At 37.8% G+C, this 72,089-nt stretch overlaps 3 protein-coding genes across 3 annotated transcripts; all 3 read right to left on the bottom strand.

The window, feature by feature from the left end:
- Positions 1 to 1,661: 1,661 nt before the first annotated feature.
- On the bottom strand, positions 1,662 to 11,361 carry LOC115926882 (39S ribosomal protein L16, mitochondrial-like). The gene is made up of 5 exons (XM_030992468.1): positions 11,254 to 11,361; positions 7,586 to 7,657; positions 6,397 to 6,545; positions 5,656 to 5,821; positions 1,662 to 2,269 (listed from the first exon to the last, which is right to left on the bottom strand). Exons 1-5 carry the CDS (start codon positions 11,318 to 11,320, stop codon positions 1,974 to 1,976), a joined length of 750 nt encoding a protein of 249 aa, XP_030848328.1. The 5' UTR covers positions 11,321 to 11,361; the 3' UTR covers positions 1,662 to 1,973.
- A 31,864-nt stretch (positions 11,362 to 43,225) lies between these two features.
- On the bottom strand, positions 43,226 to 51,320 carry LOC583211 (stromelysin-3-like). Its single transcript, XM_030991308.1, has 8 exons — positions 51,314 to 51,320; positions 50,811 to 50,866; positions 50,348 to 50,441; positions 47,214 to 47,447; positions 46,526 to 46,771; positions 45,951 to 46,055; positions 44,715 to 44,879; positions 43,226 to 44,136 (listed from the first exon to the last, which is right to left on the bottom strand). Exons 1-8 carry the CDS (start codon positions 51,318 to 51,320, stop codon positions 43,781 to 43,783), a joined length of 1,263 nt encoding a protein of 420 aa, XP_030847168.1. The 3' UTR covers positions 43,226 to 43,780.
- Positions 51,321 to 56,575: 5,255 nt separating this feature from the next.
- On the bottom strand, positions 56,576 to 67,457 carry LOC105436437 (stromelysin-3-like). Its single transcript, XM_030992467.1, has 8 exons — positions 66,691 to 67,457; positions 65,097 to 65,173; positions 60,813 to 61,099; positions 59,876 to 60,100; positions 59,124 to 59,369; positions 58,240 to 58,353; positions 57,411 to 57,575; positions 56,576 to 56,998 (listed from the first exon to the last, which is right to left on the bottom strand). The coding sequence occupies exons 1-8, from the start codon at positions 67,132 to 67,134 to the stop codon at positions 56,604 to 56,606; spliced, it is 1,953 nt and encodes a 650-aa protein (XP_030848327.1). The 5' UTR covers positions 67,135 to 67,457; the 3' UTR covers positions 56,576 to 56,603.
- Between the last annotated feature and the right edge of the window lie 4,632 nt (positions 67,458 to 72,089).

The raw sequence follows: 72,089 nt of genomic DNA, 5'->3' as shown, positions 1-72,089 counted from the left end.
AAACAAATTGGGTAACTGTGTGGAGTATATCTGGAAGTCCTGCCCCATTTGCTTCACAGAAAATTTCATAAATTTCTATTTTCTAAGTTTTTAATAAAGGAATATAGTTTTCCATACAGTGGTTGTGTATAAACATCTATCTAATTAATCTATATCTTGGGGGCATATTTGATTATATATTTGTTTTTAGATAAAATGGAAATGTACAATTTATTCAGTACAGAGCTTGAATGATGCGCGACAGAGTTGCTTATTTATTTTTAATCCATACAATTATAAATCAATTTCACTAAACTGTTCCTCGCCCTATTTTCTTTTATCAAAACTTCACATCAAGGTAAACCTTTAGTGCCTACACATGCATTTTTGTTTTACTAGTTTTCATATCCACATATCTGATGCTAGTTAAAACTAATAAGATGATATAAAATATAATTCTCTTCAGGATTGCCTTGCAATTCATCAGATATGAAATGCTAAAGCGCCGTAATGGCAGCACATCTAAAGCCAGGGTAATAATCTCCAAGTTTGGAAGCGCTTAGTGATTGTATAAGTGCTATATAAAAACTCAGTATTATTATTATCATTATATAATTATTTCCAGAGAAATTTGACTATTATAAGTTGTTGTGGCTATGAGAAAACAATCAATTCAAATTGTTTGTGATATCAAGGTACTCAATAAACACAATATGAGTTTCTTACACATACGTATATGTTTCTTTCAAAAAAGTTGTGGACTCCTCCCCCCCCCCCCAACCCTCTTAATTCTATAACACAGTAAACAATGATCATTGGGGCTGCATCTTCACAATGAATGCTTGGTGAAGTTTTTTCACTTTGATTTAAACAAAGCACATTTGGAGGTTGTTGGTCCCTTTAAAGATGCACAATTATGGGTTCTCTGGGGGATTTGACACTTTTTGGGTCATTGATTGTCAAGGGTGGTATCAGTCACCACGAGTACACTTCCCCATTTACGACCAGCAGGTTGTATGTAATAAACGCAGCCTCCAATTCAGAGTTGTTATTCAATAGAAGAAAAGCTTTAAGAAGAAGATAAAGTGGAGTTTATGATTTATTTGCCTTTAATTTTGTCACAGAAATCAGAATACAAACTCAATCACTTTTTTAAAGAAATTTTATTCTAAATTCATAATATCGATCATTAGCTGGGATCACATCTTGTTCTTCAAAGAATTCTGTAAAACTGTCATTTTCCATGCCTCAGAGGGAATCCTAGGGTATGTGAGAGCATCTTGGTATATTGGTTCATTCACTCAACTCTCAATTGAAAAGTTGAGGGTTGAGTCACTGCCCAGTTCTCATGTAGTTAGGCAAGGCATTTTATCTGCAGTTGTCTCTCTCTCTCTCTCTCCACCCATGTTTTCAATGGGCACCTGTCATGGTGTAATCATTGAAATGCAGTGTTCTAAGAACGGTTGCTTAAAGATAAAGTTGAGTTCTGGTCATGCGATTGCATTGTGAAAGAAACGGTGTGGAATCGATCAAAAAGGTTGATCATCTACCATATACGTATTGGTGTGTACTGCAAGGTTCTGGAATCATCAAAATAATAAGAAATTTGGCCTAGTATTGGTAAAGTTGCAAGCACTGTACACAGAAAGATGTATGTGAGACTACACGAACATGTGGGAACATGTCTTATCTGATGTTCTTCCACACTTTCATAATAACAATGATAACTCTCACAAATTATTTTTCACCTCTTCCCAGAACTCAACCTTCTCTTTAAGTGCTAGGGAAATCAATAATATTCAAACACAGTTCGGTAGAACATATGGATTTTATACCTTTATGCGATATGCTCTCTAAAAAGAAAAAAGAAAGAAAAGGAAAATACAGTTTATAATTTGCATGGGCCTCCTCAAAAACGAGATGATATTCCTGAAACCTTGCACCATTGCAAGATCTTTAATGTTCAGACTAATCCAGGTTTGTTGTCCGTCCCGTCACCGGTGCTCTCCATACCATTTATAGTCACATGGTCCAAGGAACTTGGACATGCCCAGATAGTTGCCCTTGGCGATGCGCTCAAACGTCCACGGATTGATGTTCTCCTGATGCCTGAACTGGTAGAGATCTGCATCCCTCTCCATGATCTCCTTAGATACCACCTTGCAACGGAACGGGAGCTTCTTAGAGATCTGGTAGAGGATACTATGAATCTCCTCAAACTCCATCTTACCGCCCATCTCCATCACGATACGACCCGCCTTCACCGGCGTCACGTAGTGGTGAACGCTGCCTGGACACAACAGAGGATGATCAATATTATAACTAGGATAATCATAAATCTGAAATTATAATTTTAATGAAAATATGAATAATAATAATAATAATAATAATAATAATAATAATTCTACATTTATATTGCGCACAACTCTGCTGACATAATGGCACCCTTGTCGCACAGATCAACCAATCAAATACATTACAAGAATATGGTCATTACTCAAAATTCAACAAATTATGTTACAACATAAATAGGCGACAAATGGTCAACGAATGAAGAAGAAAAAAGAAGAAGATGACAGATAGAAGAGGAAGAATAAGAAGGAAAAGAAGAACTTCAGAGAAGAAGTAGAAGAGGAAGAAGAAGAAGGAAAAAAAGAACTTTAGAGAAGAAGTAGAATTGGAAGAAGAGATGATGACGAAAAACAAGAAGAATAAGGAGGATTTATTTTTGTTTGGTTGTGAGAGAATTATGAAGTAAAAACAGATCAAGAAGCTCCCTCATTTTACAACAATCCTGGATGTTTGCTTGCACTGTACAGTCCTTGTTCTCTTCTCTTGGATACAACAGGAAAAAATCTCACACTTTTCCTCAGGCAATACATGTCTTTATTTCCCCTTCTTCCCAGGTACCTATAGTATTCAACATTTAAAAATACTGTTTATACACATCATAATGGTAAAACAAAATATCTACCTCTTTATTTGATTAACGATAGAAGCCCCAAGCGCTTCTTGAGTAAGGTCTGCATTTACCCAGTGTTTCAAAACAATTTGTATTGAATTTGTCTTTTTGAGGACCATTTACATGGAAATCCTGGGGATGCAGTCTTCAGAGTATTGTACATGGATAAGATTGAAATGGGAAAATTGAAATGAACTAAAACGTCGATCTAGCGCTGCTCAGTTGCTGCCGGGCTCACGATCAATTGGGCAAAAGACTTTCCATTTTCGGTTTAACCTAATAAAATTTGGAGTGGACTTTAAAAGATTATTTTTATAATTATATTACATACAACACTCCATTTCATAAGAAAATTCATTTTGTGCAGCGATAATTGAATTATTTTTGTTAGATAAAGCCGTAGGGATATAGGAAGACTGGCCTTGATTTAAAAAAAAAAAAAATGTGGGTAACACTTTTATTTCTGCTCAACTTGGTATCTTTAGTTTTAAATGGGGTTCATGAATTCCACAGGAACAAGATAAGATTTTTCATAAATATGAAAGGATTGAAAGCAATCTTGGTTCCTTGTTCTGGGATAAATGCTTTTACTCAACATAACATTAATTTCTGCATTGGGGAACATACATGTTAAAATAGCGCATAGTGTAGCTTTCCTTAATCAAGGATAATTGAAATCTTGGGGGACATGTGCCTAAATACATTTTTACATGAAAAAAGTGTTATTCCTAAGAGAGATTTTAGATTTTCCTTTAAAATACAGGCTATAGAACATTTAACTTAATCAGAAAATGTATGTCGTGCAGCAGAAAAGTCTAACTCCCTTTGGGTGGTTTTAACTTTAGGCATATTAACAATTATGCCTCATATTCTTTAGCTCTTACTATGGACGGGAAGACCTGCCCCGAAACCCACATGATAGCTTTCTTCTTGTACAGAAATCTGTATAGTGAAGTTTATTTCCTTGAAAGATAAAGCCAAAGTTGATAATAAAACAAAGAATAAAAAATCACAATTGGGCTCCAATAACTGTTTTAAAGGGGTTTAGTATTGTGGTGGGCCAGTTAATGAGTTGGAGACGACAAGTTCAAATATAAATAAGAACACAAGAAGCTCGGAATTACAGTTGGAGTCCACTTTATTAATTATATAAGTCAGCCATCCTCCAATCGTTACAAACGAAGAGTAATTATTTTATAAACATTTTAAATACAAACTGCTTCTCTCGGAGGCTGGGCAGCCCTCTCGACAGTAAACTTGCAGCACAACCTAAACATGTTAACGGAATGAAATAAACTCTCAAATAATATGACTACAAAACCCTGCACATGGCATTTAAATACTGCGGCACCCAAAGAGGCTTTATCACCAGCCAACCAGAAGGACCCAAGAAGACAACCAATTACAAGATGGGATATATATAATTACCCTTAGGTCATCCGACCAATTAGAGAGGACTTATACCTTTAATTAATTATAATCAATGACAAAGTGTAATAGATGAGAGTGATTTGAACTAGTCACCGACAAAAATGGGAGGAATCTATATCTTCGCGAGAATGTAGCGTCCCCGGAAAAACAGTCTATTGTCTAACGTGTTATCGGAAATGAACACCTGTACATGTACATCTTAAAGATGAAGTTGAGTTGTGGCCATGCGATTGCATTATGAAAGAAACGGTGTGGAACCGACCAGAAAAGGTTGATCATCTAGCATATAAGAATGTGTGTGTATTGCAAGGTTCTGGAATCATCAAAATGATAAGAAGTTTGGCCAAGTCTTGGTAAAGTTACAAACACTTGCACAGAAAGATGTATATGGGACTACACAAACACGTGGCGTAAAAAGCCGGCCCCCCGATTTTTACGATATGACATGCATATTTAGAATATGAAGGCATTTGAAGAGCCATGCTTTTCAGGGAACATGTCTTAACTGATGTTCTTCCACACTTGCATAATAAGAACGAGTAATGCTCACAAATTATTTTTCACCTCTTCCCAGAACTCAACCTTCTCTTTAAGGCAAGAATTCATTTCCAACGTGCTTATCGAAATGAACACTTTAATCTAATGCAAGAATTCAAAACCAAGGGTTGTTTACCCGTTCCCGGCATACTATTGGAAACATAATTAATGCTATTTAACTTTTAGGTGTATACAATTAATAAACCCAGCCGACTCTTCTATGGCTCTAGCGCCCCCTTTAGATCAACTGAGTTGCCCAAATGAGCGTACCACTACAGTATAACCCCAAACATGACCTACACACTGACTAAGACTGATACAGTTTCTAACTCAACGATTGTCAGATCTCGAGGTTTGAAACAATCGACCCATTAACACACAACCCAAATAAAAGACTCCTTGAAGTTTGAAACTACATTAACAAGCTGGAAAAGCAATCGGAACTACAGGCTGGCAAAAACCTTGAAATTGGTTGAGTTCGCCACAGCAGGTGACTGAGAGTGAGGACCCCCCCCCCCCCCCCCCCCCCTCCTCCCCCTTGCTGGGTGCTGCTCGCAGTCTTCATAATTACTTTTGGTTTGAACCTGCCAGTAAGCTTAGAATTTTACAAATGAATGCATACTCAAAGTGCTTTTAAGACAACCTCAAAATTAAAACCATGAGTGAAACAAGAGAGTTTACAAACTCTCTTGTGAGAACCTAGTTAATGTCATATGTGGAAAATAGCTATAATCTCTGTCACATACCTTTGCCTCCACCCATCCTCTGTCCTTGACCTTTTCTAGTGACCGGTTTGAAAGGTGCATTGACCCTCCACCGACCAAACATGTGGTCACTATCTCCAATGAAGCGATTGATGGTCAGACGGATCATCTCAAAATGACCATGCTGCATGTAACCTGGTGTAGTAGCCTGGTAAAAGAATGAAAGAATGGAAAGTGTTAATATTTTGACTTCATATTAAACTACTTAACACTAAATTAAATGTAGGACTTTACACAACTTCATATCGTATATCAACCAGCACACAGATGAACATATTAATCAGGGCCCATATTAATAAACCATTACTAGGCTAGTTGTCAACTAATAAAGGCTTTAGTACATAGGTGGTTGAAAACTAGGAATAGTAAGGTTTCATGTATACAAGTTCTAGAACTATAGAATTTATATCTGTAATTCTGTACTATACTACACACAAAAAAGTTCACAGACCTTACGCGTACCAATGCCGTTGAAAATAGGGGCCTCACAATAAGGGACCTGGCTCCCATCCCCTTTGCATCAGGATCATAGGATTTATTGGAACAGTAGGGCAATCTAGGGGTACTGCTCCTAAATCCCCTGCAGGGGCAGGTATCCCATTCAAACACATTTAGGTCTTCTTCACATAACAATGTTTGACAGATTCCTTACCAACATTGTGGTATGAAATCATATCTACACTTCATGATTATCAATATATGAAATAAAGAATGTTAACTGACCAGTAAGCCATATTGGTTATAGATGAGAGTGTTTGCTACTTCAGAAGGGCCTCTGATGTCATGTAAGCTTTTGAAAACTTTCCTGTATCGAGTCTTCTTTGGAACTTTATTCAGGAACTTGAGCTTGGGCTTGGGTGGGATTCGGACATCTGCAGAAAAAAAATCAATTACATCGAACTCAAGATCAACATCTTGTTACTTAATGTTTTATGCAACATGTACACCTCGTCATGTTCATACAATGATGATACTTGTATATAAAAATTTCAAATGCAAAATTAATGTAGACACTTAGTATACAGTTAGATAATAGTTTCCCCTCATATACAGTTCATAGGGGGACATAAATATTACAAAAATATGTAACATTCAAAGTTTTAACTTTTTAAATACAAAAATAAAAATAAAATAAAATAACCCTATCAAATCTTTGATTTATTTTAAATTATAAATAAAACCCCAACCTTATTTGAGTGTTCTAATGTGCTCTAGATAATGAAACGCCAAATATCAATACTACATGGAAAGAGTTTTAAAAACTCTTGCCAAGTCCTACTCATCCTCAATTATACAATGAGTAAATGCTACTTTCTCATAATATTACAAGAGCTAGTTTAAAATTTTAATGCAAATTCAATATCATGCAATTATTAAGCAAGTATAATAACATCTAAAATAGTCTCTCAGTAACTGTGTTAACTTATTATGGGCATTCCCAAATCAAGCTATGCTTTTGGGTTTTCGCCTCCTTCGGTTATCTGAATAATTTACTGTATACTCTATGTTGAAAACTTGAAATCATTGTTACATGTACATACATAATTTATATATACATTGTGTTTCATTGAGAAGGAAATAAATGTTAATAAATACAACAACAACAAAAATAATGGAAATGTAAATCACCCCTCCTCAGACGACTCACTGCTGCCTTCGGGTAATTTATGATGCAAGGAGTAGATTTATCAAGTCAGCAAACCAATTTTCCTTCGGGGAAAAGGAAAGTTCCCAAATGTTATAGAAAAAGACTAGGCTAAATAGAGAACTTGGTAATCAATGGGTATGATATCTGATCATGCCGATATGATTTATACAATTTGTGTAAATTATTGTATTTTCCATATATATTGTGAGTGTTTCAGAGACTGGTGCTAGAAAGAAACATATATGACTTGTGTTTTGTACTCACCATCAAATGTGTTGAATGGCTCAAAATTTTTCATTGTTGCAACTTGCAAATACACTGGGCAGGGAGGTCCACCTGAACAAAATGAAATATGAATAGACCTATGATTATGATAATGAAATGAAAATATCATGTGTAGTCTACACACCCACCACAAAAATGTTAGAAATTCATGTGAAGGGGTTATCAATATCAGATTGTCCTAAAGTTAGCACCAATGATACACATCCTGTTCTTTGTATCAATGCAAAGCCCTCGGTTTTTTAAAGTTATGAGATTGAAATGCAACCAACATTTCAACTAAATCTAAAATCTGAATTAGGCATTACTGAATGTTAAAACTAGATTTAACTGAAAGCAATTAACAAAGCCAAACCCATTCATCTCCCGACTCGAGAACTGTCATAAAAAAAAAGAAATTTAGCTTGGGGATTTCTTCTACGCTAATCCGTTCGTAAGAGCCTTGAATTTCATGGTCACTAATGACGTTCAGAATTAGACAGGCCCGATGGAATGGGCATGTCATTGACTGTAAAGGCATGCTGAATAAACTCAGTGAGCCCCCCCCCCCCCTTCCAGGAAAAATCCATCCAAAAACTACTTTTCTTGTGACTCAATCAGAGCCTCCTCTCAACTCATTCTTCCTTTTTACCTGCCTATTTTAAGTCCTGCCACCTATCCCATAAATAATAATAACGGCTAAGGAATTATGTATTTGAATCCTAGAATAGAATACTTTTACTTAAATTTAACTTTATTTCCTAATGAGTAATGATTTCAGTCTACTGTAAAAGCGACTAGAACAAGATAATATATTCCTCTTGCAGCGCTCAAAACTCAATCCCAATCTTTACTGTATGTACATGTATATCTCTCTGTGTACAATGCATGACACGTTTTTCCATCTTATTTTCATAATTGGGAGTATAGACTGATATCCAGTCATTTTTACTGAAATATCTTTTAAAAACACTTCTCATACAGTAATCGTACATGATTTACTGCAATCTGAGCTCGACACCGTGTCTAGTACTGTGAGAATAAGGGAGTAGGTGTGAGATTACGCTACCTGCTGCTGTCGCGTGTTCTTGTTTGCAACTCATTAATATTCATATTTTGATGGCGCCACTGAAATTTTTTAATAAAGTCTTGGCTTGAAAATGACGTCATCTTTCAATTTTCCCTCTCATTTTGAGATGGCTGTAGCTATTGGGCTTAAACCAACACAAGATTGACATAAAAAAGTCTTCTATCTAATCTATATACTAAATTCCATCTCACAAAAATCTGAATTTAAAAAGATAATTAAGATATCATCTTTTTTGGTTATATTTTCTAGTAGTAAGTGACATTTTTTGATATCCGTGGAATTTAAATGTCATTTTTTTTCCAGGATCACAAGCAATTTAGGCTAGGTGTGCATCTCAATACAAACATATACCAATTTTGCATGATCACGCAATGCACGTAGACTGCATAGGGATGCGTGCCATCTCTATGCGAAGGATTTTAACACACAATATCGAGGGCGCGATCAGACACCCTACTAAATATCTCTTTTTTAAAGACTTCTAGAGTCGGGAGATGGAGAGTTGGCTTAGAGTAGGGTGTCTGAACGATTTTTCAATTTTCAATTTGGGATCGTTTTTCACCATTTTTGTTTGATATTTGAATTAAAAATGTAATCAGAATAATACATTTCAAATTTCAAGTCTCGCCGATGTTTCTATCAAAAGATACAGCCCCTTCAAAACGCTGAAATATTCATAGCATTTTGCTCAGAATCGAAGAAAAAGACGTACACGCAGAGTTATGTTGTTTTGCTAAATTTAGCCAAACAGCTGTATCGCGCGATATGCAAGCGTATGCATATCGTACGCAAGTTGCTCAGCCAATGCGCGACTTGCAAGCTTGAGCCACGCTGTCTCCGCGATGTGTGCCATTGACTAGTATGGGTTACCGTTCCCGCCATAGAACCCGGAAGTGAATACACGTTGTAGTCAATGGCAATATCGCGGAGACAAACTCTCCGCGATATTGCCATTGACTACAACGTGTATTCACTTCCGGGTTCTATGGCGGGAACGGCCACCCATACTTTCATTCACTATAAGCGCACATGTTACGCGATGTAACCATGGTTTGGACTGAGCGGAGCTCACGCCTCCCTAATTAGCTGATTCCAAAAATGTGGGAAGGGTATTTTCAAACTGTTATAACAAATGATCCCTTGGGGCTAGCGAAAGAAAAAGCATCTGGATATTATCCTTACGTCTAGCCCTGCTTAAGCCGCGGGGCGGCAGCTCAGGAAAGTGGCAAAGTTTGGAGCTAGGATGCAAACAACATTTCAATCGCTGTTTTGACCAAGATATTTTTAGAATTCTGGGGGTGGCCCCCGATGGGGAATATGGAGAAAAACCTGCTCTTTCACATGACACCTCATTTATTGAGTTTCACCTTCAGGATCATTTGTTATAAAGGTTTGAATTTCAAATTTTTTCATAAAATCATTGACCAATTTTGGATGGTCGCGCAATGCACGTAGACCACATAGGGAAGCGTACAATCTCTATGGGAAGGGTTTTAGCACACAACATTGGGTGCGCGATCAGACACCCTACTTAGAGTCTAGTTATGATAATATAATGGCTTTCTATTCTATAAAACCTAGTCTTAACACACAGAAATGCCTAATTAAGATGTTGGTATTGGCCTCCCTAACTTTAGTGACAATTGATGATGACACCTAAATAGCAGTAAAAATTCTTTGAAAATTCAAAATCGTAAGTCTACTGACTATGCTGACCAACTGTCAAACTTGACGATCAGCAACTTTGTATTCATTGATTGTGTGCATTAATTTAGTGTGTAATTGATGCCTCTCAGCACGTATACAGTGCTAGAGGTCAATATGCATTAGCATTGACTACTATGTCTATGCTTTGCTGGAGTGACTAGGCCCTAGGCCTGGCGCTTGTTCAGAAACCTATCCAAAATTTGACCCGTAACTCCGGCAAGGAGATACCCTAGTAGTAGTTACTAAAACATCCCCAAAATGAAGTAAATATTCATTAAATGTCGAAATAAAGATCATAAGTTAAAAGTCGTTATGTTTATTACCTGTTTCGTGTCATTTTTCATGTTATTTTTGGAGTATTTTTCAGATAGATCTAGACCTCTAGGCCTAGATCTAGGTCTAAACAATGATAGTAGTATACACTTTTTCACAGGTTTCATGGCAAACCACTGCACAATACAAGTGCATACTGATGGTGGGAAACCTGTGCATGTGAAAAAGTGTATACCGGTAGATCTACTAATAATCAACGTTTATCCAAAAATAGTCTACTCCAAAATTAACAAGAAAATTGACACGAAACAGGTAATAGGGTCTAAACATAACAACTTTTAACTCATGATCTTTATTTGGACATTTAATGAATATTTACTTCATTTTGGGGATGTTATAGTAGGGTATCTCCACGCGGAGTTACGGGTCAAATTTTGGATAGGCTTCTGAACAAGCGCCCTACTAATGCATTGTCATTGACTACATTTACAAAGACACATTATCAAATATGCGGGACTACGGTTGAACTAATGATTTTATAAAGCGGAGTTAAACCTTGATTTCTCATTGAAAGAACGTAATATATTCAATCCAACCATACCATTACTTCGTGGAACATATTTTACAGCTGACTGTGTGATAAGACACCTCCTGATGACAGAAAACATGATTTGTTGGGGTGTATATTCTGTTTCTAAACTTCTTTTTGACCACCACTTTGTCTGAATTTTGCGACCAATATCACAATGCCAGGGGGTGATGGTGTCTTAAAAAAAAAAAAAATATATATGAATAAGGGTTGGTCGGACCCCGGGTCGGACCGCATTTGATTGATAGAATTGAAGCGAATGAGGGCAAGAAAAGGACACTTCGCTGTATTGTAAATTTCATTTCGATATAAATGAAAAAATCATGACGATCTGCCTGGAACTATTACGTTTCTAAATTTAGCAAACGAGTGAGAAAAAATACACTGTACTATCTCTGAAATGCCATTCCTTAATCAAAATACCCAGCGAGATCTCTATAGTTGACGTTATATTCCAATATATATTTTTGATATAAATCTCTCGGGGCACACCGGTTGAAATACGATGTACTATATGGTCAAAATTTGAGGGAGCAGATGAGCCAGGCCGGGAGGGTAAAAACTCCTTGCCATTCAGAATAAGAACATTTACTTTAGTGAATCGGACACACATACATTACGTTCTCTGTCTCTTTTCCTGTATGTCTTCTATCTATCTCAATGTCTTTATTTTCTCTGCTGTACGCCACATCAAGAACTCAGATCGGATCATTCCAAAACATTTTTCGATAGTCATTTAATGCGCACCTCTTGCCATAGATTTCATTTGAAATTTATCATTTATATTGATTTACATATTACAATATAAGAAGAGTGTTTTCTAGAAAACTATCTTTTTAATATTACCTCACGTTCCTTCCCCCTTTCGTTCATCTCTCCCCTCTCTCTCACCTCTTTCTTGCAATTTGATTGGGGGCACGTGCCCCTCCCCCGTAGCTTTACGCCACTGTTTATACCCCTAGCCCCTTTAGAGTGGGACAATTCTGTATTTTAAAGTGAAACGGACACATCTCTCTGTCTCTTTTCCTGTATGTCTCTTCTATCTTTCACTCCTATCTCCATTTCTTTCTTTTTTCTGTTTTGTACAATACATCAAGGACACAGATCGGATCACCTCGAAGCATTTTTCGATAGCCTTTTAATGCACCTCTTATACAACAGATAGCAGTTATCATATGTCATGTTATAATGTTCCCATGTTACTGATTCACATAGAAGTGTAATATTTGAAGAGCATTTTCGAGCAATTTCCTATATTACATCACGTTCGTTTCCTTTAGCTCCCCCACCCCTGCTCTCACCATTTTTCATTTTCCCCTGTTCGATTGAGAGGAGGGCACGTGCCCCCCGTACCTCCTCCATGTTAGCTACGCCATATATTGTTGCTATACACATTATAAATTTGGTTTCACCCAGCGCTTCGGAACGGTCGCATAATAATCATGATACTAACAAGTACAACGCTCTGTACATGGCACATCATTATTATCAACATTATATGATTAAGTATCAGCCTTTTTTTTTTTTATAAATAACTTCTAAAAATATATTGGAATAGAAAACAAAAACATTATCTTTCTCCTACAACCGCTGCCAATAAAAGAGTAATATAGGCTTTCTCTGATCTTTCCTACCCCCTTGTCGCCCTGGTACAATGTTCCAGCCAGGTGCGTACACAGGGGGGGGGGGGGGGGGGGGTATTTTATGTGTGTAACCCCACCCTAAACCCCCCTAACCCCCCCCTTTGGATTTTTTTTTTTTTTTTTAAAATTCCCATGGCTGACCTAAAAAAAGCTGACCTTACCCCCCCCCCCAACGGAGCAAAATGTAAAATTTTCAAATTTCGAGACCGAAAACAAGAAGAAAAAAAGTGTCCTCTTACCCCCACAGTGCAAATTTGTTTAGGGTTGTGCGGTCTACATGTATGTTTTTGTTTTTGCTTACGTTCTACTTTTTTAATTTTTTTTTATTGTTTATTCAAATACCGTACATCATTTTGTATGATTCCTATACTATTCTTTTGTTTCTGGTGGCTGTCCAGACCAACCCTCTAGGGTTTTTATACACCAACCTAATTCCTATTTGTTTTTTTTACTGTCAATATTGTAAATATGTTAAATATATTTATGTAAAAGTAATATTTTGATGTTACTGTTTTTTTACTATGGAATTAAATATTAAAAAAAAAAAAAATAATAATAATAAAAAAAATGTTCTGTTGTTGTTGCTATAGGGGAGGGGGGGGGGTTGAGTTAAAATAAATAATAGAACACCAGCCCTCCCCTCCCGTCGAACCTATAACACAAATATAGTGCTCACCCCCCTTGCTTATTCGGCCGGTCGGCTGAGTCGCCGTTAAATATTTTCTTGGGCCCTCCCTCGCCGCCGGCTGGATCCGCCCTTGAGCCTGACAATAATTGGCCCACGTTTAATACTGAGATTACCCTCCACCATGTCTACCAAACTCCAAGCACCTCCCCCATAACGACGACTTAAAACGTAGGCCTACCTAATAGAAAAGGAATTTAGGTGGCGATAATGGGGGGGGGGGGGGGGGGGGGGGGGCGGGGGGGGGGGTACTTCTTACGGGTGTGTACTATTATCTCGTGTATCCCCCCTGCGTTTTATTCTGTTTATTAAAGCGTTGAATAAGTGCTGACAAAACCACGTAGCCTCGCGGAGAAATTAAAATTAAGAACTAAGTCTTCTGGTCAAAACAGACTACAAAGTGGCGTTTTATGGGCAATAAATAACCAAACAGTCCGTTTCTTTACAAAATGCGTTTTGCGAGAATAGAAGAGAACCAAATACTAAGTGCCTGTTGACAACTCTTAGTGTGATACAACGTATAACTTTTAATCTTACTCGTTTAATTGATAATAAAATCTATTATGCGAATACTACTATTTCAGTCTTGATGTACAAATTAGACTGCATCTTCCCCATGCACTGTTATTGTCATAATTACTCTTCATATTAAACAGCGTTGCCCGGTAAAAAAATCGCGTAGCGTGGGCGCTGGTAAAGAAAGGGGGAACCGACAAAAACGCTTTTGAAGTTGTAACACCTACTTCAAGTGCTAAAAACGATAATGTTTCTATGTTCCATGTAGCCAAAACTATTCTTAGAGAAAAATATTTACCTTATTTATTATGTTCTCAAATTAATTTGCAATTATGTCTTTCTTTTGTTACACTACGTTTTGCTGGAAACAAAAAAGCCCGAACGCGCAATTTAACTTCCCAGCAAAAGGTAGTATAGCGCTACGCGACGTTTTGCTGGGCAACCGACGATAATATTAAGCAAATAATTACCGTTAGTGAAGGTGATAGTTTGAGAAAATATCCCAAAACTTTGCATTACCTTTAAGTTTTTGATGTTGACGCCGCAGCCGTCGCTACACCACCGCCGTCACCGGAAAAAACGGCGTCTTTGTCTCACTTTTGCAATGCAGGCGAGACAAAAACAGATCGTTTTCATTGAACATTTAATACATGAACATACAGTGTTTAATACATCGAGATGAATGAATTAACAAACCAAAACTTCTTTATAATATGGAAGGCTGAAAATAGAAAAAAAAAAAACACTATAGTTACGATGTAACAATGAAAACTGAAATCGGATTGTGCGACGCAGAAATTAACAACAAATTATATCATTTCTAATTCAGTTCACTTATGTAGAAGAAAGGCATTACTCTTACAGTTCTAGAGCCGACAGTGGTTTCTATCTTAAAAGAATATGTCTTTTTCTTTGATACTTTTAAGGTGTTGAGATTTTCTGAAATAATGAATAATGAGAAATGAGTGTCTCCAGTCGTGGCCACGATATAGAGAGTGGAACCATGGATGCTAAAGCTGACGATTATCATAAATCCATGTCTACCGCCCTCAAATGAGATTTCAAACCTCTCCGAGTTGTCCGAGTGCGAATACTCAATTGATTGGTTAACACTGTTCAACCAGTAAAGACGACGCTCTGTATTTACACAACAACAACAACAAAAGAAAGAAAGAAAGAAATGAAGAAAGATGTCAGATCTTGTCATCAAAATATGTATCTGAATATTACAGTACAAAGGTCATAATGCTGGCCAATTTGTTAGCCCTTCACAGTTTATTTTGTTGAGTAAATTAATAATCTAGTTAACCAATCACTTACTGCAGAAACAAATACTTAGCCAGACTCAGTTGATTATGGTTTGTAAAACTTTTGTGAATAATTTCACTGTTTAGCCAAAATGAATTATTTTCTGTAACATGAATTCGCATTCTTGAATCGTCAATTTACACTAAATCGTATATTTCTACTTGAAAGGGAAAAATTCTTGCTTATCATTTTAGAGTGTCTTGACTTTGATGAAAATAATGTGACGTGCCATTTTTATCAAAATGTAGGAGTTTAGCTTCAGTGTCTTCAGCATAGATGCTAGACTGAACAATCTTCCTGCTGACGTTGAATCGAATAATCTTGTCCAGTCCTCCAAGATAAACTATTCTGTTTAGGGAATGAAAAGAGAGTTATGAGAAAATGATTTTGTCTTAGGCGTAAAAGAAAAAGATGTGGTATTGCCCTTTGCTACCCAAAAATCTATGGTCGATGGTCGGCTTTTTAATAAAGCTTTTTTTTTCATTCGCTAAAAAAAAAAAAAAGGGATAACAACAATATGTATTTTGTTTGTTAAAATGGAAATCATCAGATTATTTCCAAATTCTCACTCGTCTTCTGCCATGTCTGCCCTAGTTTCAAAATCCTGCTAACGTAAACAAGTAGACCCCGGCCTTTTGTACGTTCACTGCACCAGCTAGAAACCAGCAAATCGGGGCGACGTTCCCGATTTTTAGTCTTTTGGGCGACGGTCCAAGTTTTGAGGGGGGGGGGGGGGGGGGGGGGGTCCGATCGACCGACCCAGGTTCTGGCACCTAAAGGGCAATACAACATCTCTTTTGTATAGACCTTATTTAGCTAGGGTAGCTACTTCCCTCTCATTATGGTAAATATAGACATCAGTTAATGAGTAAATAATTCAAAAGAGGAGGCAAAAACCCGGAAAACGACGCTTGTGTTTACGCTCATTCTTACTCCCTCCCTCTCTCTCTCTCTCTTTGCCCCCTCTCTCCCTCCCCCTCTCTCTCTCCTCATTGCCCCCTACTCTCTCTCTCTCTCTCTCTCTCCCTCTCCCTCCCCCCTCTCTCTCTTTCTCTATCTCTCTCTCTCCTTCCCCCTCTCTCCCTCCCCTCTCTCTATCTCTCTCCTCCCCCTCTCTCCCTCCCCTCTCTCTCTCTTTCTCTCCCTCCCTCCCACCCTCTTCCTGCTCTCTCTCCCCTCTCTCTCTCTTTCCCTCCTTCTCTCTCTCTGTCCCCCTCTCTGTCCCCCCTCTCTCCCCTTCCCTGCCCTCTCTCTCACCCCTCCCTCTCTAACATCTAGGTAAATAATGACTATTCAGTTCCTTACTGATCACGACTATCCATAGCAAATGATATCCAACTATTATTTGGGTCGGTGACGAGCGTAGAGGGCGAGCTTCCATCCAGATAGGCCTTCTTGAGGTGCTTTTCAGTTCCACTATCCGAGAGCCAAAATATCTCGCGAGTTTCTTCAAGCACATGGATAAAGAGTGCTCCTTTAAGGTAAGGAATATAGGTATAATATTGGGATAGGTAAAACGAGGGAGAGAGAGAGAGAGAGGAGAGAGAGAGAGAGAGAGAGAGACAGAGAGAGACAGAGAGAGAGAGAGACAGAGAGAGAGAGAGAAGGAGAGCATAAAACATCCTGATACAAACATTTTTTTTTTTTTTTTTTTTTTGGGGGGGGGGGGGTCTTCTTCTTCTTCTTCTTCTCTCTCTTTTTTTTTTACTTGTTGCCGTTCATCATCATCGTCGTCATAATATTTTTCTTCTTTCCTCCATCCTTTATGCCGATTTCCCTTTCTATATTTTATTTCATTTCCTTCTCTTACATTGCTCGAATAAGTTTTTTTTTTCGCATACAAATATCGCTGATATAAAAGCTTACTTTCAGATGTTATGACGATTTCCATCGGTATGACGTCATCAATATCACTTCTCATAATCCTGTATCGAGAAGGCTCCGTCCAGTATACTCTCCTTTCCAATGCATCAACAGAGATATCAGAAGTCTCACCTCTGCCTAACGTTGTTAAATGCTTATAGTAAGTGGTTAGGGGTGTCTCCCTAGGCTTAAGTTTGCTGGTTAACCTGTGTTCATTTAAGGCAGAAAAGATGTATGTTCCAGTGGCTACAGAGTAATAAAGAAAAATGTAACATAATGAATATGATAAAGAACATCTCTATTTCACATCTTGGAATTAAAGGTATAGACCAGTTCTGGTCATGCGATTGCATTGTGAAAGAAACGATGTGGAATCAATCAGAAAAAGTTGATCATCTAGCATATAAGTCCGAATAGATATGATAATTTACCAAGTGTATCAATTAGTAGGCGGTTTCCCGGCAAGATTGTTATCATCATGTATTAGTCAAAACATATTGTTTCACATGATAGGTAATAATAGCTTCCATTTCATTTTTGAGAGGGGGCGTTTCCAAAACTGGTCCATACCTTTAATATATACAGTGCGTCCCAGAAAAAACGAAACCGAGAAGTATTGATGTTTTATCATAACTTAATCACAACCATAATTAATGAATGATACATATCTGGAAAGCTTAGAGTCTCCTCTTTCAGTTGATGCTACTCACGTGATGCATATTTGACAAAAGACTTAACTCCGTTTCGTTGACAATCAGCCATGCATGAAGACTCTCGTCTACGGCTGATTGTCAACGACACGAAGTTAAGTCTTTTGTTAATTTCGTTTATTGATATGGCAGGCATCCAGTGAAAACGAATTCGTTTAATAAAATTATGGAAATGCAAGCACTACTTTAAACAAACAGAACTTTGTCATTCCTCGCTCATTTTTCCTGATTGAGGTGTCATATGAAAGGGCAGAAACTCAACTTTCTAGAAATGTGAATTTTTCTTCGAAATTCAGATACCGCCCGCCAAATGTCTTTTTGGTTTCCTTCCTTCAAATTGCTTTTAATCACTCATGCGTGAAATATGCATTATCTTACGTGAGTAGCATCACATGAAAGAGAAGACTCTAGGCTTTCCAAATATGTATCATTCATTAATTATAGTTGTGATTAAGTTATGATAGAACATCGATACTTCTCGGTTTCGTTTTTTTCTGGGACGCACTGTATAGACTATATTATCTACCTTCTATCTATCTTTCCTCATCCAATATCTAATACCTATGTACATGTATATCTATCTAGAGGTGTCATGGTCTAGTGGAAACGTCACCGACTTTGGATCACATGATTTATGATTCAAGTCCCGCCACGGCATTGATTTCCTATGGCAAGACATTAATCTACAATTGCCACTCTCCATCCAGGTGTTAAATGGGTACCCACTAGGATGCCAACATGAATGTGGTTGAATTGACATGTGTGCACTTGTCAAAATAGCGCCTGGTTGGAATATTCCTCAGGAAGCTTGTAAGCGCTTTACACATGTGATGGTTATTTAATCATTATTATTATGTCTGTACATCTCCCTGTTAAGATACAAAATGATGCCAATTAATACATTTATAAAAGTGTCACACATAGCCCGAACCAGTTTTATTTCAATGAAAAATAAATGTATTTACAAAAGGTGACACGCGAACGATTTCAAAGTATAAAGAACAGAAAACGCATAGCATGTAACTTCATCTATTTAATTGCTATGTTTTTTTCGAGGGGGGGGGGGGGGGGAGGGGGAGGAGGGGTGGTCATGAAAGAACGCCTTTCCGTTGATATAATTGTTACCTGGTCGAACGCAACGTGAGTACCAAATGTGACCAGGGGGGATGCTGGTTCCAGGTCTAGGAGCTGGACTGAAAGAGACTTTAGTTCCTTGAATTTTGGCACAAAGCTGGTCGGAGCACATGCCATTGGCTCCTGAAAAAAAGTATGACGGATTTTTAAAAATATTATTTTGATTGACTTGCTGGCTTGAACCTTTAATTCTAATTACTGTCATCAAAATAGTCATGGATCTTCTTTGAGAGAACATTTGCTAAAAAAACATGGTCTAGTCTAATGGATACATCAACGGACTGTGGCTCACATGGTTCGCGGTTCAGTTCCGATGCGGCACTAATGTCCTTTGGTAAGACACCCAGTGGGTACTAGATAGGATGCCACCGTTAATGCAGTTCGATAATCATTGGGTCATTTGTAAAACAAACGACGCCTTGCCGGAATACAGACCTCATGGAGCAGAGCGTATGCACTACCATGCGAGGATTAGTTTGAATCGAATGACGAGGGTAATATCATAGTCACACTGCAAAGAGCTTAGAAACGTATTAATAAGCTCAGGGGCGTACGCAGGGGGGGGGGGGGGGGGGGTTGGGGGTTCAAACCCCCCTTTGATATTTTTATGTGTGTAAACCCCCCCCCCCCCAAAAAAAAAAAAAAAAAAAAAAAAAAAACTACCCCCCCCTCTTGTTTTGTTTTTTTTGTTTTTTTTGTTTTTTTTTTTTTTGTTTTTTTAATTTTAAAAAAAAAAAAAAAAAAAAAAAATATTTATGCCCACGGCTAACGTAAAGTGACCTTACCCCCCCCCCAACAAAAAAAAAAAGTCAATTTTTCAAATTTCGAGACCAAAAAAAAAAAAAAGTGTCCGCTAACCCCCCCCCCCCACCCCCCCCCCCCCCCCCCCCCCCCCCCCCAGCTCTATACAAGCATTATACAAGTAATTTGTTCCGAGTATGGCCTACCACTTGCTCTCTACTCTATAAATATGATATATATTTATATTTATAATAAATAAAACAATTGAAACAAACATCCTTGAGGTTCTCCTCTTCACTATGACCGGTTTCAAGTTTATTTCTTCAGATAGTGAATTCAAAACTCTTACAATTTAAAAACAAATGCAACAAAATATGTACAGAAAATGCATACGACCGCATTCCGCTAAAACAGTGCATTCCTTGGTAACATAATTATCATATTGTATTGTTATATTGTTACATCATAGATAGCCAACTCAAACTTAAAAATTACCAAGAAGTAATTTGTTGTACCTCTTGGTAATTTCAAAACCACTACAGTTTAGACTATAAAGCAAGATTCTAGATTTTAATTTGAACATATTTTTATTCCAATTAATGTCAAAAACAATTTTAAAAGTGGCGGGCATATATATGGGCAAGTTTTACACCTCTTTAAGAAAATATTGTTTTTTTCTTCATATTTTGGTGAAATAAATTGCTCTTACGTGTATGATACGAACGAAGGAGTAATAATCCCAGCTGGCAAAGGAGAAACTGGAAGCAAGAAGGATTAAATATAATAAACATTAATGTAAAGAATGATTTTCCTCGCTTCTTAATGTTCTACGTCTGATGGATACGCTTAGTTCTCCAAGGCTACAATGCCATCCAGTCGAGCGCACTGAGGTGTACGGAAAAAAATCCTTGCAGATCCGTTATTGTTTACCTTGGTTGTACATACTTCGAATTTGGATCGTTAAAAGAATTACAAACGACAAATGTCACTAACGCAATTTTTTAAAATTGATATCGACTAAACGGAAGTGTCCTCAAGTAAATAAATTCAAAGCTTAATTTTGCGTCTTGATGTTAATTTCCATTCGATTTTTTTTTTTTATGAAAAAGAAAATCAACATAAATTGATAGTTAATAGTGGGGGGGGGGGGGTAAAGGATGTTCTCTTTGCTCCGTTATGTCAGTCCGTAAATGAGGGAGAGAGAAAGAGAGAGAGAGAGAGAGAGAGAGAGAGAAGAGAGAAAGAGAAGGAGAGAAATAGGAGAGAAAAACTTCTTGAACAAATCAGGGGGAAAGAAGAAACTTGTTTGAACCCATTGTCTTTTTTATTGCTTTCCTCCTTCCCCAAAAATAAAGAGTAATACTATTAGTTTTATTTCAAACTTACAGTTTGTGGTATAGGCTATTGAATGATTATCAATAAAAATGGTTACTTCATTTATAAAGCAGTCTTAGATATAATGAACAGTTTTACTGCACTTCAAAGAGTACAAATAAACAGACAAAAAGCAGTCCGAAAACATTCATAGAGCCACCATCACCACAACAAACGTAAACATATGTTTGGGCATACTCTAAATTAATTAGTAGTTGTTGTTGCTTATAACTTACCCTTTTTATCGACATATTTGCAAGTAAGCAACGGAGACGAGTACAGATAATATGAATGCAATGACGATGACGATGTCGTGTTGATGAGGTCTTTGATGACGATGAAGATGATGACGACGAGGATAATGGTAATGGTGAAGATAAGGAGGAGGAGAACAATGATGGTAATGACAAGGACAACGACGGTGATGATGACGATGATAAGGTGACGATGATGGTGATGATGATTGTGACAAGATAAATCACACAAACTGTGGATATGATTGGTTATAGAAGGCTGCCACAAGGAAACCACTTTCAGCAGATTTAAGAATTAAACTATTTCAAATAATTGTTCTCCTTTCGCATGCTCCTTCAGACTAAGTCACTTATCTGAGATGAATCTATCGTATACGAAGATGGATTTCATATCACTGGCTTCACAACTTCATAAACGAAATGAAATGAAAATGAACTTGTAACACTATTTATATTAATTATTACTTATTAAATATTAATCATTTCCTATTAGTTTTTATTTTACGACGTCAAAAGGGCGCATGTCATTAAGAAAATCTTGGGATTACTACGTGGCTGATCAATCTCAGGTTTTATAGACCATTAAGCACTAATCATACTTTATTCCTTGACAAGGGGGGGGGGGGGGAGGTGGACACGAAACTCAACCCTGACATTTTGAAAGTGCTTCCCCATCCCCAAAAAATTGTATAGCAAGTACGAGTAAAGTGTTATATACAGCACTCTGATGTGCCTTAGCCTAAAGTTGTCTATTTCCTTTATGTCATTAGGAAGGGAATTCCAATGTTTTATGGCATTATAATAAAACAAATTTCCAATATTATTTAGTCTTTCTGGTAAGTTAAAGTTGAATCGGCTATTTTTTTTTTATAATCATGTAAGTCGTTAACTAGATTGCAGTTGGATCGAATATCACGATTCGACCTAGTATGACATATTTTATGCACGTGATACAATACGAGTTGTTTTCATCTTTGGTTGTCTTCAAGAAAACCAGCTTTAGAAAGTTCGCTGTAGCCAGAGTTCTTAGAACAGAACAGTTGATGAATCTCACCATTTTGTTCTGTACAATTTTCAACTTGTTTTGATCTGACTTGTTTATGTTACTATATATACTATTCAGGGTTAGCATAGTCAAATAAACATTGAATAAGATCAAATCAGAGTATACAGTACGTCTTGCTTTTAAATCCAAACAACTTTGATATCTGTATACAAATTTCAGACGAGAATTTGCTTTTTTTCATCTGATTCTACCAAAGATTAAAATGAAATTGCGCTAGCCAACTCAATGCCTAAATACTTCACATATTCTTTTCTCTTGATTACTTGATTATTGTTTGTCACTTTGAATTCAAATGACTTTTTAGAACTGCTTTTAGAACAAAACAAATTGCTTTCTGTTTTCCCGAGTGTAAAGAAAGATTATTATCCGTCATCCAATCGACACACGTATCTGTTCACTGAACTTTTCCTCAAGATATTTTGGATTAGGATTTGAATAGAGTAGTACGCTGTTATCTGCGTACAATAATAGTCTAAAGTCTTTTATACAAATACACATTACTTGTAAATAGAACTGTGCCTAAAATGCTTCCCTGAGGAACACCACATGTTATAGTCATTAGTTTGGAACGAATATAATGAATGGCCACTACTTGGTGCCGATTAGATAAGTAGGATCTGAACCACTCTAAACCTGCCTTATTAAAACCCATTAGTTGTAACTTCTTCAATAAGACGCAATGATTAACTGTATCAAAAGCTTTATTCAGATCAAGGAGAACCATACCAACAAAGTGCCCTTGGGAAGTTTCTGTCCTCAAATAATCAGTCAAATGAATTAGATATTTTTCAGTCGAATAGTCATATCGAAATCAAACCAGAATGAAATTCATAAATTATATCATTTTCTTTTAAGTAATTTTCAATTTGAACACAAACCGATTTTTCTAGAAACTTTGATGCTATACGCTTAAAACTCTAATAGGTCTATAATTCCTAACATCAGTTTTATCTTTCTTTTTATAAATTGTAGTCACTTTTGCTATTTTCATATCCTCTGGAAAAGTACTCGTAAAGATAAATAGATTCGTTAAGTAACTTAAAGGCTTATATAAAACCTTCGTACCATCTTTTAGAAATTTAGCTGGAATCGTGTCTAACTCAGTATTTTTGTATACACTCAATTTACGTAACTCTTTGAAAACAAATTGTTCACTGATTGGTAATAACTCGAAGCTGTTTTCACGTACACCTTTTCTTTCGTAAAACTCACGAATACAATCACTGTCTGCGCTGAAAAGGTCTTTGGAAGGAGGGAGTTTGTTTACTAATTCGGCAGCCACATTTGTGAAATGAGAACTGAATTCATTAGCGATGGCCATCTTATCATGACATATAGTTCCCCATCGATTGTAATGAGACATTCTTGTTGTTTTCTCTTCTTATTTTCTAATCCTAAGCTTTTTAGATTCTGCCAAAGCCTTTTAGGATCTTGTTTATTTTCTTCCGTATCTTTTTTTGTAAGTAATCAAGTTTAGCCTTTTTCACCTCTCTTTGGACCATATTTATAAATGCTCTTATATTAATGCTTTTATAGAACGTCTTATCTTTTGCTCTTTTCCTCATTTTTTGTATACTATATTTCTCTCTTAAATTAGGGAAAGAATATCGTTAGTCAAAATGTTTGATCTTTGTTTTATTCTAATCATTTTCAGTGGCGCTATCATATTCAATGTTGAGATAAAAACATGTTGAAATGTTGACTTATTTACATCTGCACAGTCAGTTATTCCTGACTAATCAACAGCAGATAGTTAAAGATTGAAAGTTTCTTTGAATACATTTTCATGGATCTGATGTCATACGTTCTATGATGCCCTATAGCCAGTCTAATATTTTTCCGTGTACAGAAAGTAAAAGAATGGTAACTAATACCTAGATCAATAACACCACTTTGACTTATTTTGTTTTCTTTGCTACAATCAACGTGATTAATTATTTGTAAACAGCTCATAGTTTTCTCACAATTTTACCGTTTTTTTTTAGTTACTTTATATTAAATATCTGGGACACACTGTTTATTTGGCCATCTTGCAGTTTCTGATACTTTGTTTTGAATAAAGTTGACGTTATTCCAAACGATGTATTTTACTCTCTCTCGAAGCACCACAATAAAAAAAACGCTGTATTAGATGGTCAAAATATGAGGGGGGCATATTGACTAGATCGGAAGGGGTAATACCCAGTGGCGTGAAAATGAGGGGTACATATTGACTAGGTCGGAAGGGGTTATACCCAGTGGCGTGAATATGAGGGGGGCATATTGACTAGGTCGGAAGGGGTTATACTTAGTGGCGTGAATATGAGGGGGCCATATTGACTAGGTCGGAAGGGGCTATACTTAGTGGCGTGAATATGAGGGGCATATTGACTAGGCCGGAAGGAGTTATACCCAGTGGCGTGAATATGAGGAGGGCATATTGACTAGGTCTGAAGGGGTTATACCCAGTGGCGTGAATATGAGGGGGGGGGGGCATATTGACTAGGCCGGAAGGGGTTATACCCAGTCGCGTCAATATGAGGGGGGGGGGGGCATATTGACTAGGTCGGAAGGAGTTATACCCAGTGGCGTGAATATGAGGAGGGCATATTGACTAGGTCTGAAGGGGTTATACCCAGTGGCGTGAATATGAGGGGGGGGGGGCATATTGACTAGGCCGGAAGGGGTTATACCCAGTCGCGTCAATATGAGGGGGGGGGGGGGGCATATTGACTAGGTCGGAAGGGGCTATACCCAGTGGCGTGAATATGAGGGGGGCATATTGACTAGGCCGGAAGGGGTTATACCCAGTGGCGTGAATATGAGGAGGGCATGTTGACTAGGTCTGAAGGGGTTATACCCAGTGGCGTGAATATGAGGGGGGGGGGGGGGCATATTGACTAGGCCGGAAGGGGTTATACCCAGTCGCGTCAATATGAGGGGGGGGGGGCATATTGACTAGGTCGGAAGGGGCTATACCCAGTGGCGTGAATATGAGGGGGGCATATTGACTAGGCCGGAAGGGGTTATACCCAGTGACGTGAATATGAGGGGGGCATATTGACTAGGCCGGAAGGAGTTATACCCAGTGGCGTAATATGAGGGGGGGGGGGCATATTGACTAGGCCGAAAGGAGTTATACCCAGTGGAGTGAATATGAGGGGGGCATATTGACTAGGTCAGAAAGGGTTATACCCAGTGGCGTGAATATGAGGGGGGCATATTGACTAGGTCGGAAGGGGTTATACCCAGTGGCGTGAATATGAGGGGGGCATATTGACTTGGTCGGAAGGGGTTATACCCAGTGGCGCGAATATGAGGGGGGCATATTGACTAGGTCGGAAGGGGTTATACCCAGTGGCATGAATATGAGGGGGGCATATTGACTAGGTCGGAAGGGGTTTTACCCAGTGGCGTGAATATGAGGGGGGCATATTGACTAGGCTGGAAGGAGTTATACCCAGTGGCGTGAATATGAAGGGGGCATATTGACTAGGTCGGAAGGGGTTATACCCAGTGGCGTGAATATGAGGGGGGCATATTGACTAGGCCGCAAGGAATTATACCCAGTGGCGTGAATATGGGGGGGGGGGCATATTGACTAGGTGGGAAGGAGTTATACCCAGTGGCGTAGGTCATTGGAGGGGTTATACCCAGTGGCGTGAATATGAGGGGGGCATATTGACTAGGTCGTAAGGGGTTATACCCAGTGGCGTGAATATGAGGGGGGCATATTGACTAGGCCGGAAGGAGTTATACCCAGTTGCGTGAATATGAGGGGGGGGGGGGGCATATTGACTAGGTGGGAAGGAGTTATACCCAGTGGCGTAGGTCATTGGAGGGGCACATATCTCTAGTCTACTAGATCACCGTTTTTTCGGTTAAAAAAACGAAAAAAACGATGTTATAGACGGTCAAAATTTGAGGGGGCAGATTGATGCACCTCTTACAAAATTTCTAATTTAAGACTTGTCATGTTGTCCCCATATTATTGATTTACATATATGTTACAAAATTATGATATTGTGTATATTTTTTAACATGTGAATTTGAAGGTTTTTTCAGGTACTTCTTATATCATTTCGATCTTTTACGACATAATTTAAGTAAATCTCGAGTGATCCACTGTTTTTTATTACGTGTTCTCTTCCTAACAGATTTAATAGGGAAACACTCGTTATACACTTTCATAAATATTGTAATATATGACTCGAACCCACAACTCCATTGTCGTATTGATCCAAGGTCCAAGGTCCAAGGTCCAAGGTCCAAGGTCCAAGTTCCAAGGTCCAAGGTCCAAGGTCCAAGGTCCAAGGTCTTGGTCCAAGGTCCAAGGTCCAAGGTCCAAGGTCCAAGGTCCAAGGTCCAAGGTCTGGTACAAGGGTTGATTGAAGGTCCTTTTGCATGACTAGTATAACCCTATCACTAACCCCAACGGTTACCACGCGCAGGTATAACTAGCTCGTAGGAAAAATAATTTACCCCCCCCCCCCGCGAAATATAACTACTGTAGTTCGTAGAAAAAAGAGATTAGCCCCCCCCCCCTCGTAGCTACGCCATTGTTGCTTTATACGTTATTCATACGTTCAAGCATTATGTATAAGTGTAAAAGCTTTTTCTTTTTAAACTAACTTTAACAAAGTTGCCAGCAAGAGAGTAATGTAGGATTTCTCTACCCCACCACCCCCCCCCCCCTTGCCGCTTTGATACAACCTTATACCAGCTCTTAGACAAAAGTATTGAGGCCTTACACATTGGATTACATTACGAAAATGGCCTATTACGATGACTTAAAAAGTAGGCCTAATAGAATAGGAATTTCAGTTGTGATAATGGGGGGGGGGGTACAGTACTTCTTACGGGTGTATAACTATTATCTCTTGTATCCCCTTTTTTCTTTCTCTCTCTCTCTCTCTCTCTCTCTCTTTCAGTCTCTTTCTGTTCTCTCTTTCACGCCATCTCTTTCTCTCTCTCTCAAATACATAAAATATCAGGGAGTGAGAATTAAATACAATAAGAGGGAAAGAAAGATACAGAAAGAGAGAGAGAGGGAGCGAGAGAGAGTGAGAGACAGAGATAGAGAAGGAGAGAAAAAGAGAAAGAAAGAGAGAGAAAGGGAGGAGAGGGTGGGGGAGATGGGGGAGGGGGAGGGGGAATTTCGTACATCAGAGTGTGAGATAGTGAGAAATCATAGAGATCTTACATGTAGATCTCCATGTGAGAAATGTATAGCACCATCTCCTTAATTGAATGACAAAAGACAGCAAAACATCGTGCAGTCTCTTTTATTTCTTATAAATAAATTTAGATTAAGAGATATAGAGACCGAAGCCATGACCCCTTGCCAAAACTACATTATGTAATAATTCTAATATATTCTTAACAATTAAATCATTGTTAAAGGGGTTTTATAGTGCTGTTGGGTCGACGCATACAAATCATAAATTTGTGTTATGATGTGTGCCTAAGTCCAAACGTGCATTGAATCGATTTAATATTTTTTGAATGGAACAAGAATCATTGCGGGTTTACAGTGTATAAATACGAAATATATGCAATCATAAAAGTCATAAAATAGATATGAGAATAATAGAACAACATGATTATGAAATAGCACATATCAAACAAGGCATCCAGGGAAATCATAGAAATATCATACATGTATATGATATAAATAAGGTGCAAACTAAAACTTATGTAAGCATGAGAAGAATCGTGTTTATTGTGTAGACTGAATCATATTGAAAATCAATATATATAAATGTATGAATAAATCGTAACATGTGTATTACGTATCTTTCTAGCCTAGTCTGTCATTTAAAGGGACTTTGTAACATTGTTATGATGAGAGATAGTGGTGCTAAGGTAGTGACTTCAATGCTAGATGTATAATTAAAGATAATCTGAAAATTTGAGTGAAAACGGATCATTATTCATGGTACAAATTGGGAAAAACTGATCTGATCGATTCCTTAATTCTCCCAACTACATTATTCTACTTCTATTCTGCTACTTGTCAAAGCCTGTTCAGCATCAAGACAAGGACAATTTAATTACATTTTAGGTGAATGTAAATCGTCACAAAGCAATAAAATGGCTCTACATTCCATTCCAGACAGTTAAGTGTTGACAGATTAGCCTGTTTTATGTAATTTTGTCATGGAAAAACGGTTGGGAAAATTCAAAAATGGTTGGGAGAATTTACTGTTAATCACTGTTAGAGGGTGCCTCACATCGACGCCTTCAAAGAAAACCATAGATATCTTTGTGGTTTGAGAATTTGTTCAGGATTTTTCGCATGTCAGAGGTTTAGTATAGTAGAAGGAATATAGTAAGTAACATTTTATACAAAAATTAAGCAATTTTTTTTCATCAACCTTCAACAATGTTACCTAGTCACTTTAAGACTGAATGTTCTATACAAGCATTCATGAATAGATGTAGATTAATTCAAATGCTTATGTTTATCCCCCAACAACAACACAAATATTTTCTCACGAATTGGGCCCCTCTTTGGCCCCTTCCCCTGACGCCGGATGGATCCGCGCGCCTGATTGTAGTACCGAGGTAATTAACAGAGGTGGTTTGCTTCATTTGATTGTTGTAGATCTTCAGAGAGCATGGTATTCCTCCCTTCTTTGAAATGACCATGCATTCCGTTTTCTTGTAATTTAGTGATAATCCTCTCTTGTTACTTTCTCTGACGATAATATCCAAACGTGGTTGCAGGTCCTTCTCGGAATCTGCGATTAATATCGTATCATCTGAATACCGTATGTTTGTGATATTATATATGTCATCCTACCTTCAATCCTCTTTCCTGTTCTACATTTTTAAGTATCCACTCGCTGTAATAATTTAAGAGATCTGGAGACATGACACATCCTTGCCGGACCCCTCTTAATTTTGATGTAGTCACTCGATTCTGTTTTCACTCTAACACCTGCTGTTTGCTCCGAATACAGATTTTGCAATAACTTTACGTCCTTTGTCCGATCTTGGTTAAGTCTTCAAATAACTGATTGTGTCTCACTTCATTAAAGGCTTTCGTATAATCGATGAAACAGAAAGACGTCTGTATGCATTTCTACGGCTCTTTCTGCTATAGACCGCAGAACAAAAACAGCATTTCTAGTTTCAGCATCCTTGACAAAACCGAACTACACATTACTGATTTCTGGAGTTAGGTCATTCCTTATGCCTAGGTCACATTTGCTCTACGACTAGGATACGGCGGCCGTACGCCCTCGAAATCGAGAGATACTTGCGGCGGCCGCAGAAGATCTGCGGTGGCCTCAGGGTCAGCCTAGGGTGTATCCCTATATTTACAGGCCGTACGGTTTATAACGCGGAGTTCTATCTGTTTTCATTTCTACTTTTGCGGTAGCGATTAGACACGCCGTAGCCATGCCGTAGATCGGTTTCATTGCTACCGTACGTGGGGCGTACGGTAGCCTTACCTTTTATATACTCCAGGGGTGAAGTGGTAGCATCAGTTAGGCCGCACGGTCGCCGTTTGGGCCCCCTTCGGACGCCTTGCGGGCATCTGGCGGCTACCTTGCGTCTGCCGTAGTATTTGTCAAAGAGCTATGGCCGCCGCAGGGACGCCCCATGGATCTACTAAGGCATCCGTGTGTCATCCCTTCAAAGGCCGTACGGCATTCGCAGATTTTGTCTCTCCACAAATTCAAAATACGCCGTGCGGCTACCTAACATAATGTGACCGCTACCGGATGTGACCGTGGGAATGCTGCGGCGGTCCTATAATTGCTATTGGCCGTAGATATTTTGGACCGCACGGCCCCCGCGGCAAATGTGACCTATGCATAACTCTTTGAAATAGAACTCGCAAGACGGTCTTTGTGATATGACTTAAGAGGCTGACGATTCTATATGTTGCCCGCATTCCACTGCTCCAGGTCTCTTGGGAAGTGTAATAGGTCATCTGGGGCGGTATTCTGAACCCTGTGTTATCTCTAATATTGTTGTATCTTTGGAGATAAGATAAAGTTGGTATTCTGAACACTGTTGTAACTTTTGTGTTATCTTTTGTTGTATCTTTTCTCTCATCTTATTGGCCGCGCCTGCGCTCATACTTTGGTGCGCTTGTAATTGTGCGTATTATTAATAAAGTGGCATTTAATTCTAATTTGCATATGCGCACGGGAGATAATATGTCGAGATAATTGGTATTCTGAAAGTTGTTGTATCTTTTATCTTATCTTATCTTGCATGGTATTTACAACAATATTTACAACAGGTAGGGGGTTGCTGTATCTTTCGTGGTGATATAATGGCGGCAATATTTTTTGCCCAGAACCAACTTCGTGCCAATAGACGAGTTAGAAGAAGATTGTGTGTTGACCGGAAACATCACAGATGAGAACTTTCTAAGATATTACATGCTAGAATAGGACTATTTTAATGCTCTCATCTTAACCAATATAGTGAAAGCGTGATTTGTCTTCATGATCCACATTCAACAGCGCATAATGATGACGCGCGTAATAAGTGCTCAAATAACTAATTACGCCCAAGATTAATATGCGCTAGGCGCATCTTCAGATATGGCATAAAGTATTCCTATTGGTTGACCTACTTATCATGCTTATATAAAATAGATTTTGATTGGTAGGGTCCATAAAAATGGGCGTGTCATCAATGATCAAAGATAAGATAGAGGCGGTCCTTCAAGAGATAACACAGGGATAAAACAATGTTCAGAATACCAACTTACAACAATATTAGCGCTGTGTTATCTCTTGAAGATACAACAAAAGATAACACAAAACTTACAACAATGTTCAGAATACCGCCCCAGGAGACGTTCCGTCATCATAGATGTTATTGATAACTTCAGTTAGTTTCGTGACACCATAGTTCTCCAATGCGTCGACCATCTCCATCACTACTCCATCTGGACCAGCAGCTTTGTTCCTCTTCATCTTACTGATCGTTGACCTCACTTTTGAGAGCAGAATCCTAGGCCCTTTAGATCCTAACAATGTGGACGTTCTTTTCTTACATCATCAAAAAAAAAAAAACTCGCCAATGTACTCAGTCCATCTGTTCAGTATCTCATCCTTTTCAACCAGTACTGATCCATCCTTTGCCTTGATGCATCACAACTTGGAGCTCCGATTTTTTTTCTCCAGAAAGGTTATCTTAGATTCAGGATATGAATGAAATGAAACTAATTCTATGTGAATTGATATGTAAACAACAATAAGCTTAACCTTTTTTAAAGGTCCCATTTGCAGGTCAAAATAATGAAAAGGGTAAATTCCAACGGCATTTGAAAGACAATACTAATTTAGAACTGCCCTCAAAACGAAAGGGTTTGAAAATGGCTTTTTGTGGGAAAATAACGACCATTAGTTGTCGAATCAACATAAGTATCCTTATATCCTTGTACCCTTTGGAAAAGGCGTTATATAAATATAATTATTATTATTATTATAAGTGATTGCAATCACCTAAGTAACAGTCTTATTTTCAAACCCTTATACCGGATGGTCGTACATTTTGTGCTGCACAAGGATTCAATCAGTTAATATTTTGGCCCTTACAAGTAGTGGGTTATTGTCATGCTCGTGTACCCGTTACAGCTCATTTTGTGTATGTTATTACCAAAGAAAAGAATGTCAGTCAGTCACTCCATAGTGTCTGACAGGGAAGTCTAGAAAGTAAACGGGTATCCTTGCTTGCTTGCTTAGAATATTAGGACACTGCTAACGTTTAAATTTCACAGATACATGTAGGACATATATGACATATTCAAAATTCCTTCAAAATTCTGCAGAATTTAATGTTGGCTACAAAAGGGCCATAGTGTCTTTAAAAGCATCGTTTAACAATGTTAAATCTGAGAAGGATGGCCCTATGTGTTATCAGTGTCTGTGTTATGGTGAAATATTGAAGCCCTGACAGAAATTGCGCTTCAAATGATCAAGAAGTGCCTCAAAAAAGATAAAAATCTTTGAATGACCGGTTTTACCATACTCCTTTTCCCCAATAGACTGTAGTGTTATGAAAACCGTTTGACAAACAGTTTTCAAAATTTGTAATTCCAATTATAAATATCTTGATAATCAGACAGGCGATCGGCTTGTAAAGTCATGGAGTTCTTGACTGACCTAAAGGTTTATAATTACAATTGCAACATGAGCTAAATCCAGGATTTTGTTTCAGAATCTGATACAAAGTTGCCGGATCCCTTAAATATAACAAAGTATATGCAGATATCGGTCTGATGATGATGATGATGGTGATGATGATAATAAACATTACAATAGTATACACATAGTCATTAGATCTATGTTTAGGGTGAAACATGAATTGTGATCAAAGAATGCGTAGAGAAGGCAAGCAACAGGGGAATCCTAGCTTGTCACTTGATTTAGAAAATTATTCTAAATTATCCCATTGGTCATACTACTTCAGAATATCTTTTTTACTTTACAGAAAACTGCTTCAATAAATCTTCTCTTATAAAAATCAATTTTTGATAGATTCGAATCACGTTTTCTTTTGTTTATAAAGCCTTGAATTAACGCTGACACGTTACCAGGCAGTCTCGTTGATATATTAATAATAATTTAACTAGGTCTTTAGGACAAAACCCAACACAAAGTGGCTTTTTATAGGCAATAAAACAGTCAAACCGCTACACGGTGCATTTTACGAGACTTTTGCGAGAATAGAAGAGAGCCAAGTTAACCAATACTAAGTACCTGTCTTAGTGTGTTACAACCTATTACGTCAATAATACTTTATGACTTCTAATCTTACTCGTCTAATTGACAAGAAAATCTGTTATGGAATACAGTGGCGAATTTTACCAATTCAGTCTTGATGTACGAATAAAAAATTTCTTTGAGGAAATCAGATGAATTGGTCCACTTTTATCGGCATAATTATTCTTGATAAACAGCGTAAATATCAGCCACTAATAATATGGTGATTGAAACGTAAAATATAATTTTCTCTGTTTTACCACAGATTTAAACGAGAGAAATGAGGGCTTAACTCCGTCCGAGTTATTTAAAAAAACAGATTGTTTTCATTAAACATTTAATACATTAACATACAATGTGTAATACATCAAGATGAACGAATAAACAAACTGAAAACTGATATTTGGAAGGCTAAAAATATAAACAAATGTAATAGTTATGACATTACAACAGAAACTGTTATAACAATTGTTATATAAAATGAATGAAATCGGGTGGTTCGACGCAGAGATTTAAAAAATCATATCATTTTTAATTCAGTTCACTTATGAAGATGAAAGACAATACTGCTGACGCTTTATTGCCGAAGCCGGTTTCCATCTTCAAAGAATAAATCTTTTTCTCTGATATTTTCAAGGTTTTGAGATTAGCCGAAACAATGAAATAAGGGTTTCCACTCCTGGCCACGATGTAGAGAGTAGAACCATGGATGCTAAAGCAGACTATTGGCATTAATCCATCTACAACCCCCACGAATGAGATTTCAAACCTCTTCGAGTTGTCTAAGTCCCAGTACTCAATTGATTGGTTTACACTGTTCAACCAGTAAAGACGACGCTCTGTGTTTACACAACAACAACAACAAAAGAAAGAAAGAACGAAATGAAGAAAGATGTCAGATTTTGTCATCAAAACATGCATCTGAATTTTCCAGTACAAAGGTTATAATACTGGCAAATCTGTTAGCCCTTCACAGTTTATTTTGTTGAGTAAATTGATAATGAAAAATGAATATCTTGTTATAAACCAATTAGTCACAGCAGATACAAATATTTTCCCAGACTCAGTTGGCTACGCTTTGTAATACTTCTGTGAATAATTTCACTATTAAGCCAAAGTGTCAAAAGATCAGAAATAAATAAATAAATAAATAAATAAATAAAAGTAAACTAAATGTATCTTCTGTATTAATATGAATCCCATTCTTAAATCGCCAATTTACACTAAATCGTATACTAAACTTTAAAGTGAAAACACTTGTGTCTAGACTTTGATGAAAAGAATGTGACGTGCCATGTTTATCAAAATGTAGGAGTTTAGTGTCTTCAGCATAGATGCTAGACTGAACAATCTCCCCGCTGACGTTGAATCGAATAATCTTGTCCAATCCTCCAAGATAAACTATTCTGTTAAGGGAATGAAAAGAGAGTTATGAGATGAAAATTTCGTCTTATTTGTCTAGGCTGGCCACTTCCTTCTCATTATGGTAAATTAATTCATAAAGTAGAAGAGTGTAGCGTATTTGTATTGCCGAATATCAAATGGATAGTCAGGGCGTGTGGCTTGGGACATTTAACATCCCAAAGGGCGGGGGGGGGGGCAAGATCTTAACTTAAATTGCTGTGAAATACAATCATGCTTTCTTTTCTACCTCTTCCTTCCTCCCTCTCTCTCTCTCTCTCTCTCTCTCCCTCCCTCCCTCCCACCCTCCCCCTCTATCTCTCTCTCTCTCTCTCTCTTTATTCCTATTCTTCATTTGATTTCGTTTTCATTTGTCAATGATTGGGTTAAAATGGCCTCGTTCACCCCTCCCCCTTAAAGCCACATCTAGGTAAATAATGACAATTCAGTTCCTTACTGATCACGACTATCCATAGCAAATGATATCCAACTATTATTTGGGTCGGTGACGAGCGTAGAGGGCGAGCTTCCATCCAGATAGGCTTTCTTGAGGTGCTTTGTGGTTCCACCATCCGAGAGCCAAAATATCTCGCGAGTTTCTTCAAGCACATGAATAAAGAGTGCTCCTATAAGGTAAGGAAGATATGGGGATAAGTAAAAAAAAAAGAGAGATAGAGAGAGAGGAGAAGCGCGCACGAGAGAGAGAGAGAGAGAGAATAACATCGAGGAAAGTATAAAACATCCTCATTTCGGTCACACCAACAAGTAAGACACCAGAAAAACAGAACAAATTCAGAAACGGTACTAAATAATTTATAGTCAAACCTGTCTACCCAAGGGAAATACAAAAAGTGGTCGTTTTTTCTTCTTTATTTTGGTAGGTGTGGGCTTGAGCCCGCCCTCGCCCCTCCCCCCCCCCCACACCACCTCCCGCACCCATCCTTCATTAAAAAATATCATCTTCATGTTCTTATTTCAATTCTTCCCTTCTTCTTTCATTCTTGTTCTCCTTCGTCTTCGTCTTCTTCTTCTTTTTCTTCTTCTCTTCTCTTCTTCTCCTTCTTCTTCTTCTCCTTCTTCTTCTTCTTCTTCTTCTTCTTCTTCTTCTCATTCTTCTTCTTCTTCTTTTTCTTCTTCTTCTTCTTTCATCTTTTTCTCTTTTTAAGGAGGCACGATCGCTCAGTCGGTAGAGCAGTGGTCTCGTAATCCGGTGACCCGGGTTCGAAACCAAGGCGATGCGCTAGTGCCCTTTGGTAAGGCATTAAACCTCATTACCAGGTCCGTCGGAGATGACCTAAAACCGTCGGTCTTCTGGTTGCTTAATCACAAGGATTTATTGCTTTCTTAGCTGTCAGGTAAAAAAAAAACACCCACTAATTAATTTTTACTTGTTGTCCTTCATCATCATTATTATCGTCATCAGCATAATCATCATCGTCATTTACATTTATCGAATAAGTTGTTCCCTTTCCGCATACAAATATCGCTGATATAAAAGCTTACTTTCAGATGTTATGACGATTTCCATCGGTATGACGTCATCAATATCACTTCTCATAATCCTGTATCGAGACGGCTCCGTCCAGTATACTCTCCTTTCCAATGCATCAACAGAGATATCAGAAGTCTCACCTTTGTCTAACCCTAATATACGCTTATAGTAAGTGGTTAAGAGAGTCTCTCTGGGTTTAAGTTTGCTGGTGTAAATGGAATCCTCTGAGGCGGAGAAGATGTATGTTCCAGTGGCTACAGAGTAATGGAGAAAAAGGTAACATAATTACCAGAATGAAGAACATCTCGATATCACACCTTGGTATTAATATATATATATATATATATATATATATATATATATATATACATTATATATTTATATATCTACCTATCTATCTACTTTCCTCACTCAATGTCTATTTACTTGTCTATCTAGAGGTGTCATGATGGTCTAGTGGAAACGTCGGCGGACTTTGGATTACATAGATCACGATTCAAGTCCTGCCACGGCACTAATGCCCTTTGCCAAGACATTAATCTACAATTGCCACTCTCCATCCAGGTGGTAAATGGGTACCCACTAGTACTCTTTTCACACTGGTTTTGCTTAACCCCGTACTGCCCCGTACTATACTTAACCCCGGACTATTTTGTTTGGCTTTTCACACACGCTGTTTTTAGTCCCGTACTAGCGCCTATTCCGGATTAAGAAAATTCACGCTGTTCTCACTGCAATTCGTTAACCCCGGATATCGTGAATGTTATGATTGGACATACTTCGCATCTGGCCAGCTGCGATACGCTCCATTGCGTAGTACCGGACTATTTTTCGTTTCTGTTCTCATTCATTTGCTTGGCACCGCAATTGCGTGGTTAGCCCTGCTATTTTGCAGGGTTAGTTAACCCCATACTATAGGTAGGGTTAGCCAACTTTAGCCCACTTTGGTAAAAGCCAGTCTGAACAGAAAGTGGAATAGGCTTAACCCCGTACTATAGGTGGGGCTAAGACCCCCTCCCCCTTAACCTCACCTATAGTACGGGGTTAAGCAAAATATTGCCAGTGTGAAAACAGTATAGGATGCCAACATTAATGTGGTTGCATTGACATGTGTGCACTTATATCGGAATATTCCCCAGGAAGCGGGTAAGTGCTTTACAAATGTGATGGTTATTATAATTATTATTATTATTATCATTATCTGTCTGTGCATTTCTCTTTTAAGATAATGTGATGCCAATTAATACATTTATAAAAAGCTTCAGGGATATCCAAAACCAATGTTATTTTAATGAATTTAATGTATTTACGAAAGTGACACGCAAACGATTTCGAAATACGAACGACATAAAACGCCTAGCGTGTAACTTCATCTAAGTGCTATATGTTTTTCAAGAGAGGGTGGGGGGGGGGGGGGGGTGTAGTCATAAAATAAAGTTTTTTCTGTTGATATAATTGTTACCTGGTCGAACGCAACGTGAGTACCAAATGTGACCAGGGAGGATGCTGGTTCCAGGTCTAGGAGCTGGACTGAAAGAGACTTTAGTTCCTTGAATTTTGGCACAAAGCTGGTCGGAGCACATGCCGTTGGCTCCTGAAAACAAGCATGCCGGAATTATTTTTAAAAAATCGATTGACTTGCTGGCTTGAACCTTTTATAATTCTAATTACTATCATGGATCTTCTATGAGAGAACGTTAAAAAAACTTTTACAAAGCGTTACAAATAAAGTTGAGTTCTGGTCATGCAATTGCATTGTAAAAAAGGGTGTGGAATCAGTCAGAAAAGGTTGATTATTTAGCAAAGAAGTATTGGTGTGTACTGCGAGGTTCTGGAATCATCAAAATGATAAGAAATTAGGCCCAGTGTAGGTAATGTTACAAGCACTGTACACAGAAATATATGGGACTACACTATATGGGACTGCATAAAAATCCGTCCCGATTTTTATGCTGGTATATGCCATTTTTATAATATGAAGGCGTTTGAAGAAACATGCTTTTCAGGGAGCATTTTTTAATCTGATGGTCTTCCACACTTGCACAATATCAATGATAACGCTTACAAATTATTTTTCACCTGTCTCAGAACTGAACCTTCTCTTTAACGCTCTTCTGGCTCTCAACACATTTTACAAGCCGTCCTATTAGACATCAAATACTTGAATAGAGTTATAGATTAGAGGTGACGTGGTCGAGGCAAGTGGATACGACATCGGACTGTGGCTCAAATAGTTCACGGTTCCAGTTCCGCCACGGCAATAATGTTCTATGGCAAGACATTAATCTGTATTTGCCACTCTCTACCCAGGTGTTAATACGGTACTCAGTAGGATGTCAACGTTAATGCGGTTTGATAATCACACGTGAAAAACGACGCCTTGCCGAAAGAAGATGCGCAGATTAGTTTATCTCTGTAGGCCTATGCATTGATGATGGATTATCATTCTATTACTTGAAATATCTCCTGTTTTTCTGATTTATTGTTTTCCACAACCATTACAATTTAGACAATAAAGCAAGATTATAGATGTGCATGAAATTGTATCTTTTAATTTGAACATTTTTTTATTCCAATAATGTCAAAAATGATTTTAACAGTGATGGGCATATATGGGCACGTTTTAATAATAATAATAATAATATAATAATAATAATAATAATAATAATAATAATAATAGCCTAATAGCCTAATAGTCCACTCCAAATTTTATTAAACCGAAACGGAAATTCTTTTTGCCCAATTGATCGTGAGCCCGGCGGCCACTGAGCAGCGCCAGATCGACGTTGCTCTATCCCTTATTGTTGAACGCCAAACAAGGTAGCAACAACTCCCATCTTTTAACGTCTTTTGGTATGACGCGGCCGGGGTTCGAACCCACGACCTCCCGGTTGTGAGGCGGACGCTCTACTAACTGAGCCAACACTCCGGTTATACCTCTTTAAAAAAAAAAGTATTATGCCTATCATATATTTTTTCTTCATATTTTGGTGAAATAAATTGCTCTTACGTGTATGGGACGAACGAAGGAGTAATAATCCCAGCTGGCAAAGGAGAAACTGGAAGCAAGAATGATTAAATAGAATAAACAATAAACATTAATGTAAAGAATGATTTTTCTCGCTTCCTCATGTTCTACGTCTGATGGAGGAACCTATACGATTCGTCCTTCAATACAAGGCTACAATGACATCCAGTCGAGCGCACTGATCTGTAGGGAAAATCCCTGCAGATCAGTGGTCAAGAGGATTAGGCAAATGTATTGTTTACCTTGGTTCTACAGACTTCGAAATTGGATCGTTAAAAGAACTACGAACGACAAATGTCAATAAGGCATAATTATTTAATTGATATTGATGCCAGTGTACAGTAAACAATTTTTGTTTGACCAATAACAAGTGTTCTCAAGTAAATGAATTCAAAGCTTCATTTCGCGGCTTGATGTAAATTTCAATTCAATTTTTATTTATTATGACAAAAAAACAGTACCAACAAACAGACTAAAAGCAGTCCGAAAACATTCATAGAGCCACAATTACCACCCCACCACCACCACCACCACCACCACCACCACCACCACAACAACAAACGTACGTTTGGGCATATTTTAAATTAATTTGTTGTCTTTGATGTCGTCTTAGAGATGAGTAACTTACCCTTTTTAAAGACATATTTGCAAGTAAGCAACGGAGACGAGTACATATAATATGATTGCAATGACGATGACGATGTCGTGTTGTTGATGTCTTTGATGATGTTTATGATGATGACGACAACAACGATAATGATAATGGTGAAGATAAGGAGGAGGAGGAGGAGGAGGAGTAGAAGGATGGTGGTAATGACAACAACGACGACGGTGATGATGACGATGATAAGGTGACGATGATGGTGATAATGTTTGTGACAAGTTAAATCACATGAACTGTAGATATGAATGGTTAAAGAAGGCTGCCACAAGGAAACCACTTTCAGCAGATTTAAGAATTAAACTATTTCAAATAATTGTTCTCCTTTCGCATGCTCCTTCAGACTAAGTCACTAATCTGAGATGAATCTATCATAGTAGATGGATTTCATATCACTGACTTTACAACTGGTAACACTCCTTACAGCTTTCACATACAGAATATCACTTATGAAATATTAACCAAACCCTTTTATTTTTATTTTACGACGTCAAAACGGCGCATGAAATCCTTGGAATTACTACTTGGTTGATCAAACTGGGTTTATATACAAAGTTGTATAGACCATCAACCCATAATCATGCTATACTCTCTAAACAGGGGGTGAGGTGGGGGGGGGGGGGCAGGGGGGGGGGGAGATACTCCACCAGGAAAGTGCATCCCACCCCTCCCCTACCCCCCCCCCCCCAAAAAAAAAAATGCATAGCAAGTAAAAGTAAGTGCTATATAACGCGCTCTGATGTGCTTCTTCACGCAAAGTTTCACTATTGAAACAATATATTAATCTTGTGACACTCGTCGAACTAAATTAAAAAAAAGACAAGTATAGATATTACGATTAACACATTAAAACACATGCCCAACTACGGAATGCAAACATTATTATTCACTCTGTGCCTAAACGCCCCCAAATAATAATATTAGCTTACCAAGGGCAAAGTTTTATACTGCAAGGTGCAAAATATTCATATGGGAGGTCGGGGGGATATACATTCACATACCCTTCTCCGCTCGCTCGCTTTAGCTTCCTCTAATTTAAGTCCTTTCCCTCAAGTGAAATCGCAGCCCCTGCCTGTAAGATATCCACTCAAGAAGCCCATTGTCAAGCGTTTTTAGTGTTTTGCATTAATTAATCATCGTGAATACAGCAGCATAAAAGGGTCAAATATACTCATCAAGTAAGGGTCAACGCACGACCTACTTTATCATTCTTTCATCTTAGGGGTAAATCGCTAAAAGGAATGAGGTCAGGTCAAGTGATTACATTGTGAAAATCTAGAAGCAACTGAAAAGGGTTTTATTGATATATACTGTGAAGTTTTTTGTTATCTTGAAAATGATAAGAATTGGACTCAATATTTCTAAAAGATATAGATACATACATCAATGTATATTGCCATTTATACAAACATGAATGTGTATAATGGACAAGCACACACATGGTCATGGTCCAAACTCTTCAGCTATTTCTTGTCATATTTCGAATTTGAGGGCATTTAAAAGGATAGTTGAGTTATGTTGCAGAGGGCGCTACACAAAATATCTTTTTTGTGAGAAAATTAAAAACTGAGTGTCAAATTTGACAAAACATATAATTTAGATATCAAAATCATCTTTGTTTGATCAAAATCGGTTCAGAGACGGCTGAAATATCAATAAATATAACCATTTTTAATATTTGTGTACCACCACAAATATTAGATAATTTGAACTAGCCGTTGAAAAAACGAAATAGCGCCTAATACGTTTTATTCCAGCCAATCCCGATGTTGGCTTTTTCGTCTCGGTTATAATACGCACAACCAACCGGCCCATGTATTGTTATTATTGGACAGGTGGTTATCTCATCAAATCAGCTCTCAAATAACATAAGAAAATGGTCACCGATTAGGCATTGTATGCTATATAGAGGGCGCAATGAAGCTACAAGCAGTGCAGTGGGCCTTTAATGTTGAAGATTCGTTCAGACACGGCGCGGTGACCCGCCGCAAAAAAACTCGCCGCTCGCACAACAAAGGACTTACATTTATTCACTGAGCTCTGAGTAATGGTAAGCGTATTACACCAGGGGGTATTTCACAAAGACTAAGATCGACATTTAGTTGGACTTAACTATAGGAGGCCATTCATGCCATTGGTTGCCCTCACCGTTACGATCTTTAGATAATGTTTTTTCCTTCGATAATGAATTATTTAAGAAAGGTAAATTCTGTAGATTTGTGACCATGATTTGTACGTCCCTTGAGAGACCAATGCCAGTAATGTAATCACCATCATCTTCAGAAATAACAATAAAACAACAAGAAAACAACGAAACAAACATTCTACAAGTGACTACGTCATCATCATCATCATCACTATCACCACCATCATTATCATCATCATCATCGTTGTCGTCGTCTTCGTCATCATCACCATCACCACCACCATAATCATCATTATCAAACTATCACCAAAAATACTCAGTGTGTCAGTTCGACAAAAAATGTGGCATCACCTGAATTAAAATTATTAGAATATTTAATATGAATGCAATAACAATATAGGCCTTATTTCACAATAACTTGTACTTCTAATATTGATATTTCTTGCAATATGTTATTTATTTCTAAGTAATCTAAAAAAGAAACAGAAGTAAATATCTGTACTACTGATACTATACTACTACTACTACTACTACTACTACTACTATACTACTACTACTACTACTACTACTACTATACTACTACTACTACTACTACTACTACTATTACAACTACTACTAATACTACTACCACTACTACTACTACTATTACTACTACTACTACTTCTGCTACTCCTATTACCATTACTATTGGTACTACTACTGCTACTACTACTACTACTACTACTACTACTACTACTGCTACTACTACTACTATTAATACTACTAGGCTACTCCCATATGTACCACTTTGTCCATTCTTCAAAACGAATGAATGCAAAGTCAAATAAAATTTTAGTACTGATACAAATAAACTGCTAAAATAAATAATACGTTATAATAAATACTCCAATAATTTAATATGTGCATGTAGCTGATACTACGCCTTAAATAGCAATCACCAATAAATAGGTAAGCATATCTTCGCTGAAACTGCGATATAAATAGATTATGAAAAGAAGCACACATTTCTAAAATAAAAAAAGTTTCGTCATGATTTAGATACATAAATAGGAAGTATATTACATGATATTTAGTTTCAATCAAGAGGCTGGGAGTTATAATTGCATTGTATGATTATGTCCTTTGATAAATACAAGGTGTTGTCTTCGTGAATGAATAAAATAGGAGCCCAGGGCCGGGGAGCGTTTCACAAAACTTGTCATCAGTGACAAATGAGAGTTTTTGTTATAAGCTACTGAAATCCTTGCTTCTGATTGGTTATGGCAGCAGATTTGTCACTGATTTTTGTCATTTATCATTGAAAAAAGGCTTTGTGAAACGGGACCCAGGTATAACTCTCTGTGCTTGGTCTCTTCTCCCTCACCCATATGACAAGCCGTCTTAACCTTTATTTCTATTTCGTGTTATCAGACACTAAAATTCTTGATATGTCAAAACGGCTTGCCATACGCCCATATGAAAACCTGACTATGTGGATTGCTCTTGATCCGGGTGTGTGTGTGTCGTATTTCAATGTGGTATGAAGAATTTAGTCTGATATGAAACCACGTCGAACGCTCGAATACACTTGGTATGAATTCAAAAAATATTAATATATAATTCAATAAAGTCATTTTGTTATCAAAGTCTCAAATGTTTATGTCTGGTTTATAGATAAATCTGCATCGCTAGCATCTAGTAGGCAGGAGGATTTTGTTGAACTTAAATAAATAAGTCTCTACTGGTTTTCAGGTATTTACAAATGTATCTCAGAGAGTCCAAATGTCCGACTGGTTTTAGTACTCGCCAGCACTATATTCTTCTCAGAAAGATCCGCATCCTATCCAATCTTTAGAGCGGGATTTCCGATAAGCACCCACCATCTTGCTATCTTCAAATCTCCAATAATTGTCATTCTTAAAGAAGTACGTGGTGCCGTTCCGCCCTTGCAAAGCAGCATCTATGTTTGCCGGTACCCCCCTCCAGTGATGGCGAATCTTCTTAGACCATCCGATGTTCAGATCATTCTCGAAGAACTCATAGTAGCGACCACCTTTGAGGATGTATATCTTGCCGTCATCGATCAGAGCAGCATCGGTCGAGTGGGGAAAACTGTTTTTCCTGGGACGGGGGAAACCTGGCTCCAGCTGCTTCCCAAAGAATCGCCAAATGTTGTTACCTAAGGAAATGTTACGAAACAGGAAATAAGTTGGAATTTTGTAGAGCTAGTAAAGAATGCAAACATTCTGTACCGAACTTCACAGACTAAGAAGGCAGGGCGATGAGACGGAATCAGAAATAGTTTGCCATTTCGCTAGTACTAGTGACGAATACATACATGATGTATCAACATTTACGACATCTTATAACGTTAATAAGCCTGTCTTTTATTGCTTGGTAATACGAATAATAATCTGAGTTCATAGCGCTTAATACATCGAAGGTGTCTCTAACCCTTTACAGAATATTACCATTATATTCAGGACTGCTCGCACACACTCTGTGCACTTTCTCCCCTCCCCGGGGAGTATTCAATCTAAGTGCCATTTTACAGATTTAAAAAATGCTGAGCAAACTAGAGTCGAAAAACTTGGATTGGGCTTGGATTCGAACCCTCAACCCTTGGATTGAGAGTCAAGTAAACGAACCACTTTACCATGACACTTGAAAAAAAGAAATATTATATGGACTGCCATATGATAAAAACATTTCTGTGATTAATAATTCCAAAATATATTGTTTTTCATCTGTAATCACCTTTGAACATGTATGTCCTGCTCCCAGCAGAAACAACGGAGTGCACGTTTGAGGGCGCCCCACTAAAAACATTGTTAGTCTTGGTCGGGTACCCTTCCACGACTCCCTGATCGTTGATCGCCCAGACGAAATGCCCTTTGAATGCGTACACGACATCGTCTGGAGCTACAGTATAATGAAAAAGGGGTAACGGAGATTGGAATATAAAACGTCATGCACTTTGCGTGTGTATAATATGAGGTTTTGGAATCATCAAAATGGAAAGAAATTAGATAAGTTTTGCTGACAGTTAAATGTAGAGTGCACAAAAAATATGGGACTACATACACAAATGTGGCACGAAACTTTCGTTCGAATGCTTCACCTATTTATTGTCATAATATAATATGTGTGGGCATTTGAGGAGCAACTTTTTTCAGGGACATTTTTTCTAGGATATTCTTCAAAAAAGAATTCAAAAGCTCAGAACGTATTTTTCACATGTCCCGGAACTCAACATGCACTTTGAAATATTATTTGCAGTGTGTACGTATATAAGAAAAAGCAAGAATAACAAATATATATATATATATACCAACAGATGCTACTGTAGTGAAGAGTTGATGTTCAGAGCGTTTTCGTATCTTCTCGGAGATAATAATTAACAGGTTGTACAGGTACCCATTTATCATCTGGTTAGAGAGTGGCAAATGTGTACTTATGTCTTGCAAAATAATATTAAAGCTGGGCTGGGATTCGAACCCTCCACCCTTAGATTGAGTGTCAAGTGAATGATCCACTATACCGAGGCACCTTAAATATAAACTTGAGTTCTGGTAAAAAAAGAAAATGAATTCTCACAGAATCTAACGAAACTAACACTGAATGTTCAAGATTACAAATAAATGTCATGTGCCAAACAATTTTGGAAGAAAATGTATACTGGCTGAGTAATGATCATAGAAAGATAAGGAAATCAGGGTAGTACTAGCCCTGACACCATGTGTGTTGTCCCATATACATCTATCTGTGTAAGTGATTGTTACTTTACTAAGGCTCTGCCAAACTTATGATGATTGTAATGACTCTAAAACCTTGCATTACACACCATTACTTACATGCTATATGATCAACTTTTCTGATCCATTCCACACCTTTTATTTCACAATGCAATCGCATTACCAGTACTCAAGTTTATCTTTAAATTTCTATGTTGGGAATCACATTAATTCACATCAAACCTATTCCTCATCTTACCATAGTATGTAGCGGCATCCCATGGGCTGTCACAGGCAGGTAGTTTCTCAATATCACTGGTCCCAATTTCTAGTTTAGTCAAAGTAAGATCAACATCTGGATTACCTAGTCATAGGAAGCAACGAAAACAGCGATCGTTTGTTACAATATTCTTCGTATTATTATTACATAAAATATTTTAAAATACGTAAAAAAACTGCTGGGATAGAGAGATGCTATTTGTCTATGGATGTACACAAATATCTGATTTATATGATTTGTGCACCTATTTTCATTTGTTCATAACATAATACCATTTCTCTCCTCCCCTATCTCTTTCTCTCTCTCTCTCTCTCTCTCTCCATCTTTCTCTCTCCTTCCCATTTCTCTCTCCTCTCTCCCCTCCCCCCTCTCTCTCCCCTCTCTCTCTCCCTTCCCCTTTCGCTCTCCCACTCTCTCTCTCTCTCTTTCTCTCTCTCTCTCTCTCTCTCTCTCTCTCCCTTCCCTCTTTTTCTTTTATTGATGTAATCTATTCACGAGGAGGAGGTACATACAATGCAGAGGCAGAGATAAGTGCATCAAAATGACTGTCTTACCATACAGGTACTGAATGCCATCTATATCATCTTGGTGCAGGTTAAAGTCCTCCACAAAACCGTTGTAAATAGGACTCATAACAGCATGGGAGTTGCTGGAATGACCCAGTCCGAGTACGTGGCCGAACTCGTGAGCGGCTACGATGGCGAGGTCGACACCATCCAGTGTCATGACCGTGTACGTTTCGTCTTCGTCGAAGTGAACGATGCCATGCGGGGGGTAAGACGCGTGCGCGAGATATCCGCCTGTCGTAATTAAAAGAGAAAACGGACATGGAGAGACATCCGTCAATTAAGTGGGAAGATAATATAATGCCCTTTCGCTATCATAATGAAAGTAGTGCACTGCATGACTCATTCCCTATGGCTACTGTTGAAGGAAATAAAGGAGGAATATCATCAATTATTGTAAAAATTACAACATTGATTTTCTTTTATAGGATTTAATTTTTAAGATTAGATATTTATCTTTTGTCTTAAAACCAGATATTTTGTAACTCTTTAATAATGATGATAATATAAATAAAGAATGATTTTAACTTTCACGAAAGCGCGACAATTTTTAATAGTAAATGTCATTAATTCATGGATAATAATAGGATAAGTATAGTTAGGGATACAATATAGATCGGAATCGCTTGCATGACAATCTTGTAAACCTTATCTTCTTCCATTCGAGACTAATTACCTGGTCCATCAAACTGTTTCAGCTCCATTGGGTATGCATCATTGTGCTCATATCTTGTTACGAAGTCGATAACGATGTCGGCAGTGGCGTTTGATGACTCGGTAATCAACAACGGAGACACATCGTCCCATAGTTGGAAAGCTCTTCTGATAGCGTCTTCGGTTTGAAGGCGAGAAAGATCTGGAGTGAAGCTCTTGATATGGTACGTCAAGTTGTTCTTCGTCCATCTTCCTCCTGTATGTAGATAACAAAGTAGAGGTGTTGTGGTCTAGTGGATTAGACACTGGACTGTAGATCACAAGGTACGAGGCTCAACTCCCGGCCCGGCATAAACGGTAATCTACGTTTGCCACTCTCCACGGCAGGTGTAAATGAATAGGCTTACCTGATATGCCTGAGCACTAATTACTTTGGTGGCTCGGCTATAATGAGGGTACTAATGTCTATTTGCTTAGCATCATGAGCGTCACTGCTTGACGGATATGTAAGTGACTAACCATTTGAAAGAAAATTGATGTCTCCCCATTAGAAGAAGAATAATGATTTGAATTGATTTGATTTGATTTATTGGTTTCTGCATCTTTTTTTCATCAAACATTTTCATGAACATAATATGGTTTGATACAATATGTTAAGTGTATATAATTTTATACAGATAATAAACGAATTTAAGCAAATAATACATAATTATACATTAGATGCAGGAGGGCTACGTAAATGAGCAAAGTAGCTTGACGTGCCCGCAGCCCTCAACTTAGATACAACAATACAAATACAAATAAAAAGAGTGACTTGCAGAGAAGAAAAGGAAAGGGGAGAGAAGGAGCGTTGGTAATAATACAATAAATCTCATACATCTGCTGATTGAATGCAGGTTCATTCATGAATGACTAAACGATGCTAGGTCATGGACGATTACACATAATTGTATAATATACAGTCAATGTACAAACGAACATGAATACAGTACAATTGCACACGACAGGATCAATACTTAGACAATAACATAGTTTTAAAAGAATACAATGTCCTAAGGTTTCTTATTACAATGGGCAGAGAGTTCCAAGTGTCTGGGCCGGCGTGTCTAATGGATTTGAGAGCCAATGCGGTTTTTGGATTTCTTAAATGGAATTTTTCAGTTTGCCTTGTAGGATAAGAGTGGATGGTTTTATTCAAATTAAGCAATGGGGAAAAGTATGAAGGTAGTAGACCATAGGGGGGGGGGGGGGGGTAGAGTGCACATTTTTTTTTGGCCCTTGGAAATTTGCACCCCCCCCCCCTTGAGCGCCAGGGGGGGGGGGCCCATCCCCCCAAACAAGCTAAAAATCACGTGTTTTTTTTCCCAGGGGGCCGGCCCGCCCCCTCCCTCCTTGGATCCGCCACTGCTTGGGGCACTCCACACGTTATAGATACTAATTCTGATTCATTTGAATCATAACATACATATTGTTTTCTATTTGATAAATAATTTTTTTAAACCATTGTATAGCAACACCCCCTCAATCTGTAGTATTCAAATTTACGTATAAGTATTGTATGGTCAAGAGCGTCAAATGCCTTGCTCAGATCCATGAATACTCCAATAACATGCTTATGATCAGCTAAGGCATTTGACACTCTATCAAATAATTGTAACAATGCTAACTCCGTTGAATGAATTTTTCTAAAACCATCCTGATTTTCATACAACAGTTCATTTTTTGTTAGAAAATCATACAGTCTATTATAAGTCAATCTTTCTAAGACTTTAAAAATACTTGGTAAGCTGGAAACAGGTCGGTAATTTGAATCTAGAGAAGGGTCGTCTTTTTTGTATATTGGAATTACTTTTGCTATTTTCAGTGAGTCCAGAAAGACTCCTGTTGTAAGTGATAAATTACAAATGTGTACTAGAGGCGTTACAATACTTCCTGTTATTTGTTATAAAAAGTGCGTACTCATCTCATCATGACTACAAGAATAACTTATTTTCAATGAGTTGACAATATTCAAATTTCAACACATAGGCATAAAGAAGAACGATTTATCACATGGATTTGAAAGGAATTGTAAATTATCTGAACCATTGGAATTTATTTTCGATGCCTGAACAGGGCCTACATTTACGAAATACTTAATAAAACAATCTGCTCAGTATGTCTTTAGAGTCTGAAATTGTCTGACCGTCATTGTTAATATTAATTTTTGACTTGGTCTTTTGCTTTCGAAGACTTTCTTTTATGACTTTCCAGGTAGATGCCATATTGCCGTTAGCATTTTCAAATTCTTTTACATAGTACATTTTACGAGATTTATTGATGTTAATTTATTCCTATAACATTTATATTCGTATTTATTCTCGTTACTTGGATCACGGAGACTACGTTTGTACAATATATTTCGTTTCTTAATTGAACGAAATATTACCTTCGTTATCCATGGATTGTGTGGTTTTCTTTTCTTATCATTTTGTTTAGTCTTTGGAATACATCTATCAGAGTGGGCTGAAAATATATTAAAAAATAGTCCATATGCAGTATCAGTTTCATAATAATAATGACAAATGGATGTTATGTAGAAAGGTAAGACATCAGTATTAATATTGCTCTTCTTGCGGGTATTCCAGTATTTAATAACTCAGCTCTTTCCATGTACGCATATATATCTTGGTGAAGAGTGACACATGTGGATTATTATATTACCAAAGGACATTAGTGCCGGGCTGGGATTCGAACCCTCAACCTCAGATTGAGTCAAGTGAATGAACCATTATACCTTGATACCCCCAATCTATATAGGCAAACATGTAAATGAGATTTTCCCGTATCGACACTTTGTTTTGATAATAAATAAACGATGATAATGATTGCTGTTTTATGTTACAGGAAAAAGATGTGGAACGAGAGCTATAGAAAAATGCAGGCTTCTTGTATTTCAAGAGTTCATATCATCCATAACACAAGGTGTTTTTTGGTTGTCGTGCTCACAGCATTCCAGGAATTCGCGTACTTAGTACCAATTTTACTAAACCCGGGTAGAAAGTAACAATGGTAGATTAATGCCTTGTCATAACACTCCAACTACGCATCCCAGTAGCTATGCCACTTTTCTAACCTATATCTGTAGAACAACATAAAAAACAGAATTATTCAAACCTTTTGGCGTAAATCTTCCCAGGCCCTTGGTTTCGCCTGGCAGCTGATCGCTCATGTCGATATCCATCATGTCTTCTACGCCGCATCTCTTGGCCTGTAGGAATTTTAAGTGTGTAGTTTAGGGTTGTATTCGGTGAATCATGAATACCGAACGTACGAGAGGCGGGGTACCGTACGGGGCAGGGAGCTGAAACTCCCCGGGAATTGTTTAATTACCAATATTTAGGAAACCGTCACCTCATCCCGGCACCTCATGTCTCAAATTCTTATGAAGCTATAAGTATATTTCTGTGGTCGAATTACATATTTTACTATCGAAACTTGTCATACTTATAAAGGACATAAAATGGTACACTTTTATTCAAGTTATGCATGCATATATTGACCGATATTTGAATAAGAACTATAATCATAACTGTTATGATATGATGCCTGAAAGATAATGAACATGATATAAACTTACGTTGGGGGTCAGCCCTGTTTGTTCCTCAAATGAAGTTTCTGTCGTTTTCTTCCAAGCTGGGGCCGATAAAACACGAGACACGCAGCAAAATACGAACATCGATAGAATAACTCTTGAGCTCATTTCAGATGGTAATAGCGCGATTCAGTTGCAATGAATATGGTGAATACAAATGATGTCAGACTTTAAAGAATGCTAGAGTTTTATTTGAACATTTAAATGCAACACGAAGAAAGCGTTGTAAAAGAAGTTAGTACATTGTGTTCATATTTCGTTCATGCTTTACTGTAAATAAGGTGAAAACGTCAGGGACATGCAAACATCTATTAACAGAAATGGCCTTTGATTTATATATATCTCATAAAAATGTTCAAGTGCTAGATTCGCTGTATTGGCAATCCAATGCATGATTTAATCGTTTCATGTTAGTTTACTTTCGTTTGATATTCCCTATTTATACACAGAAATACAGCGGGTAAAGCCACTGAATACTTCCTGCTCACCCAACATGATGACGTTCAGTTGTAAATAAGTCGAAGAGGGGAAAGTAAAGAACAGTTTATTTCAGTCGTTTGACGTATACGTTCATGATCATAGGCTGATCCAGGGGCGTGGGGGCGCACGCCCCCTTATTGCCTCAAAAAAAAAAAAAAAGACAAAATCTAAGAAATATTCACATAAACGTTCAGTTTACTCATTCAGAAATGCCTCAGAATGTACCATAGGCATAGAGTATCTTAAGGTTCAAATATTTCAGGGACCCTCAATCAGGCCCCGGGCCCCACATCGTAAAGTTTTTTTTTTATTAGGTTTTAGGGCAATTCAGTAAAAATTGACTATTTATGCCTTTTAATGCTTCGCATTTTTATACATTTCACGCCCACCCAGCCCCCCCCCCCCGGAAAATCCTTGATCCGCCCCCGATGATAGTATAGGAAGTGAATCTAATGGGATTATAAACGATCAAACAAAACGTGCCCATGCATGCCTGTTGTTTATTCATTCAGACGTTTCATCATTAGATCACATACCATTACAAATCGCTTTTGCATACTTTGCTATAGTACAGAGCACATGGGTGAGTCTCTTAATTTAGACACTAGGGGACTTTAAGATTTACACGACGGCATAGTGTACTGCTACGTGTGACGACCTTTTAAGGCACAGTGCCTTAAAAGGACGTCACACGTAGCAGTCCACGCCAATCTCTAAAAGTCCTTATTATGTTACGCTTGACGGTTGGCAAGGGTTTGTGGGTGCAAGCTAGCTAGCTAGGCTATTAAAGGTGCTGTCAGGGGTGGATCCAGCCGGCGGCAGGGGAGGGGACCCAATTCGAGGGAAAATATTTAGCGACGAAAAAGCTGGCCGATAATTCGCTCAGTTTTTTTTTTTTTTGGGGGGGGGGGGGCGCCCCCCCCCTTGGATCCGCCATTGGGTGCTGTATAAGTTCCCTTATAAACTCAAGAAGAACATGACTCACTGTTTATGTTCATTTTCCTCAAATTATGACGTCATCTTTAGACTATTGTCCAGCAATAGCAAAAGTCAAAATAGGAAGGAAACGCAGACTATTGGTCATTTTTATTGTTTGGAAACAGATAGCATTTCGGAAAAACAATTTCTTAAACTATAAAGCGCAAAATACTCAAGGGAATACAGAATCAAAGGGAACTAAAAAAGAATAGACCACCGATCGATCATTGAAATAGAATCTTCAAATACTCGATCTATTTGGAAGAGAAAACAAATTGCGGAGTTGTGAACATCACATTAACTAATAAAAAAAAAAGAGTCTTACGTTTGTTTTCCAAGGCTTGCCACAACTGTGACTCATGCCTGTTCGTTAACCTTTATGGCACCTATTATTTCCGCGGCTTCTTCCTTCCTTGCCAACTTCGTGGTATTACTTTACTTCGTTTTCATGGAAAAAGAGGCTCCAAGATTTAGATGTTTTTTTTTAAATATTTATTTTAGTTTGCAGGAAAATATGGAAGAACACAATGGAGAGTAGACTGTTGCCTATTTCCTTTCTGCTTAACATCAGGGGTATACTGCTTACAATCTCAAGTAATTTTGTCACAATTATAACACGCTGAATAATATCTGCATGCACTTTAAAATCGGGAACATTTATCAATCTATCAAAGTAAACCCATTCCTCCCATAAATGATTAATGATAGTTCAAGGGGTGACAGTCTCCTTCAGTGGTGATTAAGAACAATAAAACCCACAAAATTATATGAACATAGAAACTGAAAGAAATTATGACAAATGTTATAAAAATAAATGATGGCACAGGCTTTCACTTGTAAAGACACTTAAATATAAAGTTGAGTTCTGGTCATGCGATTGTATTGTGAAAGATACGTTGTGGAATCGATTAGAATCGTGCAGCCCGTATTGTTTCAAATGCAAGAAAATATGATTAAACAACTACATTGGTTACCTGTTCAAAAGTGAATGTATAAAGTTTCACTATTTGTTTATACATCTATGTATAACCTTATCTTATCCTATATTTCTAGTCTGTTTTGTCCCATCCAGCAATCAAGATATTCACTACGTTCAAGGTCAGACCCCCTTCTTCTGCAAATCTCCCGCATCAATTCGAAGAAGGGTCAACAAAATATAATTTTTTTCTGGTACCACTATTTGGAATAGTATCCCATCAAGCATTCGTTCCTGCACCTCAGTCGCATCATTTAAAACTCATTTGTTTTCTTTGTAATTGTTATTTTTAGAGTGTAATGCACTTGGAGAGCATATAATTGTTCTGTTTTTATTTACTAATGTAAAGCGCTTTGAGCATGTTTATGTAAAGGCGCTATATAAATATCAATATGTATGTATGTATGTTGATCATCTATAAGTATTGGTGTGTACTGCAAGGTTCTCGAATCATCAAAATGATAAGAACTTTGGCCCAGTCTTGGTAAAGTTACAAGCACTATACACAGAAAGATGTATATGGGATAAGACGAACATGCGGGGAAAAAAAATCCGTCCCGATTTTTATGACGTTACATGCCATATTTAGAATATTAAGGCATTTGAAGAGCCATGCTTTTCAGGTAACATTTGTTATCTGATATTCTTTCACACTTGCATAATACAATGGTAACGCTCACAAATTATTTTTTACCTCATCCCAGAACTGAACTTTCTCTTTGCCGTCAAAAAGGAAAGTATTATGAGCGAAACCAAATGTGAAAATCATTCGTTCGTTCGATCGAAGAATATCAAGATGTGCATCTAATTCTAAATAGAAAGATGCTTATAGCGAACTTGACTATACACACCGGAGACACCGGGTATGCTTTCAAAGGGAGGGAACATGCATAAGAGTACCCTAATAACACTGAGTGGGGGGGGGGGGGGGAGGGGGGTCTCATCATCGAGCCTTCGAAGTTCAGAAGCACCATGAGGGATGTCACACTTCTGAGGAAAGAGGTAATGCTTTTATTTAAACTTAAAAAGGGAATCTGCATTATAAATGTATCATATTAATGGCAAGAATTTCTGTCATGACAAATAACATAGTCAATGTTCAACAGAATTATATATGAAGATTGAAGTCCTATACAGGTCTCACTGTATGTACAAGTAGACATGTAATCCCAAATCTATCATTCTAAAAAGCTAAGTAAAAACAAGAAGAGATGGAAAGGGGGGAAAGAGTAATAGATATTAACAGGGGGCCTGGAAAGGGGACATGCATGCCGCGCTATCAAGGTCAATAAATAAAAAAGTTAAAAACATGACATCATCATACAATTTACTAGTAAGTCATGGTCTGCTTTTTATCTTCTTTATTTCATTTTGAAAAATGTTCACAAATGTAATCTTAATGTACACTCAGGTATCAATTCCAACTTTTAAGGTGACATTGACTTAAGCGATCGCGATTTTCTTTTAGTAATTTCATTGATTTTTTTTTGTTCATCAAAATTTCGATAAACAATATTTCTTTGATTTTCCCCAACGGTGTTAGTTATCAAGTTTGGATTTTAGCAGAGAGATACATAGCGGAAAAACTTAATAAATGAGGACAACAACGACCCAAATAAAGATAATATTTTTATTGGTAATATTAGGGTATTCCCATTATTTCGCAACAAACACCGAGGAAACTAACTTACCAATATCAGTGAGATAAAAGTTTGTCAACCTCAAAATAAGCTCGTTTGACTCAAATTTCCGTTATGGAAGGAAAAAGCAAATCTCTCTCTCTCTCTTTCTCTCCGTCAATTTTATTCATTTCCTTTGATAGTAATTTCAAAACATTCAACGTATTATGGTGTCGGTTATACCTGGTTATACTCATTAATGAAACCTCTGTATATCCCGAATTAAAATATTCGGAAACACAAACTGATTATTTTTTTAATGTAAGATTTTATACACAGTCTTCTCATTTGTGCTTCGATTCTTACTCCTGACATATAGGCTATGTGCTCTGACTGCTCATGCCGCCTTCTTCTCATTTATTACTATCAACACTGATCCAAATCATTTCGATTATTGCGCTAATTATAGAACAAGCGCTGAATACGTCACTCAAACAAAGAAATAACAGTTTTACAAGACAAATTTATTTGACTGATGAGCGGATGTATAATATCACATAATCTGCTTACTCCTATCTCCATGTTTATTTCAGAATACCCAGAACAGACATTTTAAGCAACAAAATACGAAAAATCAGTCATTTCATTGATTTCAAATTGTGTATTTTAAATAAACAAATATTCATTCTACAATCATAAAACTTCATCTGCATCGGTGATATATTTGGAAGTTAAACATTTTGATCTCATCGTTTAAAAAGCTGAGCAGCTGAAACTTTCTGAGGTAAAGATTTTGTATTGAGATCAATAGTTTAACTGTCAACTAACAGCTCTCGTTGCAGTCTAGATTATGGCATTATATTTAAAAGTATAGGTAATTTGTTAAAGATCTACACTTTGAAGATCCCTGTTTTGGGGGCATTCATATTAGGGACTTTTAGAATGAGTGGACGAGAACACGACGAACGCCAACTGACCATGCGTGTCAACGTACTCAACTGCCCATGTTGACTACAATTAGAAATCTTTTAGATTGCACTCAACGATATACATGCATGTAGGAAGTAACACTATATGAACAAGACAGACAAAGAAAGAGGACAAAATATACAGTTCCTCATTCTACTCTCAACGATAGGCCATTTTCGTTATGTAACCAAATTTAATGCATAGGTCTTTGTGAAGTGCCTCAATACAAATTATTTAATTCACCTGATAGGAATAATAGTATTTCAATAGTCAGAATGCAACTGCATATATTAAGTGTTGCTAGGTAGGTCAAACCATAACGCTTGTCCAACCTAGCTGGCAACAACTATAATGTATGCAGTTAGGATTCTGTCTATTGAAATACTATTATTCCTATCAGGTGAATGAAATAGTTTGTATTGAGGCACTTCACAAAGACCTGTGCACTAAATTTGGTTACTTTACGAAAATGGCCTATTGCTACGTGGTAGAACATTCCTTCACTGCTATTATGTAAAAATGTGTAGAACAGGTGAACATGCATGTGACACCTATTCTACACATTTTTACATAGTAGCAGGGAAGGGATGTTCCTTTGTCTACCTGAGGAACTGTATATTTTATGCGCACGCAGCATATACTAGTACCGTACTAGATTTAGGAAAATCAAGGTTGGCGCATTCTCGATCGCCGACTGAGACGACGTGACGCATGCGCAGTGCCTTAAAATGACGTCACACGTTGCAGTCAAGGCTGTCAACGTGCAATTATAAAAGTCCCTATTGATTGGTTGTCACATCCTAACCAATACTTGGCCTTAGAAACCGGGTATCCGCCAGCCAATTTCATCTTGGAATCGTTGTACCGCCAAAAGTCGTCTCCCTTGAAGAAATACGTCCGGCCATTCTTCCATTGAAATGCCGCGTCTATTTTAACGGGTACATCAGGCCACTGTCGCCGGATAGTCTGGGGAGGACCCACACTGAGTGTCTGCTCATCAAACTCGTAGAATCGGAATCCTTTGAAGAGGTAGAGTTTACCGTTCCCGCCCCATCGGAAACCTGCGTTGGGACCCGATGGTAGTCCCGCGGGAACACGTCGCGGGAATCCTTCGTCGAGCTGCCTGTCCACGAACCGCCACATCTTGCGACCTATTCGTGATAATGGAGAGTGGGAGAATTTATTAATTCATGAGTTAATATACCAATTAGTCTATTTATTGTATTGATCCTGCATAAATCAATAAGATATCATGGTCCATATTTATTGAATGCACTCCCAGACTCAATAAAATCATGTAAAACGTTAAATTCATCCAACTTCAATACGAAGAAAGCATTTCTGCCAGAGCACATAGTTTGATATTTTCTCAGTGCTAAACTAATATTCAACATTATTACGAGATTTCTATACAAAAAATCCATCGCTATCATAACTCCCGTAAAGTCCCGTTTACTTATATTCGTTTTCTGTGTCAGACATATTTATATCAACATATTTTCATTATCATTTTCATCAACATCATCACCATTTTATTAGAATTAGTAATTTAATTTTACCAACCTCTAAACATGTAGAGTCGATTGCCGATGGAGAGTACGGCATGAACGAGAGAGGGCGCTCCTTTGAATACGAGTCTAGTTTTCTTTGGGTAGCCAGGCAGTATCCTATTATCGCCGATCGCCCATAGGTATCGTCCCTTGAAAGCATACACTACATCGTCTACAGCTGTGACGTAAGGGGAAAAAACAACAATCAAAGTATCTGGTCATAGCTTGTGTCAGTGGTTCATTTACTAAACTCTCAAACTAAGAGTTGAGGATTCGAATCCCAGCCTATGGCACCATCGTCCTTAGGCACTAATCCGCTTTTGCTTCTCTCCACCCAGGTTTTAATGGATACCCGATGTTCCTGAGCGCTACTTATTTGGCCGCCATATATGACCGGGGTGATAATGTTGGAGCGCCAGGAGTGTCACAGTGTAACGGACATGTGCGCTATTTAAGAAGCCACCATTATTACCATTTACGTAAAGGTCCCAAATCCCCCCTCCCACTTCCAACCCAAGGCGGTTGCCCGACACTTCACCTTGCGACAATAATATTGCTCCGCTGTAATGTCCTAACCGAATTCCTGACTTCATCCCTTGACCTAACATTATACTTAGCCCTATTATCCTAACCCTAAACAATTAGAAAATAGAGGATTTGATTCGACTTCGCCTTTCCTTAAATTTAGAAGCCTCTTTTGACAATGTATGATCATGATCAAACTGGGCCGTCTTTAAGACACTACACCCTACAAAATGGCATTTCAAATTCCTTTGTTTTATGAGGTGATAGAATATAAAGTTGTGATATTATACGTTTTTGATGAATCTTGTCCTACTTACAGTAGTAAGTAGCGGCATCCCACGTTGAGTTACAAGCATCAGGGAGATTGGGATTAGGGGGGTTGGTAGGGGCAGCACCCATTTCCATCTCCTTGCGCTTCAGAGCGGGCTTGCCTGAATGGGAAGAAAAAGATTAAAGGGAGTGTGTCATGGCACATACTGTTTAACGCCATCTACGTCTTCTTTTGGACAACTGCACGTAAACGAAAGGACTTGATTAACTGGGTCAGCGCGCGCTAGAGTGGGTCAGTGCGCGCTAGCGTTGGCGAAACAGTTCTCCTCACGCTTCGGTTTCGCATATGTTGCATGCACGTGAATGCTGCGGTCGCGTCGTCCTTAGTCGAAAATACGCTGTCGCTCATAAAGTTGGAATATTTTTGTTTTACCCCAATTTATGGAATTAGTTTAAAAATAATTTAAATATAATAGATCTAGACTAGATAATAGTATACATTCTCTAATTTTATTGTATGATAATTTGACAATGTGTGTTTTGCGTGACTGCTAAAGCTTGTGTATGCTACTATGCTTATTAACTAGGGACCTACGCCCTTAAGCCATAAATGACGGTAATGAGGATTAATGCCCCATAAAAGGGCACTAATATAGCACATCGATACCGTTTTGATCCTGGGGCCTCACAGTTACGAGGCCATTGCTTTGTCACTGAACCATGACTGTACGCAGCGGGGGCTAGGGTAGGGGGCAGTTTCCATAAATAAAAACAAACAAAGAAAATGCAATACATTTTCAATAATTGATTGCATTTTACCCCGGTCCCCAACATAACAAAATCCTCTGGACGGCCATGCATTATGGCTCAAGGCATGGACACACTACATACAACCAAGGAGATTCTTTAAAACTCCTTATGTAATACATACCATAGATCTGTTGAATACCATCTATATCATCCTGGGAGAGGGCATAATCATGCTGGTATCCCAGATACCAGGGGTACATCAAAGCCCCCATGTCACTGGAGTGCTCCAACCCGAGGCTGTGTCCGATCTCATGAGCTGCTACGATGAAGAGATCAGTATCCTGTTCGCTACCTACGCTGAATGTCTCGTCATCGTCGAAATGGAGATCGCCGTTCTCAGGGAAGAAAGCGTGCGCGAGAGTACCACCTGTTGAAAAAAGTATTTAAAAAATGTTTTCAAATTTCTATGATACCGTCTAGTGCACGCCAAAACTGTCAGTAGTTATCTGGCTCTATATCACTAAATTTTGTTCGGCAACCTCAAGTTCTAGATTGGATAATGTGGGTTGGATTTTTTCCTCTCAGAGGGATTTATTCTTTACATCGGGTTTCAATGTTGCGATAAGCGCAATTATGTGGAAAAAGCTGAATGATAACTGAATTACATAGATTTTCTGAGGTGCTGGACAGCTAAAGGTTCAACACCAGTCAACGGATAATGGATAATGGATCTCTTTCAAATTATGTGATGACTATATTTATTATTCTAGTGCATTTTGCAGTTGAGATGTATCGCATTACAGTTAATTAAATAGATTAACGTTTCCACAATAGCGTGCCAAAAATGACGATGTAATTTCAACGATCACCGTAGACTAACAATCCAACACAATCATTTCATCTTTTAAATCATCTTTGTAATCCAAATCTTACCTGGCCCATCGAAAGCAGCAAAAGCGCCGTCGCCATGGACTCCGGTAGCGAACCGGATGACGATGTCGGCGGCTTTGGGATCCGATGTTTCTCTGAAGGTCAGCGTGGTCACATCAGCCCAGAGTTGGAAGGCTCGACTCACTGCATCACGGATCTGGGCCTCAGTGAGATCAGGGCTGAAGTTCTTGAAGTGGTAAGTGATGTTTACCTTTTTCCATTCGGAACCTAGCGAGGGAGACCAACAAAAAGAGGATTATACGATGACAGAAAGGAAATGTAGTAGAAAACATAGAAGAGCAGGGCATGGATCTATAGGCTTCTGTGAGATCAAGGTTGAAGTTCTGAAAGTGATGGGAATGTTAGTCTTTTTTCCATTCGGGACCTTACTAGGGTGGAAAACACTGAATATGGAATAAACTAGTGATTATGATGATGATGATATATACGATGGTGATGATGATGATGGTGATGACATGATGATGGTGATGAGATGATGATGATGATGATGATGATGAGGATGCCTACAACATAACAAAAGGAGGAGAAGTATATCACAAAGAAGAAGAGTATGGGAGGGCATGGACCTGCGTCTGCTTGAGATCAGAGCTGAAGGTCTTGGAGTGATAACCAATGTTGCTCTGTTTCCACTCAGACCATAGTTGACAGGGGGAAGAGAGAGAGGCAATAATCAGTTATGAAAACCATACAAAACAGAAGGACAATCAGTTTGTCAGAAAGAAGAAGAAGAGGATATGCATGGACTTGGGCCTTTGTGAGATCAAGGCTAAAGTTCTTGATAATTGTGGAGCGTCAATTGTGGAGCAACAGAAGTGTCGCGTCTTTCAGACATGAGCGCTATACTAGAACCCTCCATCATATTTATCATTATTGTTATAAGTAGGGGTATTCGATTTAAAAAAAAAGTTATTAACATTACCTTGGATGCTATATCTCGGCGATCGATGTCTAAACGAGCTCCACCTCTTCACACCGACTTGATGATCGGTAGTAGTACTCTCGCCCACATCACCCGCCGCTTCGTTCACGACGTTTTCGATGACCTGGATGAACTTGCTTGTGCCATTGGTCTGAAGTTTATTCATACTGCCCATGCGCGATGACCCTAGCATGTCTTCCACCCCGCATCTGCTAGAGTCCATGATCATCTGGGTAGTGTCATCCATTTCACCCGTTTGGTTGATACCGGCAAACCTCTGGAAAGTACTAAAAACAAATTCAAACAAAAAACTTTGTAAAGATATATATCATATTCGTATTAATTAAGTGACGGATCTAGATCCATAGGCCAAGTGAGTACATGAAGATGCCCCCCGGCATACCTTAAGTACTTCAAAGTTTTATGACGTATCTAATAAATACATTGAAAGAAAAAGCTAGCTTTGTACAAGGTTGCAACTTTTCCCCGGTTTTCATCGCACATTTGCGTGATATACTGGCCAAGATAAAAGGAAGAAACTTGCGGCCAAATTGGAAACATGTCAATCTTTGTATCTAATAATCCCAAACACAAAACACAAATTAGATAAACTCATTTTAATAATCATATTAGACCTAATAATGACCTAGTTATGGGTAATATATTGACGTCACCACAAAAAGATCACGATGTAAGGTAAAAGTGCTTTATACAAATTAAACAAATAATACAAAATACCACTCATTTATGTCAGCAAGAAAGGGTTGAATTTGTATTCATGATTCTTTAATTTTGAAGACTGGAATCCCAAAATAACCATCAACCAGTGTTAAAAAAGGTCAATAAATGGTTTGGTTTGGTTTTGTTCGGTTTGTTTTGTTTTGTTTTGTTTTTATTTCAAATACATAGACATAATTATTCAAAATGAATACGGCTGGATCACTCTATTTAGAGCCATTATAATCTAATGGCTCTGCTCTTTTTATGAGGTCCAGAAAGAAAGATATGAAGAGAAGAAAAGTGAATTGGTAGCATAGAACAGATCGAGACAACTCATGACAAGGAGAGCTCCAATGAATCAATCAATGATTGAAAATACGAGCGAGCAAATGAATCGTTGCAGCCAACTGGCAGAAAGATGAGAACATTTCCTGGAGGTCAATAAAGCCTTATAACCGATAAAATGCACAAGCCAAATGTAGATATCACTGCTCAATTTCCCCAATTTGTTTCGTTATTATCTGCTTATTTGATAGAAACAAGTTATCTTGGAGTTTGGTTTCGAACCATGATAATGTGATTGGGTATCTGGAACCAAGTTCATTTTGATGATGTAATCAGTGGCGTATCCGGGCCGTAAGGAAGAAATAGGGGAGGGGAAGGGGGCAACAGAGAACATGTGATCCATGTAGTTTATTTCAGTGACGAACCACGGTTGAAGTGAGAATTTAGTGTTCCGTCAACTGTCAATATTTCGTTTCTTCGAAATGTAAACTGATTAATATAATTCTTCAATTGCATAATCAATCTATTACCAAAAAAAAAAGAGTTTGGGACAACTTTATCCTAAAGGAACTATTGATAATGATGTTTGAAATACTATAATAGTAATAATAAAATTGTGTTTTCGATGAAAATATTACCGCCCCTTTGAACCCTTCACTTTTTTTCATAATATCGTGTTAGAGGCTTTATTTCTATTGACAGATGTATACTTATAAAATTTCCTGTCTCCGTTACCCAGTTCTCCTTCTTTACGACGGACTAATTCATAACTAACGATAACATGTAGCACCTCTCTGCAACATCACGTGACGACCGGGTAGATATTTTATGAGCTACAAAACCCTAATAAACCCAATTGGTTGAATTTTAAGAGCGATCCGCTTGTTTGTCAATGAATGAATAAAGAGTCCGTGGTGGCTTTAGGTTTTGTGCGGAATATTGGGAGGGGGAGGGGGTGATCTGTGGTATAGCTAATAATGGGGGTTTCAAATTTCGAATTCCGGAGAAGCAAAGGAGAGCTGCTGCCTGTGGTTCAAATTTGATTTGATTTGATTTATTTATTTCTGTTTGATTTTCTTTTTCTTTTGCATTTGTACAAATATATAACAACAAAAAATTGCAAATTTTACACATGGCAAAAGATATAATGTAGAATAAAGTAGGGCTGGTTGTAACTAATCGCAAACATCAAACAGGACGGTTGATAAAGTAAGCAAAGCTTGTTAGCATGACTACCATCAATGAATACATACTCATACAAATATGGAGAAACTTCTCTTTATTGACGTTCCTCCCCAGTTTTTATATTATCCTGATTGTAAAGGGAGAAAATAAGAAGTCACAACGCCCCGGTGGAAGCTCATGATCATGGCTTTCAAGCATTCACAAGTCAGTCGTTCATGGTGTATCTGGATCCTATTAATTGTTAAGGAGTAGAGCTTATAGGCCTGCTATAGCTTTCTATATAATTATTTCAGCAACGAAATCACGTTTCCTGGGTAGTGAGGCTCTTGATGGAAAGGGTACAAGGACGGTGGTCCCTTTTTAGACTCGTTAAAAAAGGTAATACAAAGTTTTGGGAAATGTTGAAAATTGGGTGGATAGTGATTCTTTACAATTATGATATATTTGGATGCCCCTGTGGATGTATTATAAGCACTAGAAAATTCAGCCCCCGTAAAACACTTTTGCTTTCGAGAAAAATTGAATATAAAAATTTACCGGTGATAAATTTCAAATAGCGCCTACGGCCGTACAATGGTAGCTGCGACCATGGAAATCTCAGAATATGTAGCTGTGATATCTAATTTTCGAACAGGAATTGCTAATCGGTCGATTTTAGTCGAGAAACATTGTTTTACAGCTTAATTAATATCTTGACCTAGAGAGGGAGCTATACAACATAAAGAGATTATTATTTACATAACTTTAGACTTGATTTCAACCGCGACAACTAGCACTGAATATTGTAGGGTCGCATATGCTTCCAATATGTTCATTTGAACCAAATTCATGACCCCATACCAAAACTTGCTATCGTCAACAACACAATTTTTTTTAAAAATGGAAAGATAAATGGCCTCTATAGGTCTGATTTTGAAAGTATGGTTACGTTATCACTCGTATCAGCCAGCGTGCAGCAGTAGAAGTTCTTATAGCAGAGGCCCATTCGTGAGCAACCAAAATATTTCAGCAATGTTTGAATATATTTGAAAATATTTCTTTTTTAACTCTAGCACAAGACTGCAAATTTACGTTCTATAATGTGATGTGACTCCTTTTAATGTGCGGCATACATTCCAAACCGTCTCTTGATGTGAATCTACAATATGCACTAGAATGTGAGTCAATAAAATATTTTGTCATTAAATCAAAACAAGATCGAGAAGAATATCCGTTTCGAAAAGTTGTCAAAAGTATATGATAATTGGCTTGCAAATATCTCTTGGTGAGTAATTAGTGAGTTAAAAACCGTTATTATCGTTAATGTTCTACTTAGAAAATCTGTGGTGGTAGGTGGTGTGGTGGTGGAAGGGGGGGGGGGGGTTCAGGAACCCCTCCTCTTCCCCATTTACTGCCACTATCAAACATTTCACCTTGCTTGAAAGTACAACCCTCACGTAGATGGGCGGTGAGCTAGCTGAAGCAGGAACTAACTGATAATACAAGATCATGATTAACCATGATTCACATATAGCCTCAGCCTGATAGTGGCTGCTATTAACAAAATTTACCTGAATGATGTTTCATAGTTTAGGAAGCACGCAAAGGACATAATTGAAATTACACGGTCTTATGCATCCATATAACTAGCACAGTAGCCATACCATAACCTTCAAATAACCTTCAAAACGGATGTTTCAAGATTTGCAATATGTAAAATATTGAATCGGAAATGTATTTGTTCAACCCATCTTAATTTGTTGATCTAACTATTGGCATAATTTTGTTATCATAGTTCTGATCAATGTTTGTGCAAAAGTATGTTACTTTGTTTCCATTTGATAAGTCCAAATTAAAGTCATGCAGCTGCAAACCTCAGCCTCTAATACTTTGGTTATCTCTTGTCCCAATTTCTTTTTAATTTCTAGTCTCCTTCTTCTTCTCCTTCTTCTCCTCCTCCACCTTCTTCCTTCTCTTCCTCTTCTCCTTCTTCTCTTCTTCTTCGTTTTCTTCTTCTTCTTCCTTTTCTTCTGATCTGTATTCTTCTCTTCTTCGCCTTTAAAAAAACTTCTACTTCTATTTCCAGATATGTTTCTACTTGGTTGTTTTACTCACGTAAGTGCATTCCTTTCAGCTCTCCAGGTATGTTTCACTCCGTTTGGTATGAGGTAACCGTACTTCTCAAGAAAAGCCTTTCAAATAAAACATTAAAAAGAATAAGTTATACCTTATAAAATATGACCCCCCACCCGTCTTTTTAGAATGGTTAAGGTGGCCTTGACAATGATTGCCATACACTAAATGGTTAGTTGAAGAAGAAAAAACGTATTCAAGCAGAACAAAATTGATTTCATGTTTTCAACAAACATTAGATTGCAGTATACATGCCAATACATTCTCATATCAGATCTCACCTATATTAACAAATGATTTCATCTTAATGAACATAATGAAATATGTCTGTGAGATGACGGATCAGATTGAAAAATGGATGAGAGAGTTTGTAACAGGACTGTTGAAACAAACACATTAATACATTGATGTATGTAGTAGTTTGATTGGTTGAAAAATTAAGGTAGGGAGGTAGGTTGATGTTGAGAGAGAGCTAGAGATGTTGACTGACAGAAAGACAGACAGACATACAGACATATACAAATAGATAGATAGATAGATGTATATATATATATATATATATATAGAGAGAGAGACAGATAGAGGGATAGATAGATAGACAGATAGAGGGATAGATAGAAAGACAGATAGATGGATAGATACATAGGCAGATAGATGGATATATAGAGGGATAGATACATAGACAGATAGATGGATATAAAGATATACAGATAGAGGGATAGATAGATAGACAGATAGAGGGGTAGATAGATAGAGGGATAGATAGACAGACAGATAGATGGATAGATAGATAGACAGATAGAGGGATAGATAGATAGACAGATAGATGGAGATATTTACGATCCGATTTCGGAAGAATTTGCAATAGCATTTGATATGAGTATTCAAACGTTTAAAATCTTAAAACTCGTCTGTACTACTTTGGCCGGGGGATGAAACCTCCCTGTAAGGTCACTGACAGGTGGTTACCTCATTAAATCAGCTCTCAATTAAAAAAAGAAAAGGGGGATCATGGGTGACCAACAGGCACCAATTAGGCATTGTTTGCTATACAGAGGGCGCAAGTAGCTATGAATAGTACAGTGGGGCTTTAATGATCGAGGATCTGAATAGTCATATATGCTTAATAGAATCTGGTTGCACAGATGAAGACCTGGCCCTTGTTAATGAAACGGCCATTGCAGCAATCGGGCGATGGAAGAACTTAATTTGATTTAATTTACTTTTAAATTAAGGAACTTTACATAATTATCTTGATCTAAGGAGACACGAACAAACGAATAGAATCTGAATTTCAAGGGAATTCAGATTTCTTTGTAGAAAGAAAAGCTAAAGCTCAAAATCGTAGTGACGCCTACACAATGTGAAGCCGATTCGGCTTTAATTCTTAGTAGGAAGCTGAAATGCTCTAAAATTATGGTCTTCTTATCTTCATTTAGATACTAAATCGGAAAGATGATTTTTGTTTATATTGCCATATCAAATGTAATAGCAATTTCTTCGAACATCAAATCCAGGAGGATCGTGTCGTGTGCGCTGGGAATAAGAGTCTTTTTTTTAATTGAAACTTTCTTACCATATGTGAAATTTTCCTTCCGACGGCTCTGTAAAACTTCCGACCGGGTTTGCTAGCACCTCGTATTATTCCCGATAAATCAATCAATTCATAGCGAAATGATGCGCTGACAGTATTTTCGACATTCCCGGTTGTTCCCGAAGTATGTATCTCCACATTCCCGCTAGTTCCAACCGACGTTCTCGATACAGATACTTCATGGGTGTGTACGCTCGTTCCCGAAACGACGGCACCTCCCTGCCCATCTTGTCGCGTTGCGTTTCCGACTACATTCCCGGTGGTTCTCGAAACGACCTGGGAGGAATGACTATGCACGACATGGGTGCTTGTTAGGCTCTGTACCAGGACGCTAGCTGCATAGATCGGAGGCGTTAACAATAATAAAGCGCAAAATGTGCTGACTGTCTTCAAAACTTTCACAAGACCGCCCATTTCCCAAAACATCTATTTCCTTTTCACTGCAAGTCTCCACATAAGTTTTATTTTTGTCGATGAATCCTTCTATACCTATTCCAACGAATTAGCTCGCTTTGGATGACAGAAAAATAAAGCGCTCTGGTCCCACAGCCAAACTTTACACACACCACGGGTGCATCGGAAAGAGCAAAACTGAGTGAGCTCGCGTTAAATGAGTAGTTTCCTTGCAAATTCGTGCGGAGATTCGACAGAAAGATAGAAGATAATACGTGAAAATAGATCAACCTTGGTATATGTAAGGTGATAGTAATTACTATTACATGGCCTCCGCCAAGTTGTGTGACCGACCCCACCTTGAGATAGTTCGCTTATTTTGATCCTAGATTATTCATCGTTCTGTTTGAGATATGTCACAAAGCAAGGAATACAAGATCGCTCTTCCATCCTTCATCACCGAGAAGTATATTGTATACAACTGCAGGGACGTCCCATCCATCATTAGGAGCGGGGGGGGGGGGGGAAGAAGATTAATCTTAGTTAAAGTGTCTTCAGTTCTTACGACACACAGTGATGTCTAAACATTAGAGAAGTACTCCCCGCACCCCCTCCCCCAATCAGCGTTAATATGAATAGATGATCAAGAAAGAACTGTTTTTGTTTTAGGTTCCAGTTTTTATTTGTTTTACGTTCTATTTTCGATCAACAGGCTTCCAACCCTCTCTCCCTCCCCCTTTTATCTCTCTTTCTATTTCGTTGTTTAATTCTCTCTCTCTCTCTCTATCTCTCTCTTTTATCTTTTTCTATTCATTTCTCCACTACTATTGATGTTCTCCCCTTTGTATCTTAATTGCTTCCTGTCTTGCTACAATCTTCTTCATCTTGCCCCCTTTTCTCACCTTTCTTCTTCAATGTCTTTCTTTTCTCTTTCTATTGTCAAAAGAGCACTTTCTAGGTTTGCTTATTAATTGGTCAATAAAACATACGTATGGTAAAAGAAATCTCACTTAACATGTATGCACCATTCAAGGTTAACAAAATACACCATTATTATAGTAACATTGCATGAGAAGAATATGAAGCCGGTTTTTCACATGGATAAACCGTGACGTGACAACACTGAAGAGAAATCATCAGGTTATATTTTGTTTGGATGACAAGGTTTGTTTTTAAAGGGAAGCCCGCATCCATTTCAGGGTAGCTGAATACATACACAAAACGTTCTTTCTTTTGATTCCGTTATTCTGACCCTGTCGACAATATAGGGATCGACCTTCTGACCGTATACACCTGAAATAATGAAGAATATGACGATGACCATAATGACAAATGAAGAAGATGTGCATGGGAAGGAGACAGAGAGAATGAAAGGAAAAGAGAAAGAAAGGGAGAGAGAGAGAGTGTGTAAGAGAGAGAGAGAGAGAGAGAGAGAGAGCGAGGAAAAAAAAGGGGGGGGGGGGTAAAGGGGAGGAGGGAAATGTAAATATGAAATAAGTCATTGATTTTAATAATGCCTCGCAATAGGAAAGAGGTGAGGGGTAGGAGGGGGCGAGGGCAGAGTTTCAGCAAGACTTAATTGATATGTAAAGATATACTATAAGAATAGTGGCGCGGAAAGAGGGAAGAAAAGAGAAACTAAGATGGAGATATGTGAAGAGAAAGAGTGAGAGAGGAGGATGAGTGAGGAAAGGATGAGTTGAGAGGAAACTAAAGAGGATGTTAACAACAAGACAAGACAGATGAAGGTGGGAAACAGGTGGAGGGAGGGGAGGCTCTCCATGTCGAGGAAACAAAGTAGAACTTTGATTATTTGTAATTGTTTGAAATTGTAAAGTCACAGTGTTTCACTTATAGTTTACACAAAGTACGACATTGTGAAACAAACCGTGGCCATAAAAATAATCACACTCTGTTTTTTTACTACTACAAACAAGGGAAAATTATGATATATGTCCAGTTCAATACCCAGCACCTTTGTGTTACCCTACTTTTCTCTCGTGCCGAAATCATCATATTATTACTTGCTAATCAACCTGTCAATCATCAAAGAGCTTTTAATGATTGTCATTTTATTTTCTTATTTTGTATAAATTCAGATAATGTACCATGTGTTTTACCCTTGAAATTCTTCGCATATAAAGCAATGTTTACATGTCTTTTAACGTTCAATGTATTTATTTGTCCAATGTCAATCAACAAGGATATTTGATTTGCTCACAATAATGTAAAACTTTAGAATGAATAACAACTGAATTGACCTGAAGGCATTATGCTTATCTTCTTCGCATATGATAAAGGTATATCTTTAACAATTCAGTACAAGTCTAAAATATCACATGAACCATTTTTTAAATTACTACGCAAAGTTTTTAAATTCGTTGCTATGGCAATTTCCTAACGGAAGTGGAAATGAATACCTTCAAAGTGTAACCACTAATCCATGATATCAATTAAATGCAGCAGATTTCCTCGAGGTCAGAGGTCATGCGTATATTAACAATGGCCATTGTCACGAGAGTAGAGATATATATATATATAGTGATTCTGCTTCATGTTTGCATGGAGATTCATTGTTCACTTGTCTACAGCTCAGTCTGTCAATTGATAATAACTTATTGTGTTTAAATTAAAAACCAACGCTGTCTACAGAGTGAATGACAATTATTGAATGTACAACTTTCTTCTCATTTTCTTTCTCTTCGCACTTAATAGAATCTCCCTGATCTTCATGCGACGGAAAAGTTATCTGTTTACTAGTATTGGAGGTTCAGTTATTGTACTACCCAACATCTAAAATAAGATTCAGTCCAAAGTATTATAGAATGTTACAGTTTTGTAAGAGAGCATATCACCTACTTCCTCCTCGTTGCAGAAGGCTTATAAACTGCATGATGTTATAATAAATATAACACACTTGTGTCGATGTAATAAACGAAATCAACAGCAAATATCAAAATACCAGAGCTATTATGTGTTCTTTCATCTCGTCCCTGATGAACGTGCTGTATCAAAGAGAAGGTTGAGTTCTGATAAGGTGAGCAAGAATTTGTGAGATTTCTCATTCATTGTTTGTCAATTAGAAGACTATCAAAGTAGAAGTGTTCCCCGATCAGGACTAGCTGCTCTTGAAATGCTGCCAGCACTCGGAACAATATAACTGTAGAAGTTACTATAGTCATAGACCACTTGTGTTTGATGCCACGTGTTTATTTTTAGTCTAATATATTCTCATCTTTGCACAGCGGTTTTTGCTGTACGTAATTTCCAGCAAGGATTTGTGATCATTTGTATGATTCCAAAGTAGGCCACCCGGCATCAACCTTTCCACATAATATCAAGCCTGTCTCCCTCACCTGACAATCCGCATGACCAGAACTCAACTCTATCTTAAAAGTCATTAAAGTTTCCTTCAATTGGTCACTGCGCAAGATTCGACAACTCCAGGAAGCTAGTAGAGACAATTATAGTGCCTCCTCCGATATCTGATACTAAGCAGTGATGGGTGTGTGTCACCTGTGTCATAAACTTGACCTGAGAGTTTGATGAGGGGTCAGTGTTAATTAGCATATTAAGCGACTTAGCCAGCGAAATGAAGCTACTGGCAATTAAAGTCGTTTAATACCTGAGCAACTCTGTTTCAAAATACAACCCCACACGAAATCTTCGCTCCTCATCAGACACACTATTACTTAATACACCCAGAATAAAACATGCTTGGGGGAACGGGCTTTCTCAGCCATGGGTCCAAAACTGTGGAATAAGCTCCCTCTAAAATTACGTCAACTGTCATCGACAGAAACATTCAAATTACAACTAAAAACCTATTTGTTTCTTTCGTTGTAATTATTGCGATGTTCTAATTTATTATGTCAAGGAAAATTCCGAATTTGTTTTTCGGTTTATTGTTTTTTCTTTCTTGTTACATGGTACATTTTCCATGTAGCTGGTATATTATTTGGCGATACCTTAATCAGCATATGTTATCCAGGACGTGAAGCTTATATACACATTACCATCAACATACTATAGCGTGCGTTTCCACATCTCTATGATTAAAAAGATTAAAAAGTGATTCTGAATAGGAGGTTTGAGAATGACAATAAAAGAGTTTTCTCACCAACTGATTTGCTATTGAACTTTATTTAAAGCCAATCATTACAAACCTTTTTTTTTATTGGAATCGCGAATGGCTTTGGACCGCTGTGAAGCACAACTTATATATTGGGGGCCCATGACGGTTGCCTTTTGCTTTAGTGTTTTACATGTGCTGGAAGTGGGGTTGCAGCTGTAAGCTAGTATGACCATCGATATTGGTCAAAATGGCCAGTCAATTGCTAATGAGGATTTTTTTTTTTAAAGACAAAGTAATGGATTAAAAAAAAAATCCTAGGCCTAAAAATATGTAGCCTTCGCTGAGCTGAGCAAAGCAGGAGCAGCAATGAAATTTCGAAATCATATTATTTTCGGTGAAAATGCTCTAGCTGTGATGGTCGGTGGGATCATGGACCTATTACGGATGGACATTCAACGTGATTCTTTCTTTGATCCACTGATAGTCGCCGCCTTCTGATTATGTGCATCTTAATGAGAACATTCAGCTGTTTTAACAATAACGACTGCGTAAGAATTTTCGGTCATTGACAAAGGAGCAGTTTCCCTCTCTTGGGTTTTGTTTAGAGGGTGTGCTCTGTAAGAGTGTGTCTTAAATGAAAGCATCCCTAATGGGGAGCAGCAAAGTTGAAAAGCAGATGATTTTAGTGATATGAAATGTATTATTACTGATTCACACACTTTCGCACACACCCATGACCTTATAAAACAGCTGAAAGGCCATGATCTTTATAAGCCCTGTGCTTTCTAACTCTGGAATATTATGAGGAAATAGGGGGTAACGGGATTTTAAATCACAACCCCAAAAATCCAAAAATAACCTCTATCTGGTTATATCAACATGTTTTTCAAAATAAAATACATGCACAGTACAC

Source organism: Strongylocentrotus purpuratus, unplaced genomic scaffold, assembly GCF_000002235.5.
Source record: "Strongylocentrotus purpuratus isolate Spur 01 unplaced genomic scaffold, Spur_5.0 spur5_scaffold_2, whole genome shotgun sequence".
Classification (NCBI taxonomy): Eukaryota; Metazoa; Echinodermata; class Echinoidea; order Camarodonta; family Strongylocentrotidae; genus Strongylocentrotus; species Strongylocentrotus purpuratus.
Note: the sequence above shows the minus strand (reverse complement) of the source record. Positions and strands in the feature narration are given on the sequence as shown.

What these genes read in the sequence shown, in the direction of transcription:
- LOC115926882 (XM_030992468.1), bottom strand. Translation starts at nt 11,320, where the DNA reads ATGTTTTCTGTCATCAGGAGGTGTCTTATCACACAGTCAGCTGTAAAA. An exon ending in GCCATTCAACACATTTGATG is followed by an intron (nt 6,546 to 7,585) that starts GTGAGTACAAAA and finishes TTTTTTCTGCAG; the next exon opens with ATGTCCGAATCCCACCCAAG. An exon ending in ATAACCAATATGGCTTACTG is followed by an intron (nt 5,822 to 6,396) that starts GTCAGTTAACAT and finishes TTCTTTTACCAG; the next exon opens with GCTACTACACCAGGTTACAT.
- LOC583211 (XM_030991308.1), bottom strand. An exon ending in GGGAAGATTTACGCCAAAAG is followed by an intron (nt 47,448 to 50,347) that starts GTTTGAATAATT and finishes ATCTACATACAG; the next exon opens with GAGGAAGATGGACGAAGAAC. An exon ending in GAAACAGTTTGATGGACCAG is followed by an intron (nt 46,772 to 47,213) that starts GTAATTAGTCTC and finishes TAATTACGACAG; the next exon opens with GCGGATATCTCGCGCACGCG.
- LOC105436437 (XM_030992467.1), bottom strand. Translation starts at nt 67,134, where the DNA reads ATGTTTTGGGAAATGGGCGGTCTTGTGAAAGTTTTGAAGACAGTCAGC. An exon ending in GCTGAAAGGAATGCACTTAC is followed by an intron (nt 61,100 to 65,096) that starts GTGAGTAAAACA and finishes ATTTGTTTTTAG; the next exon opens with TACTTTCCAGAGGTTTGCCG. An exon ending in TGCTGCTTTCGATGGGCCAG is followed by an intron (nt 59,370 to 59,875) that starts GTAAGATTTGGA and finishes TTTTTTCAACAG; the next exon opens with GTGGTACTCTCGCGCACGCT.